This window comes from Balaenoptera borealis, assembly GCF_965194805.1.
Source record: "Balaenoptera borealis genome assembly, chromosome: 1".
Lineage (NCBI taxonomy): Eukaryota > Metazoa > Chordata > Mammalia > Artiodactyla > Balaenopteridae > Balaenoptera > Balaenoptera borealis.
This window is the reverse complement of record NC_138860.1, coordinates 178,673,601-178,744,896: the sequence shown is the minus strand read 5'-3', so window position 1 is coordinate 178,744,896 and position 71,296 is coordinate 178,673,601. Positions and strand designations below refer to the sequence as shown.

At 50.9% G+C, this 71,296-nt stretch overlaps 1 protein-coding gene across 1 annotated transcript; it reads left to right on the top strand.

The window, feature by feature from the left end:
- Nucleotides 1-14,232: 14,232 nt before the first annotated feature.
- VWA5B1 (von Willebrand factor A domain containing 5B1) lies at nucleotides 14,233-53,988 on the top strand (the record flags this gene model as incomplete). The annotated part of the gene is made up of 21 exons (XM_082354442.1): nucleotides 14,233-14,661; nucleotides 16,503-16,655; nucleotides 17,954-18,173; nucleotides 21,456-21,601; nucleotides 22,501-22,632; nucleotides 23,265-23,389; nucleotides 26,963-27,139; nucleotides 30,981-31,091; nucleotides 32,962-33,164; nucleotides 33,633-33,747; nucleotides 35,542-35,727; nucleotides 37,636-37,819; nucleotides 38,684-38,874; nucleotides 42,482-42,683; nucleotides 43,116-43,430; nucleotides 44,977-45,114; nucleotides 48,276-48,407; nucleotides 50,556-50,630; nucleotides 51,262-51,331; nucleotides 51,854-51,971; nucleotides 53,494-53,988. Exons 1-21 carry the CDS (start codon nucleotides 14,523-14,525, stop codon nucleotides 53,986-53,988), a joined length of 3,627 nt encoding a protein of 1,208 aa, XP_082210568.1. The 5' UTR covers nucleotides 14,233-14,522.
- Nucleotides 53,989-71,296: the final 17,308 nt, after the last annotated feature.

Sequence of the window (71,296 nt, the reverse complement as noted above, 5' to 3'; positions counted from 1 at the left end):
GAATCTGAGTAATCACTATCTGAGACCCCACAAATGTGAGGCTGTAAGTTAAAAAAAAAGTCACCATATTTAGAAGAACGTTAAAGAACCGACCACTTAAAAAGTAGTCGCTGCATGAACAGCTCTCCTTGCTCAATGCCAGCATCAGTCCCTGCCCATCACTTAACATCCACGCCCATCAGGTCCTCTTTGGTAGTTGGGTGGGGTCAGCAGTTGACCATACGACGCCAATGGACTGCACGGTGAAATTGCAATCCTGTGAAAGTTGTGGATTTTAATGACACCAATCAAAGGGGACAATGGAGGACTCTTCTAATCCCACACAAAGTCATAGACAAACGAGAACCTGGCAGAGTGTAGGCCAGTTAATAACACCAGGAGAGAAAATTGGCCACAATGAGTTCATGATAGGAAACTTTAATCATTACGCCGTGACAGTGAAATATGAAATGAAAAAACATCATGTCATGCTAGCATATAATGTTCAAAAATATTACCACTCCCAACCCAATCAATACTTGCTTTGTTCTTTGTTCATTGAAAATTTTAGCATGTGGTTGTACTTACAATCTTATTTTGATAATGTTAGTTTTTATTTTCATTTTTTTTTTTTTATTTATGGCTGTGTTGGGTCTTCGTTTCTGCGTGAGGGCTTTCTCTAGTTGCGGCAAGTGTGAGCCACTCTTCATCGCGGTGCGCGGGCCTCTCATTATCGCGGCCTCTCTTGTTGTGGAGCACAGGCTCCAGATGCGCAGGCTCAGTAATTGTGGCTCACGGGCCTAGTTGCTCCACGGCATGTGGGATCTTCCCAGACCAGGGCTCGAACCCGTGTCCCCTGCATTGGCAGGCAGATTCTCAACCACTGCGCCACCAGGGAAGCCCTATTTTCATATTTTGAGTTTCATTTCTTACAATAAAATCCCAGTTGAAAACTTTTTTCCACTCACCATTTCCTATGAAATTTTCTACCCTGTCTTAAGTGGATTCACTTGACCCCTTTCTGGTCCAATTGTTGCGGAAATATGGAGACCTTATGTGGTCAGTGTTTAATATTTGTAAAGTTTATGAATGAATGAACGAATGAATGAACGAGTGAGTGAATGCCATGCACTTAGCTTTTCAAGTCTCTTGCTTCTGCATTGCCTGCCTCCCCTTAGGTCATTCCTTCATTTACTCAACATTTAATGAGCTCCTGTTGATTGCCAGGCACTAGGCATACAACTATCTGCAAAATATACAAAAATCTCTGCCTTCATGGAGCTTATATTCTAGTGGACTCACTGGCAAATCTCCCCTTCCCCCACCTCTTACTCCCTTCCCAATAGGTGGCTACTGTCCCTGGGACCATATTTGCTCAGAGACCCACGTATGGATCGACTCGATAAGTTAGATGAGGTGATGCTATAGTAACAAGCAGCAGCATTTTCATTCTTGCTTGTGCCGCACATCCTGGGGTCATGCACGTTGTCACAGAACGCAGTCACCTTTCGGTCCAGGATAGCAGAGGCTCCTCGTGGACACGTGTCTCCATGATCACCATGGCAGGGAACAAGACATGGCCAATTACACACTGGTTTTTACAGCTTCCACCTGGAAGTGACCCACTTCACTTCCACTCAGTTCACTGGTGGAAGCAAGACACACAGCCACGCCTTCAGAGGGGCAGGGAAGTTCAGCCTGCCGTGTGCCCAGAGGAGGAGAGCCAGAATGATCTGCCCACCAGCACGAAGATCACACTCTGGCTTCTCCGAGAGAGGGGCGGCGTAGCCTTCAGGAGGATGTTAACGGGAAATTGGGGGAAGAGGAAAGGTTATCTTGGGTTGGAGGCCTTTGAGCATCTTAGCTCCCAGTCCTGGCCGCTAGCTCTGATCAGCAGATATGAATGCCTTGTGGCCAGCAGAGCTTGCTTCTGCCACTCTCAAGCCCCAGTTTAGCAAAGCAGTAGGTTGGTTTTCACAGGGTCTTAGCTTGTGCTGCTGTAACAAAAATACCATAGACTGAGTGGCTTAAACAATTTACTTCTCATAGTTTTGGAGGCTGGTTGTCCGAGATTAGGGTGCCAGCAAGGTCAAGTTCTTGGGGAAGGACTTCTTCCTGCTTTACAGACAGCTGGGCACTTTCTTGCTGTGTGCTAACAGGGTGGAGAAAGAGAGCTCTGGTTTATTCCTCTTCTTGTATAATCCCATCATGGGGGATCCACCCTCATGACCTCATCGAAATCTAATTATGGAAGGCCCCACCTCCAAACACCATCACACTGGGGATTAGGGCCTCAAAATATGAACTTAAAGGGGACACATTCAGTCCATAGTATAGAGGAAGCTCTGCTACAGGAGTTCCAATTCTGTTCCGTTACTTCCCCTCTGAGCCTCAGTTGCCTGATCCTTAAAATGGGGATAATAATCTTTATTTTGTCCCTACTTAGAGAGCTCCAATTAATTCATGGATGTGAACGTGCTTTGATTATAAATCGCTTCATACGAGGCATGAATGCTCTTTATTATTACTGTTAAGTAATAATACACCGAGTAGTAAGGCTCGGTGGTGGATTTGAGAGGGTAAGCTGGTCAGGTATCAGAACCCCCTCACGACTTTTAATTCTATCATTTCAATTCTTTGAACCTTGAAGTGTGTTTTCTAAGATATCCCCTTTCTAGGAGATTCCTCACAAACCTGTTGGGAGGTCCGGCCTTGACCAGCTTTGTCCCTCATCCCATCTTCCCCAACACAGGACAAAGCTGCCCACTCACCTTTAAGTCAGCCCCGTTTCATTCACACAGCTTTACCTTGGCCCCTGACCCCCTAGCTGAGTCAGACACACTGTCCAGACTCGAGAAGCCCTTACTCCAGGCCAGGAACTGTGCTTGGCACTTCACACACATGGCTTCGTTTTGTCATAATGACGCTAGGAGGTAGGCCTCTATTGTGTCCATTTTACAAATCAGAAAACTGAGGCTCAGAGAGGTGAAGTCACTTGTCCATGTTACTCAGAGATGCAAGTCAGAGGCTGGCTTCAAACCTAACTCTGTTGGGACTCCAGAGCCTGAGCTCTTGACCCTCAGGCTGGGGGACTCCTGCTTACTTGCCTCTGGTTGGTTTCATCTCTGTTGCTGACAGTCCCACTTTGTACCTTGGATGGGCTTTTCTCTTGTTTCTGTGGATTTGGCTAAGGCAGCATGGTAAATGCAGAGACACCAGAACAAGACTGCCACGGTTCAAGTCCCAGACCTATCACTTACTAGCTTTGTGACTTTGGGCAAGTTTCTTAACCTCTCTTAGATTCACCCAGATCATCTGTTAAAAAAAACAAAACTTATAGGGTTGGGAGGAATCAGTGTGATAATCGACATAAATTACTTAGCACAGTGCCTGACTCAGTGACAGCCTGTTACAAGTGTCAGGAACCTCTAAATTCTCTCTCCTTACATCTGGTTGGCAGTGGGGAACTCTGTATCCCAGACCCATCTTCTTCAGCTGTCTCCCTCCTCCCTGTTAACTGTCAGCTGGCTCTTTCCCACCAACAAAAAAAGAGACACTGCAGACCTCTTCCGAGGTTCTCCTGCAGTAAGTTGCCCCTTGAGATCCATTTGGAGGCCTCTGTGTGCATCCACTATGGTCCGTTTGCCTCTTGGTTCAGAGATTTCCGGTGGGAGTCGCCTCAATTGTGCTGACTCTGCAGGAGAAGAGCCATGGGGCGGATCCATCATCTGTGCTCAAAGCACGGGGAAGGATGTGCCCCATCCCCACTCCCATCCCCACCCTCCACTCCTGGAAGGAACATCAGAAGAGCAGGAGCCAGTGGGATGTGGAACCTGGGAGTTTTGCCCCAATCCATGCAGAGGAAACACAGACCCTGCATAAGAGCAAGCAAGTTCCCAGCGGCACTGACCGGGCCTTGGCACATGGACCTGGCTAGCAGGCAGCAGAGGGACTCCGTTAACAACCCAGGTTTTGGAACCAGACTGCTTGGGTTCAAATCCTGACTCTACTATGACTTGCTGTGTGACCTTGAGATTTACTTAACCTCTCTGGGCTTTGGTTTCCTTTGCTGTAAAGTGAAGATGATCTGCTTCATAGGGTCTTTATGGGGATTAAATGAGATAATCCTCCCAGGCACTCCAGAAACACTCAATGCTGTCTCTGGGCATGGACTCAACAGTCAGACATGTGGTCTCCTTCAAATGAGGAACCAATGACCAGCTTCAGTCACCTTAGAACAGCCGCGAGTACTTGATTCCTTCCGGAATGGACTGTGGACTGTCAATTTGGGAAAGGGGTACAGGATTAAATCTCTAGCCCCACTTCTTCATGCTGTTAGATGAAGACCCCAAGGCCCAGGTGGAGTTGGGAGGTGACTTCTTATTTCATTCTGCAAAAAAATATTGAGGGGGTGATAAAGCCTTATGGTTAAGACATCAATCTCTGAAGCTACAGTCCAAATCCCAGCTCTACCACTTATGAGTATATCACCCTGGGCAAGGGATATAACCACTCTGGCCTCAGTTTTCTCATCTGCAAAATGGGGATGATAATCATGCCTACTTCACAGGGTTGTCCCGAGGGTTACCTGAGCGAATAATGAAAAGCATTTAGAATAACACCTGGTAGGTGTTCATTGTTCAATATATGTTAGTTGTTATTCTTTTTAAAGAACTGTTTCAGCCACCGCTCTGTGTGCTGGGGAATATAACAAGGAACCAGATGGCTTTGGTCCCTACCCCCGGGGCATCCATCCTCAGGGTGTTGGACAAAGACAGACACTAAGCCAGCAACCACCAGTCTTTCCGTTCCACCGGCTGTGCTGTGTGCCAGGCCTGAGAGGTGGGCACAGGCTGTATGTGTGACAGCAGGGTCCAGTCTGGGGCCCACGTGAAGTGGGTGGCAGAGCTGGCACTCAGGCCTGGGGGCCTTGACCTCCTGTCCAGTGGCCTCAGCCTACATAGCGTCTCTGTGCCATCTGAGGGGACAGCGTGTGTGTGGGTGCAGCCTTGCAGCTCGGCATAAACCGACCTGGGACCTCAGAGGCTAAGGCAATGAGGCAATTCTTCAGCCAATACCTAGGCTGGGCGCCCTGGGAAAGGGGGTCCCTGGGGTGGCTGGATGGCAGATCTGGGGGCTCTGGGTGGCCATGGCCACCATGGGGAAATGCCAAAAAACACAGGTGCCCAGACGCAGTCTAAGTTGGTGGGAAAGTAAGACTAAGAGGAAATCCCAAAGAGAGAAGGGCATACACTGGGACAAGCACTGTATATGTAATATCTCACTTGTAATCCTCACAATAACCCTGGGGAATAAACTACCATTTTACATGCCCATTATACAGAGGGTGAAACTGAGTTTCAAAGACGTTACCAATGAGAAAGTGTTGGATCCAGAGGAGGAAAGGCAGGTTCCAGGAGCAGGAATTAGCTTCCCTGTCTGTCATTTCACCACTTAGAGGTGTTTGGGGAGGGCACACCACAAGGACGCCTAGGTACAGTTCCCTACGGCAAGGGAGCAGCTCCAGAAGGGAAAGGTTTACAGGGTGGGTTCTAAAATAGCCTTCCCTCTGCGCCATCATCCCATGAGCTCCTCAGCAGACAGGGAACGATGGCCTGGAGATACATGGATGAGGCCAAACCCACATGCAGAATCCATTTAGTGCCTTTCAATGGGGCCCGCAAGGATGCTGGCAGGTGAGCCAGGGGTGCTCATCTTGCAAATGTGCCCCTGGAAGGATGGGTATAAACTGAATTTATGGAAATGGAGTCTAGCTTTCCCAGCGATGTGGGAGCTCATTTCTGAGTGACCCCCGCCTCAACGGGTAGAGACTCCAATGCTGGAAGCTTGCTGGACCCCCAGAGAACAGGCATCCGTCCACCTGCCGACCAGCACCACGCATGTGTATTTAAAGCATCCTCTCCCGAATGTCATACAACAAAGACTCTTATCAGTAACTCTACTGACAGCCCTCACGGACCTGGAGTTTTTGAATCCAGACGTGCCTCTTTCTCTCTCCTTCAGCAGGTCCAGACGCAGCCTCTTAGCTGGAAGCCTCAGAAGGCGTGGGCGGCTTCCACTTCAGCCACGCGCGGGGCTGACCGTCCTGGACGCCCGGACTGGCTGCGCTCCAGGTCCCTCGGGCATCACAGGCACGCTGGGCGCTGAGAGGCCTGCTCCAGTTCTGTCCTGATTGTCCCCCCAGATCCCCGCCCAAAAGGAGACTGCAGCTGTCTCTGGGATGCAATCCTCCAGGCTTTGGGTTGAAACAGAGGGATTTCCTCTACTCTTCGATTCTTTAAATGAACCCATTGCCAGGGCCTCTTCCCACTCCTGCTGCATCCATCCTGGCCATTCATTCACTCACTCATTCATTTATTCCACAAATGGAGCGCATGCCGTCATTCATTGAGTTCATTGCTGAGCGCCCACTAAGTGCTGGACACTGGGGAGGGAGAGTTCTTGCTTTGAGTTCTAGGAGCTGACAGCCTCCCAGCTGGGACGGGTGGAATACCTTCCTCAGGGCAGAGTCCTTGTCTGCCTGTTCACCTGTGTGGCTCAGGCCAGCACAGTGTCTGACACGCGTACATTTGTTGAATGGATGCACAACACGCAGATAATGAGATGGTTAACGTTGACAGGTGCTGATTGTGCTGCAGGGTGGGTGTGGAGCAATCCTATTCAGCATAGGACCCCCGAGAAGCCTTCATGGAGGTGGTGGCATTTGAGCTGCGCCTTAAAGAATGAGTCAGATCTCCTCTGGAGGAGGGGATGGCGTTCCCGGCAGCGCCAGCAGCATCAGAAGAGATGTGGAAGCAGGAAAAATCAGGCCTGATTGGAGGAATTCAAGTGATCTTACCTGGTTGGAGCATGGGGTGAATAAGGGGAGGGAGGGGGTGGTCACAAGCGTGGGTGTGTTTACCCACATCGGCTGGATAGGAGCCCAAAGTGGGGAGGTTTAGAGGAAGGAGACCAGAATTTGAGAGCCCCGGAATTCTAGAAGCTTAGAACAATCAGCTGGGATCCAGAGAACCCACTGACTCCGCCCCCACTTGATGGGAGCATCAGTGTTGGTCTGTGGGTGGGGTGGTCCTTGGAGGACAGGCTCCCAGTGAGGGCACGAAAGCATGGACTTCCTAGAAGTGTCAGCGACAGGGAAGAGAATGAGGACCCTCCAGCCCGAGGTGAGTGGGAGGGGGGCAAGGCCAGAACTGCTTGGCCGGCTCACCGTCTGCATCTTGACCAGGCCTGGCTGAGCCCGCTCGGCTGGGGGTCTCCAACTCTGTGGATACAATCTGGGGGAGATCTGACCAGGGTGAGGGTGAGAGGCCTCCAGAATGGCTTTCCAGGCCTTGCTTATCCCTGCCATGCTGTCTCTGGGACAAAAATGACCTGGGGATGAAAGGAGATGGGGAACTTCAGCTCCAAGGGCAGAATAAGAGGAGTTACTGAGACGGGCACTTGGGCAGAGACCCAAGCACCTTCCCAGCTGGGTGGTCTGCACAGGGGTCAACCCAACCCCAGAAGTGGCCCTCACAGGGACGGCCGATGGAGGAGGGCCGAGAGGAGAAGACCCCAGCCCCATCAGGACTTGCCCGCTTCCCGCCCAGTTTCCTAGGAGGCAGGTGCCATCACGGTCCCATCTTACAGATGTGGAAGCTAAGGCACAGAGAAGTTAATAACTTGCTCAAGGTTACACAGTATGTACGTAGCAGAGCACAGCCGAATAATTGGCCCAAGGCTACCAGGAAGTGGCTGTCCAGAGAATCTATCCTCAGGCAGTACTCTAGATCCTGGGACCTAGCTGCTACCACACAAGCAAGTTTCTCCCTTTCTAAATCCCTTTCTGAAAAGCAAATATCCCCTGGCAAGGGAGGCATGAGGTCCCGCTCCTTGACCCCAGGACCCCAGTGCAGGAGTTCTACCCTGCTGCCAGGAAGACTGAAGCCAGGCAGGGCCCAGCACCCTTTTCCTTGCTCCTTCCCTGCACATCCTTCCCTCATTGCATCTAAATCAGGTCACACTGCGCCTGCTGCAGGCACCTGTCACCCAGCCTCTGTGCTCAGCCTGGAACACTGCACCCCAGGCTGTTCCAGGACAAACTGGGGCCTGGGTCACAGGCTTCCCCAGAGGCACCTCTGGAGCCTGGAGGATGGACGGGGGCTGGCAGGGTTCATGGTGCAATCGGGATCACAGCCCCACCTTGAGAGGCATCAGAGCAGGGGAAGCCCAGGGTCCCTGAGGCTCACAGCCCTAGTTCACCAGGGTCCTGGTCCTCCCTCCCCCTCCCCCTCCCCCTCCCTCCCTCCCTTCTTTCCCTTTCTCCTGTGCTCAGCACGGACCAGGAGGCAGCTGGGGAAGGGAAAGTACAGGCTTTGGAGGAAGGCTGCTTCCTATCCCAGCCAGCCTGACCACTCACCAGTTATGTGATCCTGGCTTCCAGATGTCCCCCTCAGTTTCCCTACCTGTAACGTGAGGGATTGTGAGCATTAGCAATGACTGCAAAGCACTAGACCCTGGTAGGTGCCTCCGTTTCGAATCCCTCCTCTGAACTGAGCCCTGGCAGGGAGCTGGGGCACAGGCAAAGGAGGAGGGACACCCCCTGTCCTTACCTCGCTCACAGCCCTGCAGAGGAGACAAGCCATCACAGATGGGCAGTTACGGAGCTTTGTGATGTGTGACATAGCAGACAAGTTCCCAGAGGCTGTGGAGGTCCCGAGGGGGGCATGTCTGATGGGCTGGGGTATCAGGGAAGGCTTCATGGAGGAGGTGACAGTGGAACTGGGTCTTAAGTGATGAATAGGACTTTGAAAGGCAGAGAAGAAGGCCACAATCATTACAGGAAAAGGCTCCGGTGTGGGAAAGGCATAGTGAGGTCAGTGTGTTTGGAGCAAAGTGAACATGTAGGACATGGCAGGAGGTGACACTGAACGGTGATAGGGAACCGATGGGGAAGAACCTTGAATGCCATGCTAGGAGTTTAACCTGCTTTGTTGGACAAACACAATGGAGAGCCATTAAGCTCAGGGGAAAGGGAGGCTGCCGTGTGTGTGTGTGTCTGTGTGTGTGTCTGTGCATGCATGTGCCTACACATGGGGTGACAGAGGGGATGGGAAGGGAAACAGCCTGGAGGTTGAAGGACCAGATACGAGCTGGTAGAGATGGTCCAGGAGAGAGCAACGTAGCAGCCCCAATGGGGATGGAGAGCAGAGGAGGATTTCAGGAGAGCGTTTGGGCAGAAATTTCAAGGCTTGGGGAGAAGCTTAATGCAGGAGACAATGTAGCCTCACAGTTAAGGACATGGGCTCTGTGGTCCTCCTGCTTGAGTTAACTCCCAGCCCCATCACTTACTGGCTGGGTGGCCTTGGATAAGTTACCTCACCTCTCTGAGCTTTGGTGTTTTTATCTGTAGTACATGGATAGTAAGAGTACCTAACTCTGAGGGGTGCTACCCAATTTTATATGTAAAGCACTTGGAATGATGTTTCATCTATTTGACAAGTATTTATTGAGCATCTACTATACCCCAGTATTATTCTATGGGTGGCAGATATAGCCAAGAAACAAACTAAAAATTCTTGCCTTTACTGGGGATTATACTCTAACTAGAGAGTTGGAGAGACACATTAAACAAGATACATAAGCAGAATATACAGTCTATCAGATGGTGGTAACTGCTAAGGAAAAAACAGGAAAAGAGAGCTAGGAAGTGTTGAGAGGTTGCAATTTTAAGAGCGACCTAAGTGCCTGAGTGACTCAGGTTTTGGAGATGGAACAATCTTGAATGGCATCGCAAGTTCAAGGAATGAGTGGAAATTGGAGGCTGAGCTGGAAGGGTAGCAGAGGTTACTGAGATGCGGGGGTTTGGGGATAACAGCTCAGTGAGCTGGGTGCACCCTTCCCATGGATGCTGAAGTCACCCCAGGTGATGGCAGGGCTTGGGGAGCAGGGAAGCCAGGAGTCAGGTGCCAAGTGTTTGCTAAAAGGAGGGTGTGGTTGGGACCTTGAAGATGACAAGCAACAAAGCGGGGGTGGGGCGTAGCTAAAAGACATCAGCCTCCCAACCTGAGGGGTGCAAGGAATAGCAGCCCCTCCTGGAAGAAGGGGAAGCAGGTCCTCAGGCAAGGACACAGAGAGCCTCTCAGGGAGCCTGCTGGCTGCCGAGTGGTGGCTGCAGAAGGCATAGTGGGAGGTTAGAAGAGGAGGAAGAGGGCCAGGGGCTGGCTCAGGGGCACAGAACCACGGAGCATCCCCTGTGGACGGATGGTCTGTTCGAAGATGGGTGGGACCTCCGTGCTGGCGGGGAGGGTGTATCTGGGCTGCTGACTGATAAATACTGGGATGAAAACCTAAATGATGGATTTAACTCCGATATCTTCCCTGGGGAGCTGCCCTCAGCTGGAAAAATGGGAAACCCAGAAATGGCCAGCTTTGCACTGTGATTATATGTATTGATCCATTCATTCATTCAACAATATTTATTCACCACCTGCTAATAATGCAAGCACTCCTCAAGGCACTTGGGATATATCTTGAGAAAAACAGGTCCCAAATCCTTGTCCTTGTGGAGGGGAGACAGGTAATAAGCAATAAACATAATAAATGCTTTATATAGAGTATGTTAGTAATATGTGCTCTGGGAAAAATAAAAAAGCAGGATGAGGGATTGGAAGTGAAGCCGGGGGAACAGGTTGCAAGTTGAAATACAGTATTAAGGATAGGCCGCCCTGAGAAGGTGCCATCTGAGCAAAGACTTGAAAGAGTGAGGGTGAGAGCCACGTGGATAGTGAGGGGAAAAGCATTCCAGGAAGCGGGAACAGCCAGTGCAAAAGCTCTATGGCATAAGAGCCAGAGCAGAGTCACCAATGGGGAGATCAGAAAGGAAAGGGCATGGGGCCCAGATCAGGGGGTCTTGAGGGGCGAGGGGAGCTGGCAGGGGTTTGAACTCTAGAACCACATGACTGGATCCATGTCTTCAAAGGATCTCTCTGGCTGCTCCACTGGGAATAAACTGTAGGGGGACAAGAGGGTGGCAGCAGTGGAGGTGACAGGAAAGAGTCAGGTTTTGAATCTGTTGGCTTGCAGCTTCATTTAATATCTGTCACCTCCATTAGTTTATATGTCACTTCTGCCTTGTTCTCCTGTCTCCCAGCACCTAGGTGACCTCTAAAGGTTAGTGTTCCTGGGAGGCTGCCGGCATTCATTCATTCATTCATTCATTCATTTCACGTTACAAATATTTATTGAGCTCCTACTATGTGCCAGGCACTGTGCTGGGTACTTTGTACACATTATTCAATTTAATCTTCACAGTGCTGATGAGATGGGAGCTATTGGCCCCTCCACTCACCTGGTTTTATAAAGGAGGGGACGAATACCCAGGGATTACAGTGGATCACTCACTTCTTAGAAATCCTCTTTCCTGCCCGCCCCCTCACTCTCCCCTTGGCTGCTCTAAGGTCTAGTGGCCCCTTCCATCCCTTCTCCCAGCCCATTCACTCCCCTTTCTCTTTTCTCTCACCTCACCAGCCCAGATTCTGCAGCCCAAAAGTCAAGGACCTGGGAAAAGACAGGTGGTCTGGCCGATCAGGAAGGAGGTGAGGCGGGTAAACGCCTAGTGAAATATTGACCCTGCCACACTAAGATCAGCCCCTGTCACCACCTCAGCCCCGCTCACACCACACTGTTCCTGAGGCCGAGCCTGGCTTCTCACACTGTCTTGGGGCTGATGCTGGTGGCTTCCTCCCTGTTAGGTCTCTCCTAGGAGTTTCCTGTGGCCTGATGCCCACTGGAGGCCCAGGTTGGGATGGTTGGAGGGGGGATGCTCAGCCTTACTTGCTCTGGTCCCCATCTCTCGCGGGGCTGCCCCTGGGCTCCTCCAGGAGAAAGTCCCGCACACACACCCTGGGTACCAGTATGTCCTTGGGGCACCCCAAACTCATGTGCAAAACCAAACGCATCTGAGGCCTCGATGTCCTCACCTGCAAAACAATACACTTTATAAGGTTGTGAGAATTAAATGAGATGTGTGCCTGGCACAGTTTCAATTTTCAACAAATTCCACTTGCTGTTACTATTATCTTCCCCCACTCCCCAACTCCTCTGCCTCTGGATTTTAAGTTCCTTAAGGATGGAGTTGTATCTTATCTTTGTATGCCTAGTGGCTAATTCAGGGCCTGGAACGCAGTAGGTGCTTATCAATGCTGGATGAATTGATGAAGACTGCATGAATTAGGCCCTGCAGAATTTCAAGTTTACTCTTCCCAAGAGGGCTGACATTGTTAAAGAGTCAGTGCTGCGTGAGTCTGCCTGTGTTATCAACATCGCTCACCCAAGCCCCACTCTCTGGGTGAGAGTCACCCCAGGAAGCTGGGGTGGGCACAGGGCAGTGTAGGATGAGTGGGTTGGCTGAGATGTCCTTGGCAAAACTCTACCTCGAGTTGAACTGAAGCTTAAGTTCAAGTCCACCACACGTCTGGGTGCTGCTTCCCAATCAGCATTCCGGACAGGAGGGAACCAGGAGGAGGAGGAGGAGGGCGGGAGTGTGGATGGCAGGGGATGAGGCTCTGTCAGGAAATGACCTCCTCCATCTTGTTCTGGGCTTGGCCAGGCCCCTGAGACAGAGAACTCCTGAAAGCAGGCAGCTGGGGATACAGCTGCTCCCTCCCAGCTCCTTATCTTCCTCCTGCTGTCAGTCAGCCCACTGCAGATAAGCCAGGGCTGAGAGCTGTCTGGGCCGGAGCCACAGAGAGAACATAATTAAAAAGACACTGTTGGCCTGGCAGCGAGGGAGGGAGCAGCCGAGGACCCTTGCTTGGGGACACAAGGAGGACGCAGAAGCAAAGAGTTCCCTTCTCAGAGAAAAGGCAGAGTAATCAGCACTCACCGAACAGCCTTGCAAATAAACGGCAACAGGCTACCAGCCCGCAGCAGCTTTGCCTGGCCACGTACATCACCGAGAGGAAGACCCAGAAAGAATCTCAAATTCGTATTCCACACCCTTTGTTTGACTTTGCTTCCCACTCCCACCCCACCTCATGAAGGCAGGTGATGGCCTGGGAGGGTCTCAGGAACCTCCTAGAGACTCGATACCCTGCCCTGAGAAGCGCTCCGAAGTCTTTGGTGTTGGAATGATGACAGTCATGCATCCTTTTGTGTATTCAGTCAGCACTGAGGACGCCATGGGCAGCAAAAATAGACCTGGCCTCCAGGGGCGTGCACTCCAGACGGGGTGACGGACGTGAATAAAGTAATCTCACGGGAACAAGATGCATCCCTACAGACTAACGGAAGTGCTCCGAGGGAGGGAAGCTCGGCTCTGTAAGAGGCAGAGGAAGGATACTGGGCATGCGTGGACTGGCTTCCCGGCAAAGGGGGCCCTGAGTTGACACTGAAGGACAATAGGAGGTCACTAGTTTACAGTGGGTCATGGGGTGAGCCTTCCAGGTAGAGGGTGACAAGTACAAAGGTGGAGAGAGCACAGGACACATCTGAGGGATGGCACGGAAGCTGGGAGACACACAAAGTGTGGTTGGGAACATGATGACAGATCAGCTAGAGAGGCAGGCAGGGCCAGATCACACAGGGCCCTAGGCCAAAATTTTAAAAGGGTTTTGGGCTCTATTCTAGGAGAAATAGGAAACCATTGGTGGGTGAGAGAGGGTGGCGGGGGTGATGGAAATCTGTCCAACTTGCGCATTGGTCTGTTCATTCTGGCCACTGGGTAGAGAATGGATTCCGGGGTTGGGGGGGAGGAGTATATTCAAGAGGCCAGTTAGGAGCTGCGGTCCAGGTGGAGGTGGTGATGGCTGGGACAGGGATGCTGGTGGCAGAGGAGGAAAGGCATGGATGGATGCCCGGCTCTTCCCAGAGATAAATCATGATCTTTGGCAATAGCTTAGGTGTGGAGGTGGGAAAAAGAGGTGCCGAGAACGGCCCCCAGGCTTTTGGTCTGCACACCTGGAGGGATGGTGGCTCTTTTCACTTTCGTATCTTTGGAGGGGTGGGTGTTTCTCACTTCCCTTACACCCCACGTGTTGACTGTAGTGGGTAGATTCACTGCAGTCAGCGAAGGAGGGGCTTGGTGAGCTATTCCAACCGTCTCATTCTGCAGAGGAAGCATCTAAGGCTCAGAGATCACGGGACCGACAAAGGGATGGGACCAGAGCCCCTGGACTCCCATCCGGAGCTCGGAGAGCACTGCCCATGGAGGAGCCCAGGTTGGACGTGAGCCTGCCTGGGCTCTAACCCTGCCTGCGCTCCCACCCACTGAGTGAATCCGGGCAGGTCACGTGTCTTTAGGCCTCAGTCTCTCTACCGTGAAATGGAAAGAAATGGAATGACCACTCCTTGTCTTCTGAGGGGTGGTCAAGAGTCACCGTGGGTCACTGAGTGGGAAGTAGTTGGGGGAAGTGAAGAGAGCAATGCTTTGACTTCCTGTGGGGGCCGAAGTGGGAGAACGGAGCTGGGGAGGGATGGGGGGCCTCTCCCCACTCCCTGCCTTCCTGTCTCCTGCAGGCCCTGAAGGCTGAGTAGCCAGCAAGATGCCTGGTCTGCTGAACCAGATCACAGGGGCAGCCCTGCCCCTCACCGCATCCGACGTCACCTCCTTTGTCAGTGGTTACGCCCTGGGTCTCACCGCCTCCCTCACCTATGGCAACCTGGAAGCCCAGCCCTTCCAGGGTAAGGATCCCTGTTGGGGCTTCCCCGGGACCACCTGCTCCTCCAAGCAGAATCCCCACCCTGACATGTATTAGCTGATTCACACTGGACAAGTCATGTCACCTCCCTGAGTCTCAGTTTCCTCATCTGCGAAATAGGAACACCACTTCTGCCCTGCAGGTTTTAAAGCTGGTAGCAAGTCAGGTCAGGATTCGAACCCAGGTTGGGGCTCGGCCCCAGCCCACTGTCCCAGCCGTATTTATGTTCACAAGCCATGCCCACCTGTGTCAGGTAGTCAGTCCTCCAGTTTCCCCAGTGAACCTCACGGTAGGAGAGGCGTCCAGACTCAGTGGAAGCCAGGAGCTCCCAGTCGTAGGTGTGGCTCTCGTGCCCGTGACCTTGGGGAAGCCGCTGTCCTTCTCGACATCAGGGCGCTCCTGCACCTGTTTGGACGCCAGCGTTTGCAGGAGGAACAGACGAGGTAATACATGAGGAAGGACAGCGTGGAATGGAAAACAGTCTGCAAATATGAGTCATCAGCGCAAGGCAGTCAGGAGTGTGGACCGGCGTTCGCCTGCAAGAGGTGTCTGTAAATCACACTCCTCTCCTTGCACTTAAGGAAGGGAGTTACGGGCAGGCTGGCCAGGAGGGTCCTGCGTAAAGGCTTGTTATGGTTAGCGTTGCTTCTCATCCACGGTGATGGGGGCCTCCTAACCCCCAAACTTCATGTCTCGGGGCACCACCCTCCAGCCTGACCTGAGCTTCTGAAACTCTTTCAGTTCCCAAAAGAAACCTGCGAGGGAAAGTCTCCTCCCTGCGGAAATCTCCTGGGCAGAGCAAACGACCCTTTTCCTCTGTTTAAGGAAACCTATAGAGGGTGGCTTAAAGTGAGACCCGCGAGGAACCCAGGGACTAAATTACTGAACAGCTCTGGGACAGTCCTTTGGCTTTCCATGTGCAGAAAGAACAGTCCCCCCATTTTATAGATGAGGAAACTGAGGGATGGGAAGCTGGGATTTGTGGAGAGTTCACCATGGGCCCAGCACTGTGCTGCCCTCATGTTAGTGGGCAGATAAAATGAGATCCGACCTTGATCCTCTGAGTGTGGTACCCCAGCCATCGGCATCACCCAGAGCTGGTTAGAAATGCAGAATCTCAGGCCCTGTCCCAGAACCACTAAATCAGAATCTGCATTTTAACCAGACCCCGAGGTGATTCACGTGCTCTTGAAGTTCGAGAAGCACTGAGATATAAAGATGTAGGGCACGCACTATGGGGGATATAGTTTAATAAGTGGTGACTGTTTTTTCCATTTTCATAACGACCCTGAGTTTGGCTCTATTATCCCCATTTTACAGATGGGGCTGTGAGGCGTAGAGATGCTAAATGTTTTTAGCCAAGGTCACCAGACTGGGGAAGGGGGCGGGGCCCGGATTAGAACCCTAGCCCTATTCCTCCAAAGCCCCAGCTCCTGGGCGCCACGCACAGAACCACCACACAGAGGTGTCTTATTAGTCCCACACATCAGGTCACGTAAAAATCCAGATTTCCACTCTCTCTTGAAAACTCAGAAGCCCTGGTCACACCGGCCTCACAGGCCAGCAGAGTAAGAGTTGGCTGGGACAGGGGAGCAGCCGTCCCTTTCCAGCTGCCCTGCAGCTGACAAAGAACCTGCTGCTGTGCATCTCCTGCCCAGCCCCCCGGAACCAGGAGGCCCCAGCCCAAGTTCTCTCTGGAGTCCTCCAAGTGGCAGTGAGTACCATCCACTCGGATGGCAGACCAAAGGCTCCAGTTCCTTCTCCGGGGTGGGGCATGCAGAGTGGGTCAGGGGCACCCCGCAATGCTGGGCCCCGCTCTGGCAGGTCTCTTTGTATACCCACTGGATGAGTACACCACGGTGATCGGCTTTGAGGCAGTCATTGCCGACCGAGTCGTGACAGTACAGATCAAGGACAAAGCCAAGATGGAGGGTGGCCACTTGGATGCCACCGGCCTCCGAGCTGCAACTGTCACAGGTAAGAAGGCCAGAAAGACTGTGGCAGGGCCTGGGCATGGCTGGAGTCTCAGGCAGACTGAAAGGGCAGCAATGGGATAGGGTAGAGAGAGCACTACACTAAGAGTCAGGAATCCTGTGTGACCTCAGGCCAATAATTAACCTCTCTGAACCTCACCTTACTATCTGGAAAATAGAGGTAATTGTTTCTGTTCTCACCTGGAAAGAGTGGTAAGGCTCAAAGGAGGCAACAGAAGGATTGTTAAGATATCTCTAAAACACAGAAGAGCATGTCATTTAAGCTCAGAGGTTGTAGAATGAGTCACACCAGGATTTGACTGCCTATCCTGCTGCTTGCAAGCTTAGATAAGAAATTAAGCCTCATTTGTAAACTGTAACTAATAATCCTATGCATCCAAATCTCAACAAAGAGCATGCAGAACACTCATCACAGTCCCTGGTACAGAGTAAGTACTCACAGCCTGGATACTGATGCCTGCTATTGAGGATACTGAGTCTCAGAGAGGGTGAGTGACTGGCCCAAGGTCACACAGCATGTTAGTGGCAGAGCCAAGGCTTGAGTCCAGACCAAGGATCATATGATATGAGATTCTTACCATTGGATTTATGATGGAGGTGAAGTTTTTCACCTGATAATTGAGATGTTCAAGAATCTTTTAATGAACACTCACGATGTGTAAGATGCAAAGTTTCCCCCAAGATTTTAGGACTTCTTCCAGCCTGGAAGAATAGCTCGGACATGCCCGGTAGTGACCATGATAGGAAGTTGACAGTGACTATGCCAAAAGTGGTCCAGATAATGTCAGAGGAGGGAAAGAGCGGTCCAGGTGGGACCAGGGAGGGTTTTGTGGAGGGGTTGGATGGATGGGTAGGATGGGCTAAGAAGGAATGAGGGCTGGGCCTTTCAGATGAAAGGAGACAGTATGGATCCTGGGGGAGGCGGGAATGCTCCACCGTGATTCTCTGGGGGACATAGAGTCTGCGGATAGAGATGTGACCCTCTGTTGGGGAGTTGTGGGTCCCAGTCTCCCACTCCCTGCAGGATACAGTGGAAAGTACACAGGCCTGGCATCAGACCCACGTAGGTTCAGATCCTGGTTCAATAAATTAGTTATTTGTTGAGTAACTTGAGCAAATTGCACCCACACGCTGAGCCTCAGTTTTCCCATCAGCAGAACAGGCTGCTCTAACCTAACACACAGCAAGCTTAGAGGGGATGGGGGAGAGTGTATGCACAGTCCCTGACTCCAGGCCTGGCACTTAGGAAACTCTGCATCATCCCTCCTTCCTGCACACCAGGAAAGGTGGCTTTGGATGAGGATTTGGAGCGGATCCTCTTTGTGGTCAACCTGGGGACCGTCGCCCCTATGGAGAACGTCACCATCTTCGTCAGCACCTCCTCGGAGCTCCCGACGCTGCCCAGCGGGGCTGTGAGGGTCCTGCTACCTGCTGTCTGCGTCCCAACCGTGCCTCAGTTCTGCACCGAGAGCACTGGCCCCTCCAACCAACAGACCCACGGGTGAGGAGCCCCCGCCCAGACAAGCCCAGAGTCCCGGGTGGGCAGCAGGGAGTTGGGTGGGTGGGAAGGATAGGAGGTGAGGCTGAGCTCTGTAGCTGCCCCCGTCTCAGTAACTGTCCCTCCCCTGCTCACATTTCGAGCACTTAAGAATCTCCCTGAAATGCTCTGTGTTGGTACTGGTCAGAAGTGTTAGGATTTGGACAGCTTGGTATCAGAATTTCCAGGCGTTTTTCTTTAATGCACTCAAGAGGTATTTTCAGAGCACCTAAGTGCTAGACACTGGGGTGGGTGTTAGGGACCCAGAGGACACGAAACCCACATGGTCCCTTGCCTTTTTGGAACTTGGTGGGAGAGATCATCATCCAACAGATAACACAGCTAATGTGAACTGTTTATGAACTTGCATGCATAATTAATTATGTGAAAAGTGCAGTAAAGGAGAGGTTCATTGGCTAAGAGTATAAAAGAGAGACCCAACCGGGGTGGGAGGGGGTCTGGGGGCCTGGTCAGGCTTCTCTGAGGAGTGGTATTTCAGCTGAGGGCTGAGCCAGGAGGGGGATGGATATAGGCACAGAGAGAAGCGTTCCTATAGGTGGGAATAGCAGGGGCAAAGGCCCTGAGGCAGCAAGGACAGGGCCACAGAGGGGGACTGAAGGACGGGTGACATGAGATGAGGCTGCAGAGTTACAGGACACCCTGTGGCCCTGGCAGACTTTGGATTTCTCCCCGAAGCAACAAGGAGTCATTAAAAAGGGTTTTCAGCAGGGCGGGGAGGGTACACTCCAGGACAGTTTCTCTGTACTCCCCCGGTTGGGGGAGGAGGGAAAAGGGGGTGGGTCACAGCCTGAGGCACCTGCAGCTGAGATCGGGGCTCCTCCCATTTTCCCACCTATAAGCCCTGGGGGACTAGCGTTTCCTCTGCAGGGAGAGAGGAGGCCAGTTTTAAGGTAGCCTGATGCATACAGGAGATGTCTTTTGAAGTCGTGTATCTTATCATTCAATTCATGTCATTAAAAAAAAAAATCTGTTCCACAGTATATTAGCACCACTGTGGTAGAAAAATAACACTTGAATTAATTACCAGTTAAACTACTTAACTCCCCCTCCCCAGCTTTGAGCCTGAATCTTTGAGCCAAGTTGAAATCTGGGAAGATGTACCATATGTATTTAGGAGTTTCGTACATACCCTGGATGGGCTATGGGGGCAGCTGGGAGCACGTGCCCACTGGGACACAGAAGAGAGTGACAGTAAACCCCTGGACACCACCAGTTAAAGTGCTGACCTCAAGGTGACCTGACGGGGAGGGGTTATTTTAGCCTCCCACGTGGGGCCAGCCCAGAGGGCACTCCTCAACCACCCCACAAATAGTAATTAAACACCTACCATGGGGCAGGTACTGTTTTGGGTGCTGGGAATACAGCAGTAAACTAGACAGACAAGGTCCCTGCCCTCGTGGGGCTAGCATTCTAAGGGGGGGAGACAGACAATAAAGTAATAAGCCCACAAGCATGTCATATGTTGGGTGATGAGCTCTATGGAGACAGATGCTACAGAGACTAGAGGGGGAGAGGATGGGGTGGGTGCTAGTTTCGCTAGAATAGACAGGGCTTAGGCAACATTTGAGGCCTGATCTGAAAGAAGGGGTCTGGCCATGGAAGAATACTGGAAGAAGAACATTCGGGGCAGGGGGCAGAGCGGGCAGTAAGTGCAAAGGCCCTGAGGCAGCAACAGGTTTGGTGTGTTGGAAGAGCAGCTGGAAGGCTAGTAAGACTCTAGCAAAGTGGGAGAGTCAGACTGTGTAGGGCCTCGAAATCTAGAGTGAGGACACTTGTTGGTACAACAGAGAAACTGGTGGCACCAGCCAGTCTCAGGCCAGGGAACATCAGCTCGTGTGTCATCTATGTAAATGCTGCCATAGGCGCCAAGTCAGGTGCATGGGAGAGGCAGGACCTAGCAGACCTGGGGGCATTCAAGACCTCGGTGGATCAGGGAACAAGAGGCCAGGGAGTCCCCGGTGCCCCTGAGGTGGCCCTGATAAGCTAATTCCTGCCCGTTCCAGCAGGCAGAGTTAACAGAGATGCTCTTGGGAGACACCTGCATCAAATTCTGATGAACCTCAAAGTTGCTTAGATAGAGTGACATGGGAAAAAATAAGAAAAATAGATAATACCAAGTGTTCGTGAAGATGAGGAGAGAAGGAAACTCTTGTTCATTGCTTGTGGAAGTGGAAACTGGCCCAGCCACCCTGGAAGGCAATCTCAGGCAATATTTGGTGTGTGCCCTTTGACCCAGGGATCCCAGAGAAATCCTTCTATATGTCCAAAAACAACACATGGATGAGGATATTCATGGTGCTGGTGTCTGTGGACACAGGGAGGTGAAGGCAGGAACAAATAAGTACAGTAAAACAGATGGCCCCAAGCCATAGCACATCAGCAGCAAAGACTTCGCTTTGCAGACAGCCACCTGGACAGAGCTTAAAGACACAGTGTTGGGTGAAAAAAAAGGGGAGCAATTGAATGAGATTCCTAATACAATGCTTTCTTTTCAACCAAATGTCATGGTGTGTTTTACAAAAATATGTGCATATTCAGACCTCAGAGGGCATGACCATAGAGGGGAGGGAAATAGAGCAGGACCAGAGACAGGGTGAGGGATGACAAGGATAGAGGGCCAGAGACTTGAGCGTTCAGCGGTGACACTTTGCTAAGCGCTTGCTTAAGACAGCTGTGTCATCATTATCCCCATTCAGTGATGAGAAAACCAAGACTCAGAGAAGTGGCTTTATGCAAGGGTTCCCAGCTTGCAGAGACAGAGCAGGTATTCCAGAAGTGATGTGACATAGTGTAAACTGTTTCACGGCCGAGCCAGAGAGACCCGGGTGAGGACGCACGCTCTGCCGTGTCCCAGTGGTGGCCACGTAGGCTAGTGGCCTCATCTTGCTGAGCCTCGGTTTCCCCACGTGGGAGGTGGGGGAGGTGAGGGCTCTGAGGCCGCCCTCTGGGGGCGTGGTGAGAACAGCGTGAGCCCCCATGCCTGGTGCCTGGCCCATCCGGCGTGGGTGGTGGTACCTTAGGTCTGAATCCAGGCTCTCCCGGCAGTCAGACTGAGTGGGAATGTCAGGATCTGGGGTGGAAGGAAACTCCTCAGCCCCTTTGTGAGTGGGGCTGCAGGGGTGCCAGGGCGGCCTGGGACTTGCCGTTTTCTCCATGTCTTCTCTTGCTGGCCCCCTGCCTCAGCCCTGACTGGCCGCCTCCTCCTCCTCTCGGCCCCCTTCCCAGCAAAGACAAGCATTGCTTCGGCCCCCAGGCCCTGGATTCCTGGAACAAGTTGTGCCTGGCGACTCTCCTGGACACCGATGTGTCCAACCCCATGGAATACGAGTTCAACTTCCAGCTGGAGATCCGTGGGCCCTGCCTGCTCGCAGGTGAGAGGGAGCTGGCTAGACCCGGATGGGGCTGGAAAGAAGATTCGAGGCCACGGCAGGGTGGGGAAAGGAAGGGGAGGGAGGGAAGGCTGGCCAGCCCAGATGGAAGACAACCTGAAGCTCATGCCCCTCCGCCCCCGTTTCCTGCTCCCCAACATGTGGCCCAAGATGAGTCTTTCCCAAGGACAGGTTTCAAGGCTGTCCCCACCCCCCCCCCATTGGCTTCCCTGGGGAAATGCCTACGAGGCCATGGCCGTCCGAAGTCCGCAGTCCTCGGTCTTCTTCTGGAGCCACAGCCACAAAGCTGCTTCCTGCTCTTCCCCCTGCATGGCAGAATCAGCTGGGGAACTTTCCAAATCCCACCACCTAGACCCCACCCCAGAGCTTCTGATGACATTGGTCTGGGGTGAGTCCTGGGCATTGGAACTTTGGAAAGTTCCCAGGCGATTCTAACGAGCAGCCAGAGGAGGGTACCACTGTTCTGATGGTTCCCCTGCCCCACCCAGTCAAGGTTTTAAAAAGACACTAGGGTGTGGTTTCTTGTCAACAAGCGTTCTCCCAGAGCAACAGGACATCCCAACACAGAGGCATTTATGGAGTGCTGGCCGATGGAGCATGGAGCTCTTTCTATCTTTCTGTGCCCTGTGAGGAAGCCATTCCTTTGACCCCCACTGGATCGTGAGGTCAGGGATGGAAAGGCCATTAGATCCCATCTAGCTAAGCCCCCCTTTTGCAGATGGGGAAATTGAGAAGGTCTGTCCACGGTTTTACACAGCAGGTCAGGAGCCCCTGATGGGGCTGGAGTGCCAGTCATCTCTGGCCTGAGTCTCAGGGTCCCCCACCAAGCCCCTCTCTCTCCGGGAACTCCTGAGCCTATCCCACCTTTCTGTGCCACTCAGGGGTGGAGAGTCCCACCCACGAGATCCGAGCCGACGCCGCCCCGTCTGCACGCTCGGCCAAGAGTATCATTATCACCCTGGCCAACAGGCACACCTTCGACCGGCCCGTGGAGATCCTCATCCACCCCAGCGGTACTGTGCACCAGGCGGGGCCCCCAGAATGCCTGTGGGAGGGAGGAGGTGCTGATCCCATGGGGCACAGACACGTGGCCCCCCACCCAGTGGCCAGTGAGAGGGTAGGGGCGCGTGACAGAGGAGAGGAGACCAACTACTTGCCTCCTGGGAAACTTAGCGCTAACTGGCAGAACCGAGTGTCTCCTGCCCCATTCTAGCTCCTGAGACCCCAGGGTCTCATCCACCCAGTGGTGCACTTTGCCCCCAGGCCAGCTGAGCAGAGATCTTTGAAACCCTAAGCTCCATGAGACCCTGGCAGCTCTGAACTCTCAGGGAGCAACTCTTTTGTCTCTTTACGAATTCATCGAATGTTTAGATGCAAAAAGATCAGAGCCCAGAATCACTCCCATTTTACAGATGGGTAAACTGAGGCCCAGGGAGGGGCAGTGAATCACCCACAGCCACTAGGCTCTCCTGCCTCCCAGCTAAGGAGTTTTCTCAGGGTCCCACACTGCCTCAAGCAGCCAGGGATCCCATCCCCCTCTTCCAACTGGGAGTCCTCCCCACTGTGAAGATCTGCCACTCCACCGAGGCCCCCAGCATCACCCTCACCCTCGGGCAAGTGCCAAGAGTTGATCTCATCTCTGCAGAGCCCTACATGCCACATGTCCTGATGGAGAAAGGGGACATGACCCTGGGAGAGTTTGACCAGCACTTGAAGGGAAGAACAGATTTCATTAAAGGGATGAAGAAGGACAGCAGTGCAGAGCGAAAGGTGAGGGTGACTGAAGCAACATCAATGGTGGCAGAACTGGGGTGGCACTGGGGACTTGGTCTTTGCTGGACCAATGAGGAGCCTGAACCTGGGGTTGGGGGTGGGTGTGACTTGCCCGAGGTCACACAGCAAGCTGGTGGCAGAGGGAAAGTGGATGTCCAGATGCGGCAGTCACCCTGGCGCTGCCCTCCCGCCTCCTGCCAGGTCACCTGCTCCTAGTGCCACCAAGGTGCCTAAGCCAGGCAAAATTCTAGGCTGGTGGCAGAAACAACCTTGGTCTCCTCCAGGCTAATCCACCCCCAAGAGGCACCAAGGACCCTATAGCTGGGTGCCCTCCCGGCTCCATCTCTACTCCTGGGCCTCCCTTTTCCCACCTGCTGAATGGGTCTCTTGCTCTTCCTAACTCTGGGATCCTTGCTTGCTATTAGGTAAAGAATAAAGGCAGAGCAGGGAAAGCCCGAGAAAGATCCTTTCCCTCTGCCCGCCCCTCCCCCACGAAGTGAAAGGATAAGGGCGCCATCAGCAAGGGGCTGGGGGTGGGGAAGGGGGGTAGGAGGATGCCGAGCCACAGCCACAAGCCACCCCCGCAGTCTCCCTCCTGCTCGTGACCCTGCACATCGAGCCGGGTCCTGAGTGCCAAGGTAGGCTTAAGAATCGCGGGATACTTCTTTTTACTGTCTCCCCTTTTGAGATGAGAAAACTGAGGCTTAGCACCCAAAATAACTGGTGAGCTGGGAAAGAGGAGTTGGCTTTGGTGACAAAGAGGCTAAGGACTTCGCCTTGCTCATGTGGGGCAATTGTGCCGGATGTAAGGGCCCCCCGTTCCTGCTGGCCTGACTGGCAGAGGAACAGACAAGAACGCGGAGACAACTTACAGCTGATGACATCATTCCCTTTGGTAGAGATCCCACTGGAAGCCCCGGCTTGGTGGGGGGTAGGGGAGATGGCGAAGGGAAGGTGTAGGTGGCTCAATGCCCATCCCCACGTTAGAGACCCCGCTGGAAACACGTGTCCTCGCAGAGGTGCCCCCTCACCCAGATGAGTCAGTTGGGAGAAGAAGCTGGAGCCAGGCTCTCAGAGTGGTGGTGGGAATGCCAGGGGGTGCCACTCAGCTCTGAGAACTGCAGCACGTGGGCAAGGGGTGTCGGCAATGAGCCTCCCAGGCCTGCCTGCCAAGCCTTAAACCAATTAGCTCTGGGACCACTGAAGCAAATGAGAATTAATTTGTCACCTTGGGTTGGTTATGCAAATACCCTGTATTCTCATGAGCTCCAGGGATGACAGCCATCAACCCACAGCTGCTAAGAAGTGATGAGTTTATTGTAATTGGATAATGGGAGCTCGAGACATCAGAGGATCCTGAGCCCGGACCCCCGACCCCACGCCTCGGAGAGGCAAAAATCGGGCTCCTGTCACTACCAGATGTGGCTCTTGCTGCCTTGGGCTCTGTCGTCCAAAGGGCCAGGCTGGGCGGTGGCTTTTGGCAAAGGAGCTCCCGGTGGGAGGGAGGAGGGCATCCAGAGGCATCAATCAGGAAGAGTGAGTGGGACGAGCTGTCAAAAACTGCGATTTAGCAAAGAGGGGGCAAATGACACAGGGGGAGACACTATGTATGAGAGGTGGAGATGCAGAGAGAAGCAGAGACAAATAGAGACAGAGAGACAAAAAGGTCTCTTTTGTCTCTGCACATAGGTCAGTAGCAGACAAAAAGACCCCCACAGATTCATCCTCTCATTTATTCATTCAACAAACACTAAGTGCCCAGTAGGTTCTAGGCACTAGGAAGAAAGCACTGAAAATGACACATCCTTTCCTCATGGCGCTTATATTCTAGCACAGGGGAACAGACAAGAAGCAAATGCATGGACAAGATTTAGGTGAGGGCTGGGGACTGTGAAAGACAAAACAGGACGATATGAAAATGAGTGATGAGCATCGGGTGCTGTTTAGCCAGGTGTTTAGAGAAAGCCTGTCTGAATATGAGACCCGGTGGATTGTGAAGCGTTGGAAGAACATGCAAAGAACTGGAAGCAGGATAATGATGATGTGTTTGGAAAACAGAAAGATGCCCAGAATGGCTGAAATGTGGGGCAAACATGAGGTGGATGGGTAGGCAGGGGTCAGTCCTTAGCGGGGCTTCATGAGCCCTGGTACAAGGTGTGAGGGGAAACTATTGCCTAAGCAAGAGAGTAACAAGAAAGATCACACTGCCTGCTCGCTATAGAAGGGACCACGGGGAAATAAAAGTAGAGGAATGAGGCCAGGAAGAAGCTATTGCCAAGATCCAGGCAAGAGATGGTACTGTCCTGCGCTTGGGTGATTGCAGTGGAGACAGAGAGAAGAGGACAAGTTCAGAATGTATTTTAGCTGCAGAACAGGCAGCCCTCTGCTGAAGGAGTGGGTGCGTGGGGTGAGGAAAAGAGAGGAATCAAGGACAACTCTTAGGTCTTTGGTTTGAACACCTGAGCGGGTGATGATGTCATCTACTGAACTGAGGAAGGGACCCTTGGACAGAAATTGAGAAATAGACAAAGAGAGATATGTACACGCAAAGACAGTCAGATACAGAGACAGAGAAAGTAGGGGTGGAGAGAGAGGGCGGCAGAGTGAGAAGAGTGGAAATGAGATTTGGTGCAAACTGACCAGAGAGTCAAGGACAGTTCAGTAGCAGTGTGACAAGGCCAACTAAGAGAACACATGAAAAGATACAGAACTCTGGTGCTGTCCTTCCTTTAATGTTTACTGAGCCCATCTCTGCACCAAGCTCTATGTTAAGCCCTGGAGATACAAGAGACTCAAGCATGACATGCCTTCAAGTAGGAGGGGAGACAGAGAGATGAGCAAAAACTCGCAGTGTGAGAAATGCCTGGGTCCCCATGACAAATAGCAACAGCGGCAGCAAGAGCGTTGATGGTTGCTGTGTAGACAGTTTCTCTGCTGGGAAGCCGCCTCACAGGCATTGCATTTAGTCCATACAACTCAGTGAGGTATGTACTCTTGTCCTCATTTCACGCATGAGGAAACTAAGTAATTAAGTCCACCAGGAAGATGGGAGCAGGTTTTCCAAAGAGGTAAAATTTGAAGCATGAGTAGGAAGTTATCAGTGGGAGAGAATCAATAAACCAGAGAATCCAAGTCCACAGTCAAAAGGAGCCAGAGAGTGGCTTATCCCCTGGGTGTGAAAGGGAAAGAAACCACTATTCAACGGAGGACCTGCACGTGTGCCAGGACCTTCCCATTTGCATGCCAACTCAGTTCATCCTCAGAACCACCCTGAGAAATGGACATTATTTGCCCCGTTTTACAAGAAGAGTCAGGCCCAGAGGAGGGTCTTGCCCAAGATCACACAGCTGGACGGTGACAGAGCTGGGGTTCAAACCTAGGCCTTTCTGTTGTTGCAACCTGTGAATGTCTAGCAGAAGAGCCAGGTAGGGTCAACCTGGAAGTCTTTCACACAGAGGATGAGAGGGATCCTGACAAGACTTGGAGAGTAGTGGGGGACCAGCACGACCCCCAGGAGTAGCTCTGGGCCCCTTGAACGCCCAAGTGAGAGAGTTTCCCTTTCTCCTCCAGACAGAAATCATCCGGAAACGCCTCCACAAGGACATTCCCCACCATTCTGTCATCATGCTCAACTTCTGTCCTGACCTCCAGTCAGTCCAGCCGAACCTAAGAAAGACCCATGGCGAGTTTATCTTCCTCATCGACAGGAGCGACAGCATGAATGGGACCAACATCCACCGAGTCAAGGTACCTCTCAGAGGACCCCTACCCCCAGGATCTAGGGTCCCAGGGTACCCAGCTTCTCAGCACTTTCTGTCCCAAGCATCCCTCCTTCCACACCTGAACCAGTTCCTTAAATGACTATCCATGGCTAAGAGAAATGACAAACAACTTTTCTGTATGTCAGTTTAAACAGAAACCCCACCCAAACTCAACTTGCTCCCCAAATAAACCCCTGAAGTGATCTGAGCAGAGGTTAACTGCTGTCCATTTACAAGGGATGAAGTGATCAGGAGCTTCCCTTGGCATTCTACACGTCTTTGTTGTGTCCCTGTTCTGGCTAAAACACCTCACTAGGTACTAAGTGGAGAGGGATGCAGAGAGAAGAGGAAGGGAACTAACATTTGCTGAGGACCTACTATGGGTCAGACACTGTGCAGCCACTTAATGCACAGCTTGGTGTTTAATCCAGATAATAATCCTATGAGGTCGGTCAGATTGTCACCATTTTCCAAACAGGAAAACCCATCCTGAGAGTTTCAGTAATGTACCCAAGATCATGGTCTAAAATTAAACCCATATCTGTCTGTCTGACTGTTTCTACCATGTGACATTGGAGATTCATTGGACATGGCCCCTGCCATTAAGGGATGTGTAGAATCCAGTAGAAATGATTTGGTTCATCTTTTTTTTTTTTTTTTCAAATGCCTAATATGTGCAAAGCCCTGTGCTTGGCCACCTGGAAAGACGGTAGGTTGTAAACATAGTTCCTGCCCTCAAGGAGCTCACAGTCAAGTGAGGGGCATAGCCCTGTTAACCAAGCCTGCCTGGGAGCATGGTCTTGATGCTTTGGAGGGTTCTGAAGGAGTGCAGGAGAAAGAGTGATAAAACCCTCCCCTCACATCCAGAAGCATTCCATCTCCGTGAGGAGATTATTCACCAAAATTATGGCATTATCCAACACTTCCTTGTATTTTTAGTTGCGCAGATGTCTGTCTCCTCCTCTGGAATTATCCACTCATTAAGGAAAAGGACCAGATCTTTCTCATCTGTCTCTCCCCATGGGGTCTAGCTCTGTGTTTATGTGTAAAAAGCCCTTGGTTGCTGTTTATTGAACTGAGTAAAGGATCATAGTTCAAGAGAACAAAGGATGAGAGAACAAGAAGAGGGTTCTGCTGTCACCTGAAATTTTGTCCCTCTCCCTACCTTGTCCCTCTTATTTCCAGAGCAACAGAAGGAGCCAGGAGGAATGGGGTTAAGTGGGATCTGTGATGCCAGCTATCTCCTAAGCCTTTCTATGACTGGGTTTGGTCTTGAAGTATGACAGAGCAGTCATATATGAGATCCAAGTTCTTGTTTGAGCCTCTTGACATTGGGATGCAGGACTGGTTGGTACCTTTTCCCCACCCCTGGCCACCATGAAAGGCAGGCACTGAAGTGAGGACCTGTCCACAGTGCTGGAGTGCTGAAGCACGCTCCAGGGCTGTGTGGCCATGTGTATTCCATTCCACAGCTGTACCAATTTGTAAGACATCTCTTCAGTTCCTCTAACGTATCATAGGATCACAGACCTAAAACATCTCTCAGAGAGCATTTAATTCATTTTCCCTGCCCTTTTCCAGGTAAGGAAACTCAGTCCCCAGGACGCTAAATGTTCTTCCCAACATCACAGAGCTGGTGCGGGAGCCTGAACCTTCTGTATCTTAATTCAATGCTCATTTTCCTTACATTGCCAATAGGGAATTATACAGACTCTTCCACTGAGAAAACCTCTCTTCTCTGATTGTCATTCCTGCTACATGGCTCTGAGAAAAACAATGCCTGGGTTCCGGGGTCAATTCTACCGCTGACTCGCTATGTGGCTTTGGACAAGTTGATTCTCAACTCTGACTTCATTTATTCTTTCTGTAAAATAAGAAAGAAGGATTCATTCAGGGAGGGCAAACATATGTCACACATCCCTCTGTTCCCCTCCTCCAAGCCCAGGCAGACATCAGTAATTGACTATGACACTTTTTTTCAGTGCTGAGCCTGGATTCAGTCTCTACCTCCTTCTCATCTTGGTGTTCCAGGCAGTTACTACCTGTTAAATGGAGCTGGCTTATGAGTAGAAATCCAGTTCCTGAACTAGAGACCTATTGTCAGAATTCTCTGACAATAACTTGGTTCACGTCTCAGTCCCTTTCCCCTTGGAGTCGCTCTTGCTTTCTTTTCCGGTTCAGCTCAGCGAGCTCGAGGTCATCCTTTCACAAATGGCTCTGCATTGGCACAATCCATTCTGCTAAACACGCCCCTTTTAGAAAAAGTCATTACTCAGGCCACACATCCCTTTCCCCACCGACAATGAGGCCATTGAGGGGTTGCTTGAGTCATTAGGTGGCTCATTAGGTTGAAGTTTTAGGAAAAACTAGGCTTCGGGAGGTAGGAGAGAATAGAAATCCAAACAGCCATGCCAAAGGGGAAAGTTCAGCCAATTTAATTTCCTGCAGCTGGTCTCATTCTTCAGCTGCCACTTGCTGCCAAAAACATGGCTTTAAAATTCTAATAGGTGTGAACAGAGACAATCCGTAGGGATCAACAGAGTCTCCTCGTAGCAGCAATACGCATCAGTAACTAATGCAAAAATAAACAGATATTGACTTCTTCTGCAGAAAAACAAAACATATTGACACAAGCAACAAAAGGAGATGGACAGAACATTAATGTCAATATTTACAGAGGGGAATGGAAGAGGGGCTGCAGGGCCGTGGAGCCTGGAAGGCCATATGGTGTAAAAGTTGCCAGGATCTACTTGCTGCTGTTTCCTTCAAGATTTTGGAGAGTAACAGTTTGTTTCTCTGAAGCTATGCTGAGATCCCTGGGGTGCCATCAATAAACTCTATAGGGATGAGGGAAAGCCACTCATTCCTGAGTTCTGTGCCAAGGCAGAGCCAACATAAATAAAGATCTCGGAGCTATGCTTTGAAAGCCTCAGTCCTGTTCTCAGGTTTTAGGATCCAGTGCAATTCCTTAACCCTCTGAGCCTCAGTTTCCCTATCTGTAAAACAGAGGCATTGATACTAATATGTATCTCACGGGGTTGGTAATAATAACCATTTACTGAATGTTTACTGTGTGCCACACTGAGGTTCAGAGGAGTGATATAACTAGCCCAAGGTCAAGTTAGTTATAGCAAAGGTGAGATTGAAACCCAGATATGTTTAACTTCAAAGTGTATCTCCTTAACCACTATGCTATAATACATGTTATAGAGGTTAGATGAGATAATGAATACAAACTGCTTAGCATATAGTAATTGCTTGACATTTATCATTGCATTGTATCATCATTATCATCAATATCATCATTTTCCCTCTTGTCATCTCCTCCACCTTCTCTCTTTGTCATTATTTTTTAGAATATACCTTGATCAAAGTCTCCTGGTGTTGCATAGTTAAATAGGTTAAGACTCTTTAATGCTCACAGACCTTGAAGCAGAAGGCTGCTTCATCACCAGTGGGACCTGGACGAGGCCACGTGCCTCTCTTAGACGTCAATTTTGTTTTGGTGGAAGGGGGTGGGCACTCCCTGCTCTCCTTACCGCTCAGGGTCAGTAGGAGGTGAAACGAAACTGGAAAACTGTAAGAGAATGGCTTTGAGAAATCAGACTTGCTACACAGATGAGGAGTTTTATGATGATGGCTTTGGCTCAGCCTCTGGTCAACATCAGCGAATTTCTTTATCTGGGGGAGAAAGTGATGTTGGCTGCAGACAGAGGGTGAAAGGTCCACTTGGAGGCTGCTTCTGTGCTGGTATGAGAACAATGCTGTGTGGTGGCCAAGGTAAGAGCTCCTTCCTGCATCCTAAAAATTCCTTTCTTACCTGTCAGGATGCCATGCTGGTGGCTCTTAAGAGCCTCATGCCAGCCTGCCTCTTCAATGTCATTGGGTTTGGATCCACGTTTAAGACCCTCTTCCCTTCCAGTCAGACCTACAATGAGGTAAGGAGGGGGCATGGCTGGGACCAGAAGGGGTCAGGTGGTGAGAAACAGAGGCAAGGAAGGAAAAGGAAAGAGGAGGTAACCCCGAGGCCTGCCCTCATAGAACCTGTTCACCCATATAGAACCTAGATGATGCCAGGAGCAGAGAACCAAAGGGAGGCTATCTCCATGTAGGCAGTCTTCTGGCCTCCCCCCTCCTTAAAGTAAAGATCATGTGGGGCAAAGTATGGATGTACACTGGGAGGGGGTAGAGGGAAGGGATAGGGAGAGGATATATCTTAGGCCTCCCACTCACTGAAGCCTCCATCTCATTAGAATGATAGACTCATGCAAGATTGAGCTAAAGGAGTGAATAGCAAGGGATAGAGGAGTGAATAGGTGGGCGAGTGGGCTAAGAATGGCACTCACATGGCTCAAGGTAACAGTTTGTAACAAGAGGTCCCTTGGCCCCAATAGGATGTTCAAAATGGGAGCATCCTACAGAGTTCCCTGGTGGCCTAGTGGTTAGGATTCTGGGCTTTCACTGTTGTGGCCCAGGTCCAATCCCTGGTTGGGGAACTGAGATCCCACAAGCCATGAAGCACAGCCAAAAAAAAGGCAGGTGGGTGGCGGACATCCTACCCAGGTCTAGGAACGGGAGGGAGGGATGGAGGGAGGGAGAGAGAGACGGTGGGTTGGAAGGGAGGAAAGAAGGGCATAGGAGCCACTTTTCAATTAAAAATAATTTATTTGTCGGTTTTTTAAATACAGAAATAATATATATTGATTGTCCCACAACTTTTAAATCTAGATAATCAAAACGAAAAATTTGAAAATCTCCCATGATCAGTCAGAAAAAAAGAAAAACCACTGTTAAGAGCTTAGTATAAATCCCTTCTTGCTCTAAGCATTTACATACATTTTCAATAAAGGTAGGATTAGAACTCCCATACTTTCTGTAACCTATTTTTCTAACAAAACAGCCTATCATGAGCATATGTCCATGCTAGTAAGTATTAATCTGCAACATAATTTTCAATAGCTGCCTACTATTTCACTACATAGATAGGCTGCGACTTATTTAACTAAACCACTACAGGTGGGCATTTAAGTTGTCTCCGTTTTTTTCTATCTAGTTATCTTTGCAGCAAATACTTTGCATACATCCTTAATGATTCGCTTGGAATAAATGCCTAGCCTAGCTGATTCCAAAGGTACATATACATTTTAAGACTTTTGATATATTCCATTACTCCAAGTGTGGATGTTGGAAGAGCATCTTCCTGAGTCAGGAGCAGGAAAACATCTGATATCCAGTGAGAATCTGTCCTCGCTACAGTGACATCCATCCAGTGTCAGGAATCCTTGGCCAGTTGGGTCTCACAGTGTGGGTCCAGGAGGGAGGAAATCTGAAACCCAGATTGGGGAAATGGTTTCCTCATAGTATCATAGGGATTTAGTGTCACAGTCAGGCCAGGACTCAAGTCTTAAGATTTCTAGTCTAGTGGTCTTTCCACCATACCTCCTGCCTCACTCACCAGAAAAGGAAACCTCATTTGTGCTGGGCAGTTAGGGCTTAATGCGCTACCTTTTCCAGGGGTGTTTATATTTTTAAAGAGGAACAAAGAAAGGACAACAGTAGGTTAAGACATCATGAATGGTGGCATTTGGGGCATTGGTAGGTGGTATTATTGGGCAGACTCACACCGAAAAGTGGCCACCTATTCTTCCTGTGCGTGGGGCAGAGATGAAACTGGGAACATGAGTCAGCTCCAGTGAGGCTGAACTAAGATCCAGGGAAACAAAGGATTCATCCTCCAAGGGGCTTAGAGCCTCCACACCATATAATGACCCTGGGGACGATCTCCCTGCCCATGACCCTTCTCTGCAGGAGAGTTTGGCCAAGGCCTGTGACAACATCCAGAGGATGCAAGCCGACATGGGTGGCACCGACATTCTCTCCCCGCTCAAGTGGATCATCCGGCAGCCAGCGCTCCGAGGCCACCCGAGACTCCTCTTCCTGATCACAGATGGTGCCGTCCACAATACCGGGAAGGTGCTGGAGCTGGTGCGAAACCATGCCTTCTCCACCAGGTGGGCACAGGCTGAAGGTTTAGGGCTCAGTTATTCTGGGCTGCCCTGGGCTGGGGATGTCAGAACTGGGGCAACGTGGAAAATGCCAGGAGGAGAAGAGGGGACCCACAATTCCTACTGAGCTTTGCTTCCAGGATGGTGTGGCCATCTTCAAAGTTTGCCTTTTCCCCACAGTGGTTCAGGAGGGATAAGATGCCCACACCTCTGCATCCAGGTTTCAAAGAGCAGTCTAGGCAGAGGAAGTCTTACCTGCTTCGACTCTGTGCTGGGGTGGGAGGTGATGGGCTGTCCATGTGTGAATGTGAGTGCCCGCTGATGGCCCTCTTTCTTCTCCCTCACCCTCTACCTGAAGCTGGGGCCAGCTCTGAGATAGCTCTGCTGGATCTTGATCCAACCCTTTCCCCATCAGGGGACAAAAATGGCAGAGAGAATGGGAAGTAGCAGCCTCTCTTGTCCCCCCTCCTCCAGGTGCTATAGCTTTGGAATTGGACCCAACGTCTGCCACAGACTGGTGAAAGGGCTGGCAACTGTGTCCAAGGGCAGTGCTGAGTTCCTGGTGGAGGGGGAGCGGCTGCAACCCAAGGTAGGCAGAAGGGCCTCCATCTCTTCTGGTGCTGGGACCTCAGAGGCCCACACTGGTCACACAGCAACTCAGTGGTGGAGCTGGGATTTCACCCCAAGTCTGAGCACTCCACTAGGCTACACTGCACCCCAGTGAAAATCAGAGTTGGAGGCCACAGAGTGGACAATTCCTGGAGCTAGTACAGGACACTAGATGCCCTGGTCTCCAGCCACTGGCTCATATGCTCCATCCACTGGCTGGGCAGGATTGGGGCTCCCAAAGGAGTCACTGCCTCTACGGATAAGAGTTGTGCTTGGGGTCATTTCTGGCCATGTTCCTGATGATGACAAATGATGGCTCAGAAGAATCTAAAGGACCCAGAAATCAAGGCATTTATAGTCTTCTCTCCATGTCCTGCATAATTGGCACAAATAAGCCAACACTTAGAAAATTCCTGTGTCAGTCCAGACCTTCCAGGAACAAGAAACAGAGCTGAAGTTAAGAGTGCAAGAGGGGGCTTCCCTGGTGGCGCAGTGGTTGAGAATCTGCCTGCCAATGCAGGGGACACGGGTTCGAGCCCTGGTCTGGGAAGATCCCACATGCCGCGGTGCAACTAGGCCCGTGAGCCAAAATTGCTGAGCCTGCGCGTCTGGAGCCTGTGCTCCGCAACAAGAGAGGCCGCGTTAGTGAGAGGCCTGCACACCACGATGAAGAGTGGCCCCCACTTGCCACAACTAGAGAAAGCCCTTGCACAGAAACGAAGACCCAACACAGCCATAAATAAATAAATAAATAAATAAAATTTAAAAAACAAAACAAAACAAAACACACACACAAAAAAAAAAGAGTGCAGGAGGGTTCTTGAGGGATAAAATCTGTAGAAGGGAAAAGAGGAGGAAACAGGGGGGAAAACTTTTTAGTCCATGTGCAGATGCAACACTTGTGAAAGGGAAGGAGGGGAGCAGGATTGGTCAGGGAGAGCCTCAGACTGCAGTGCAGGTCTGACAGGGTCTCAGCCAACCCACCAGGGATCTCTGGAGCAAGAATTGCCCATTAGGTTGTCCATGTTGGGTGGAAAGACCAGGCACTAATATCCCTGCCATGCTCATTTGTTGCCTGGGGGCTTCCAGGGAGAGGTGTGAACTTGGTTTGAAAGCTGAGGCATTGCACATGGAGACTGTCATCTAACTGCATTCCTTGCAGCAAAAGAACACAGTCTTTCTCGAAGGGAAATTTGAGAGTGCACCTCTATGGCTGCCACAATCCTCAAATCATTTTTCTCCAGCTTTGCAGTACATTTGAGAAAATCATCCTAGGGGATGTTAAACCACTGTCGAAGTGCTAAACCAGCTGTCATTTATTGAATGCCTATCATGTGGCAGATACTTCAAATGCAGTATCTTCCCAACTACAGGTAATCTTCCCCACTACACTGAAAGCTGAGAATTACTAACTCCCTTTAACAGAAGGGGGCACGGTGGCCCAGGAAGGCAAATTGACTTGCTCAAGATCACTATTCAGTCCATGTTTTGAGACAAACTTTCTGTGTGCCCCAGGCTCATCACAGCTCTACTCTGAGTCTTGGGTTTTTCTCATTTATAAAATGCTAAGCTTAGAGAAGGTGAAAGCAAAGATCTGCTCCAACTCTGATGTTCTAGAGGCATGTTTACTGCTGAGCTAGCCACCCAAAGTCTACTGTCACTTCTTCCCTGCTACCTCTTCTCATGCTCACACCCACATGGTCTTCGTGCTCCTCATCTGTGCATATCCCCGTTCACACATCCCCCCAACCTGTGTTTTGACCCTGTCCAACAGATGGTCAAATCCCTGAAGAAGGCCATGGCTCCAGTCCTGAGTGATGTGACTGTGGAGTGGGTCTTCCCTGAGACTACCGAGGCCCTGATCTCACCTGTCAGCACCAGCTCCCTCTTCCCTGGAGAACGGCTGGTGGGGTATGGCATTGTATGTGATGCCTCCTTATACATCTCCAATCCCAGAACAGTAAGTATTTTAGAAATTCCAGGGGTCAGTGGGGGTCCAGAACCCTTCCCACAAAGCCATCCTTGGCTGGAAAGACAATTTATTTGTGGCAGCTAGGAGCCAATTGGATCTGGGTTTACTCTTGTGGGGTAGAGTTGTCAGGCCATGGGCATTCAGTCATGGTGACACTGCTTGGGTAAATGCTACCATCTCAATATGTGGTTCTCAAGATCCCCTGCAAGAGGAGAACTTGGGGAACATGTTTAAAATGCAGAGCCCTAGCTCCAACCCAGGTCCCCTGAATAAAAATCTCTGAAGATAAGGCCCAGGAACCTGCATTTTGCATAGTCTACTCAAAGTGATTTTGATGAATAGTTCAATTCAGAACAATGGCACTCAGATTTCTTTCCCTGAACACTCTAGACAGATCATATCTCCTTAGATGAACTTGTGTTTTATTTATTTACATGGATAATTCTCTTGTATGTGGTGGCAGAAGTGGAATAAAAATGAGGAACTTCTCAAAGGGAGGTGGAATCCATGCTAAAATGTAGAAGATTGCCTGAGATGCTATTTCCTCATCTAGCTTCCCTCGTTAGTAAGTCTCTCCACTCCCCTTTAAAGGATTTGTCATCTTGTTTTGTCTTTAAGCAGGAGTCACAAACTCAATGCCTAGAGGGATTGGGCAGGTATAAAATGAACGAAATGGGCTTGTTGTAAAAATTAAAGGGACAAATGTCATGAGAGATAGCAGACATTCCCCATATAGAGGAAGTAAGGGGTGGTGAGGAATACAGCAAACTGGAGAGCACACACTCTGTCTAAATGCTCAGCTCCTACTCGGCTCTAACAATCAGTTACCATGCAAGAATGTGGACCCTATGTTAAATGTGTTTCCAACCTTTCAAGAGAAGTTAGAATTTTATTTGAAAGTTCCAGATTTTAAAATGTTATGGACTCTCTTAAGAACCATGGTCAGTAATGGTAAAAGTGTTTTGGAGATTAGAGTGTTCAACTGCAGGGAGAACATGCTAAACAAAATGCTGGTCAAGACTTTGCACAGTCTAGGCCTTTCTTGGAGGTCTGAGAGGTAGCAGATCATCCACAGACCTTACTACTAGCAGGGACTGTCAAATCTATTCTCCTTTCGTTACCCATGAGACTGGCAATGCTTTCTCCTACTACTAGAAGAGTTGTTGGGTAAGGGTATAATCGTGACTTACCCTCCCGGAAGGTGATCTAGAAATAACTAATAAAATTAGAAATATATACCTTTTCAACCCAGAAAAACCTCCTAAGAATCAAACACATAGAAATAAAAGTGATGTAATAGATTCATGGTCAAGGATTTATTGTAGCCTTTTTTACGGTGGCAAAAAATAAATGGCCACAAAGTGAATGCTTAATAAAAAGGGGTAGTAGAATATCGTACAGCCAAATGTTTAAAAGAATAGTTGATGTGAAAGATTTCCAAAATGTTTTAAGTGCAAAGTTCAAGCTACTGATAAATGTAAGTAATATGGTCCAGCTTTTGTAACACAAGATGACCCCCAAAAGCCCTTATACTTTTATATGTTTATATCATGGAGAATGGAACGAAAGGAACAGATGGTTCATGCTGTTATTTTTGGTTATCTATTCGGAGACAGCAGTAGCATTTAGAATTACACTTTTTTTAAACATTTAATAAAGAATATAATTAAAAATATAAACAACATAAGTGATATGAAAAACCACCTCCATTCACCATCCCTTAAATTTCGGCAGAAGTCTGCCTAAATTCCCCAAGCAAGCAAAACATTTTCTTATTATTTCGGTTCTTCAAAGGTAGAACCTGCACCATCTCCTCTCCCACCCCTTGCTGCCCTTTGGATGTCCTTCCTGACATCCAGCCTCACTCTAAGCCCTCTTTTCTCTCCCTCCCTCCAGGACAAGAGAAGACGATACAGCATGCTACACTCGCAGGAGTCCGGCAGCTCTGTCTTCTACCACTCACAGGATGAGGGGCCTAGCCCAGACAGCGGAGACTGTGCCAAGAGCTTGGGGACACCCTTCACCCTGAGGCAGGCCAAAGGTGCCCAGCCATCCAGCGGAGACTCCGCCACCAATCCTGGTCAGTCAGTTGCTCTTTGTGCTTCACTCCCTTCTCCAGGGAGGCCATGGTTGCTACATTTTTACTGCACACTTATTATGTGTTAAGCACTTTTTACAATCTCATTGAACGGTTAGCAGCTGTGGAGGTGGGTACTATAATACCCATTTTACAGATGAGGAAACTGAAACTTGGAGAATTTTAGCAACGTGACTAAGCTCATGGAACTTGAAAGAGGTAGAGTACAGATAAAGAGTTTAGACCTGTCTTCCTCCAAAACCTCTTTATGGTTTTAGTTTCCATTCAGAGGGTAATTACTGATGACCTACTCAGGCTAGGTACTGAGCGCAGTGTGGGAAGCCAAGATGACTCAGACATGGCACTTGTCCCTCAGAAGTTCTCCATCTAGTGAGAGAGATACAACTGGCCTTAACTCTCTTAGAAAGCAGAATGACATGGACCACAAGAAAGTTTAACAAACTGTAAGGATCCCAGGGAAAGGAACATCTGGTAGAGGATATTAACAGAGACATAATGAGGGCACTGGTTCTTAGAAGTGGGAAGGGAGAGGAGATTCCAGGCAGCAGAAACTGCCTGAGCAAAGATGTGGAGGTGTCATACCTAGGAAACGCATACACAGCTGGTATATTTGGAGCACATAATACCTTAAAAAATGAGCAGAAAGGAGAGTAGCTGGGTGGATAGATTAGAGCTAGGTTAGGCAAGGCTTTGAATGCCAGGTGAGGTGAGGCATCTGCACATATTTCAGTAGGTAAGCAGTGGAAAACTCAAGAAGTTTCCAAGCAGGAAAGGGGTATGCAAGCCCCTCTCTCTTTCCCCACTGTCCTCCACCCTGATGGCTTCCCTATCACCACTCCTGCCCAGGTCTAGACTTCTCCCAGCGACGGCGGGCATACAGCACCAACCAGATCACCAACCACAAGCCCTCTCCAAGGGCCCTCACGGCCAGCGACCCCACAACAGCTGCCAGGAGATACCCACTGAGGAAAACCAAGCTGCAGGACCTCACCAAGCAGACCAGCCTGGATGGCCCGCGGTGGCAGATTGATTTGCAGGTACCCAAGTAGGGCATATTGGAGTTGGGGGTGGCCACGGATGGGGAAGAGCTCTGTCTCCTGCTTCAGCCATAAGGATGGAGCTTGACCACAATTTACAGTGAAGTGAGTCACTTCTTCCTCCTTTTTCTGGATCTTCACTTGCCTGACCTCCGATGACAACTTCCTAATAATGATACCCATTGGTCAATGACATCACCCATTCTCTGCTTGTAGAACTTCCCAGTTAGCAAGGATCACCCCCATCTACACTCTCATTTGATTTTACAGCACCCCTTGGAAAGGAGGGAATGTGGGGGCCGGCCACCCCCACTCCGTACAGATGTGGAAATTGAGGGTCAGAGAGGTAAAGTGACTTACCCAGGGTCACACAGCCAGTCAGGAGATTGCAGCCAAGGACCTTCTTCCTGAAAAGCCCTTCCTTTCCCCTCTCTGTCACCTTCTGCACCTTCTGAAAATCCCAAGGCTGTACATTCACGCAGGGCAGAGATCATCTCAGAGTCAGAAGCACAGCAGGACCAGTCATCCAGTGTCCGGCCAGACCAGGGTTTCTCAGCTCCCACACTATGGACACGGGAATTCTTTGCTGTGGAGGCTGTCCTGTGCACTGTGGAATGTTGGGCAGCCTCCCTGGCCTCTATCCACTGGATTCCAGGAACAATACCATCCCCAGTCAGGACAGCCAAAAATGTCTGCAGACACTGCCAAACGTCCCCAGGGGAGGGGGGCAAAATCACCAGGTTGAGAATCACTGTCCTAAACCAAATTGGTATTTGCTATTATCTGTATGCCTTACCCCATTTTCTTAAGAATGGGCTTTATGTAGCTTTGTCATTGTGAGTCTGTGGTTCCATAAAAGTAGCCTTTCGCTCTCCCATTCCCACCCATAACCCCCATCCCTCCCCACCTCCAAATACACATAAGCCCCCTATGCTCCCCAACGGCGGGGACACTGCCACCTTGCCCCTGAAGGCTCTTCTCTGTGCTTAGCCAGGAACCACCCGATGCAGTTGGAAGATACTGACCTTGGAGTCAGGCAGACTCTGCTCCTCAAGCATGTTGCTTAACCTCTCTGAGCCCCCAATTTCTTCATCTATGACATGAGGATAATAGCTTGTCAGATGACTGAGCTAACAGTCATCAACAGATGTTTACTGGGAGCCAACTGTAGGTGGAGGACTCTTGCAGCATTGGCTGATAAAAGATGAAGTGCCTAGTGCAGCACCTGGCACACAGTAGGTGTCCTTTAAATGCAACTCTACTTGGTGAGAGCTCTGGGCAGCTTGGCAGCTCTCCTCCTCACTTCTGGCCCATCTTTGTTCATCTCTCCCCATTCCCTGCTTGGCTTCTTCCACAATCTATCTCCAATACACTTGTGTGAATGCATATGCATGCACACACACACACACATATACACTCCCTGCAGCCTATGGCTGGGTGAACGGGGCTGAATCTTAGACTAACTTGTTGCTATGGAAACTGTAGCAGCTTCTGTTTCTCAGTGTGCTGGTGATGGTGGGGCAGGGGTAGGGGGAATCCCAGTCTCTGCTGTGGTAGAGAGGTTAGGGATGACCTGGGACCCAGCAGCCTTGGCTGGGTACCAGTTCCCACTGAGGCTGTCCTAAGAGGGAGCAGTCCCTTTCATCTCCCACACCCTTGTACCATCCCCAGGACCTCAGGCTCAGAGGAAACAGGAAGGATGAATCTAGCCCCTGCCCCAAGGAGACCCCATCTAATGGGGAGGCACAGTCCTCTTTCCAGTAAATATTTGATAGAGATGAAAAAGACCCCATGGTTAACTGTTAGCCTAAAAACTAAGAGGCACTTTTTCTCTCTGTTACACCTAATAAGTGCCTTTGTCCCCCCATCCCCTCCTCCTTCCAGGCAGACGTATGTGTTCCCAGAGGCGCAAAATTTACTTTTAACTAATTTAATATTCTTTAATTACAAAAGTAATACGTACTCAGGGTTTTCAATAAAAAAAACTCTCGAACAGTTCATTTGAATATAAAGTAAAAATAAAAGTCCCCCTCCCCTGTGCCCTGACCCACTTGGTTTTGGGTGTTTCCTTCCAGAAATACTACACACACTAAAAAACACACATATGTGACACACGTATATGTTTTGAACAATCATATATACAAACTGCTCTCCAATTTACTTTTTAAATGTCTTTTTAATTCACTTTTTATATGCAATAACATTATTCTTTTCAGTGAACAGCTCTATGAGTTTTGACAAATGCATGTAGTCATGTAACTCTCTCCACTATCAAAATATAGAAAGTTGCAATTTACTTTTTTGAAATAAACTTTATCTTGGACATCTTCCCATATTGGTTTGGAAAAAATCCGCCTCTTTCATTTCACTGTTGTATGATGTTCCATTGCATGGATGTACCATAATGTATTTACCAACCCCTAGTGATGGACATTTAGACAATTTCCAGATTTTCACTTTTACAAACAGTACCGTAATAAATATACAATACAGGCACACGGATATTTGCATTCTTGTGTATTACCACAGAATTAAATTCCTAAAAGTGGAATCGCTGGGTCAAAGGAGATTGTGCATCTTGTTGAGAGATAGCATGCTGCTAAATCATTCTTTTACAAGTGTGCTTCAGTGCACAGTCCCAGCAACAGTCCATGAGAAACTGTCTCCTTGTCGACAACTATGGTTGTCATCAAACATTTAAATATTTGCTAATCCAGAAGATTAAAAAAATCATAACTTATTTCAATTTAGAGCAATGCTCATGAGACTGAGCATTTTTTCATGGGCTTATAGAATCCTCTTCCTGTGAACTGCCTGCAGATGCCCTTAACCCATTATTCTATTGCATTTATCTCCCTTCTCCTCCACCCCAGTGATTTATAAGAGCATTTTCTTGAAAATGATCTTTGTCATGCGTGTTGCAAATATATTTCCCAGTTTATTCCTTGCCTTTTGAAGTGTTTTGTACTAGCACTAAACAGATTAAATCCATAAAACAGAACAGAAAGTCCAGAAATAAAACCAAATATACATGACAGCTTTGTCAGGATAGAGGTAGAGAATTGATAAGCCATAGGGACTCAATGAATGAACTGTATTCAGTAAATGGTGATGACGCTTGTACTCTTCATAAAATCAAAGAAAAGGCTGTTTTCTATTTCCTTACATCAAAATAAATTTTTTTGTGAATCAAAGATTTAAACAAACAAAAATAGAATCACAAAAATTCTAGAACTTTTTTTAGTAGGGAAGACTTTTTAAGCATGACAAATGAGAAGACATAAGGGAAAAGGCTGATAATTATAACCACAAACACACACAGAGTTTTAAACATTATGGCCAAAAACAAAAAAGGTGGGTTTAGAATATTATCCATGGTATGTGATTTTCCATGGTTTTCCTGGTTTGGACTTTATCCATGGTTTGGGATTATTTGTGTTGAGGTTTCTCATGGGTAGTGGAGAGCAGGTCATGTGTCCTTGGGTACTACAGGGGCAGTCCCCCAGGAGGAGCTGGGGTAGCCAGGGAAGGAGTTGCGGCTGGGAGTGGAGGGAAGGGGGCCAGCCACCAGGAGCTCAGCCTCCTCCCCTTCCTCTTGCATTCTTAGCCCTTGCTGAACAGTGGCCCGGACCTGAGCCAGGGCCCCAGACTCTGGGGTCCAGGGGCCCGCAGGCCCTCTCTGCTGCCCCAAGGCTGCCAGCCCTTTCTGCCCTCCGGCCAGGAGACCCAGGCTTGGAGCCCCATGAAAGAGCTGGATCTTGGGTCTGGCCTGAAGCCTGCTTCAGACAGCTGCAGCCCTGGGGAGCTGGGTAAGTGCCCACAGGGTCCAAGACCCGACTGGGGACAGGGAGGAATCCTAGGCTGTAGTCCAGCCTAGGGCATCTGGGCTGTGGGGGGCATCTGCTGTGGCCCATCCCTCCCAATCCCTCTCTCCCAATCAACCTGGCCCTTGGGCTGCCTGTGAAGCTCCCAGGTGTCCTCCCTGCGGAGTGACCCGCCACCCTACCTGGCCCCCTCAGGTACTGGTTTCCTGAGAGGTGGGTCTGCCCTACTCTTGGGGACAAGCCAGTGCCACCCCTGCTCTCCTAAGGAAAGAGTTGTGTGTTCCCTGGGGGCGGGAGGGGGGAGGGGGACTGTCCTTGCTTAGGGGTGTCTGCATCCCGGGGAGGGATGATGTCGCCTGGGAATGGACCCCCTGTCCTGCAGCTCAGATCACAGCCCGCTTGTCCCTCCGCCCCCAGAGCTGTCCCATCACCCCTCCGCCTTCGAGACCGAGACGTCCTCGGACTGGGAGCCCCTAGCCGAGTCCGAGGAGCAGGCCAGTCCCCGCAGGCCCGCCACCCCAGGACCCGTGCTGGGCAAGGCCGTGGTCAAGGGCCTGCGCGACAGCCAGCCTTTGCAGTGGGAAGTGAGCTTTGAGCTGGGGCCTCCCGGCCCCAGGAGGGGCGGCGCGCGCGAGCCCGACCTGTGGAGCGAGACCTTCCACCACCTGGCGGCCCGCGCCATCATCCGCGACTTCGAGCAGCTGGCGGAGCGCGAGGGAGAGATCGAGCAAGGTGAGGGCCGCGGGCCCGCCCCCTCCTCGCAGCCCCGCCCATGCCCCGCCCATGCCTCTCCCCCGGGGACTGCCCTCCTTCCCCTGGCTCCACCCCCTTCCTTCTCCCCACTGCCCTGCCACCGCCCAATGCTCCGCCTTCCCTCCCCATCGCTGCCCCCAGGTGCCTCCCTTGACCCCCACAGTCCCCCTACACACACACACACACACACACACACACACACACACACACAGCGGCCCAGGGCTCCACCCCCTGCTTGATCTGCCCCCTCCCAGCCCCACGCTCCTCCACACCTCCCACACCCACCCGGTGACCAGTCCTCTCCTCCCTCCTCTTCCTCTGCTACAGGCCCCTCACTCCTCCTCACTTCCCAGGGCATCTCCCTGCAGCGCCCCTGTAGGGCTCCCGAGACAGAACCGTGGTGATCGCCCTATTCCACCTGCCTTGCTCCTCTGGGACCACACCTATCTTCCCACAGAACCCCTAGATCTAATCGGTCCACCCAGTAATCAATCAAGGCCATTTACTGAGTACGGATCAGCTGGGGGCCAGGCTCAGGGCTGAGCAGTGCAATGACCACCACCATCCCCATCCTTACTTATGAGTGCTTGACACAGATTAGCAGGGAAGCCAGCTGACATTAATCAAATACACACAATTAATTGAGTGCATTTGTCCTAATGCTATTAAGAAGAAACACAGGGATCCAAGAAATTGTATAACAGGGATGATGGGGAGGCTAATTTAGTTCAGGAATTGGGGCAAACTTTCAAGACAGTGATTCCTGGGATCTTGATGGAGCACACTTGGAGAACAGATAAATAGAGAGATAAATAGAGAATATTTCTATTATTTGTAATAGTTTATGCTTTATTTATATAACAATACTACATGGTTTATATTTTATTTTATTTGTATTTTTGTATATGTTATTTTTTTTTTCTTCCCATGAGCACTTTACCTTACAGTTTACAGGACATTTGTCCATCCTTCATGCCAAGGAGACTGCTCACCTGCTCAGTAGGAAGAGCCTGGGCTTTGGAGACCATCCTGAGTCCTGATCTCAGGTCCATTCCTAACTTGCTGTGTGACCCTATGCTCACCACTCTCCCTCTCTGGTTTGTCTCTGCAAGTTTGTCCCAATGGGACAGACCAATGGTCCCCACATAGCCAGGAGACCTGTGAAATACTGCAGCAAGATTCTCATCAGAGAGCTGCAAAATGAAAATAGAAGATACTGACAACACAGAGATTTGGGGTTTTTTTTTAATAACACTAAAGTTATTTAAGGAAAGTAACTGTCATTTTTTTATTAAATGTCTTACCTCTTTTACATTAAAATATCCTTATTTTATGAAGTGATGGTGGAGGTTTTAATAATCTTGAGGGTTTCTTTTAAATAACCTTAATGGCAAGTTGGTAACTCCTTAATTTTAAGGGCTTATTTAATTCCAAAGATGGGACCATGGATCTAGCCCTCCTTTTAGCTTCCAGAGCTCCCATGTCAGGTCCACACAGTGACCCCCACCCCCTTCTCCCTCTGCAGGGTCCAGCCGCCGCTACCAAGTGAACGCCGTGCACACCAGCAAGGCCTGCAACGTCATCAGCAAGTACACAGCCTTCGTGCCTGTGGACAGAAGCAAGAGCCGTTACCTGCCCACCGTCGTGGGATACCCCAACTCTGGTAAGGCAGGTGCAAGCCAGGGCTCTTCTGAGGGCCAAGCAACTCCCAAGTGGGCCAGAGGAGGGGGACTGGGATACAAAGGAGTCTAGACTGGTGGGGAGGGGTTCAGGGAAGGGCCTTGAAGCTAAAAGGCCCCCCAGCAGATGGTTTGGCCGCCAGGGGGTAGGGGGCACACAAGCCCCCATCCCACTGCTCTGCAGAGGGTTGTGAAACCATTCCACTCCCCTTTTCCCACTAAATAAATATGACTTGATTGTATTTTTCCAATTGGTATGTGCTCACTGTAGAAAATTCTAAAATATAGAAAGATGTGGATGGACCTCGAGATTATCATATAAAGTGAAATAAGCCAGAGAAAGACAAATATCATATGATATCACTTATATGTAGAATCTAAAAAAAAAAAAAGATACAAATGAACTTATTTACAAAACAGAAATAGACCCACAGACATAGAAAACAAACTTATGGTTACCAAAGGGGAAAGGGGGAGAGAGATAAATTAGGAGTTTGGGATCAACATATACACACATATATAAAACAGATAACCAAGAAGGACCTACTGTGTAGCACAGGGAACTCTACTCAACATTTTGTAATAACCTATAAGGGAAAAGAATCTGAAAAAGAATATATATGTGTGTGTGTGTGTGTATATACATATATATATATATATAAATCTTAATCACTTTGCTGTATACCTGAAACTAACACACTATTGTAACTCAACTATACTTCAATAAAAAAATTAATTAAAATTAAAATTAAAAATTAAATATAGAAAGACATAAAATACACAAAAGTGACTGGGACTGACATTCATCCAGAAATGAGCGCTAATTAATCCCTTGGTGTGACCATCCTGCCAGACTTCTTTCTACAGGTGTCTACATGTAGAGGAATCAAAAGACAGATCATTTTGCATAAATTGGATCGTACCAATATGTGCTATATCTTACAAACTCTGGGTGTGGGAAATATTTTTCCGTTTTTTCATTTCAATAGCAGCAGGTACCCCACTGCAGGGAGCGATCATCATCATAACAGCCAATTAGACAGTGTTCCAAAGCCCTTTATAGACATTAAATCATTTAATCCTCAAAACAGCTCTGCAAAGAAGATACTGTTTCCCCCATTTTACAGGTGGGGAAGCAGAGGCAGAGGGGGTAAGTAACTTGCCCATGGTCACACAGCAGTGAAGGGCAGAGTCAGGCTTTGACTCCCAGTAGCCTGGTTTCAGAGTCTATGCTCCCTCCTACTCCTCTCCACTGCTTCTTTTTTTTTTTTTTTTTTAATGTTTTATTTATTTATTTATTTATTATTTTTGGCTGCATCGGGTCTCAGTTGCAGCACGCGGGCTCTTTGTTGTGGCGTGCAGGCTTCTCTCTAGTTGTGGTGCGCGGGCTCCAGAGCGCGTGGGCTCTGTAGTTTGCGGCAGGCGGGCTCTCTAGACGAGGCGCGTGGGCTCAGTAGTTGTGCCCCGCGGCATGTGGGATCTTAGTTCCCCAACCAGGAATCGAACCCACATCCCCTGCATTGGAAGGAGGATTCTTTACCACTGGACCACCAGGGAAGTCCCTCCACCGCCTCTTAAGGTTTATCAGAATGTAGCCCCCTATTATTAGACCTTTTGTTTATTCCCCTTTTGATTATTGTAAATTGTGCTGCAAAGAACATCTCTGTGCACCTGTCTGGTAATCTCCTCAGGGCTGACATTCAGAACTAAGATTGCATATCAAACAGTTGGCCCATTTTAAATTATTGTGATATATGTTATCAAATTGACCCTGCCCCCAAAGGTTATCATGAAGGAGGTTTTCTACCCTCACCACCACTGAAAATTGTTTATCTTTCTAAACCTACTAAACTGAGAGGGGAGGAAAGTATCTTCGGGGAATTTCTTTAGTTTCTTTGTTGAAAACTTTTCGTATGTTTATGGACTATATGTACTTTTTCTTTCCTGAATTAGCAATACATTTTCTGTCCTTTGCAGCAGCTTTTTCTTTTTTCTTTTTAAAGCAGACCTCCTGAAAGAATTGTGTTTGGAAACAAAATATGCCTTTTCTGATTCCTCTGCCCTCCCCCCACCTTGCTTTTTAAAAATCTGGTACCAAAATATTCAACGACCCACTCCCTCCCTCCCTCTCTCTCTGCCTCAGTTCCTCTGATTTCAGGCTCTGGCCAGCAGCCCAGGCTGTCACTCCACTGGGTCTTCTCACCCCCTGGGCACTGTCACCCTGAATGGTGTCACCCGCTCCCACTCATCTCTGACCTTTTTTTTTTAGCTTCTGTAGCCACAGTCTGGGAGTTTTAAGGACCAGGCACATATCCTAACCCAAGTCCCACAGCCCCCTAAGATCTGATCAGCACTTCCCAAAGTGTGTTCCAGGAAACTAGAACCCTGGTTCCGTGTCTTGTTAATGGCCATTCAGCACAAAAATAGGAAATACCAGATTAGGAAAAAACATTTCTGAATGACTGGATTAAATAAAACTTAAAAGCTTTCTTTACTGCAGGACTTCTCAGAGCCTTTAAGGTGTTTGTTAGTATACATGAAGAGGCTCAGAGAATGCACTACAGTATGAAGCTTCTTCAAGACTTATTTTCCAATGGAACTCTTCATTTTTTAAGGGACAACTTCCAAACTAGTGTTCTCCGAAAATGGAGTTTCCCAAAACACACTGTTGGGTGCTGTAGCTTCATCTTCATACCCTGATGGTGATGCTCTGGGACTCAGGGCCCTGCCCTGTGGGAGAGGAAACTGGGACCTCGGTTTCTGAGACAGCAAACTGAGAGAGAAGGGAAATGGGGTGTTTCTGAGAAAACCAGCCTTTTAACTAACTAGAAAACATTGGTGCTTTCTGAACATTATCTCAGCAATAGAATTTACCTGGCAAGGTAAGTATTATTCTCCCCATTTTCCAGGTAAAGAAACTGAGGCTCAGAGTGGTCAGTACCCCATCCAGCTAGTCAGAGATGGGGCTGGGGTTCAAACCCAGGTCATTCTGCCTCCAGAGCTCATGGTCTTACCTTCTGCAATGCCTCCCTGCCTTGAGATAATTGACAGAGTGAAGCCAGAATCATTCCTGCCAGCCTTGGGGAAGAGGCAAAAGACTGGCACAGTTGTACCCATCTGACCCCTTCTCCTTGTCCTCATGAAGGTGCTGTGTTGCGGATGGTCAGCTCTCGGGTGCTGACCAGACAGTCAAGGGGCACTTCTGCTGGTTTCGGGCGGTCCCAGACGATGCTTGGGGAAGACTCGGCTGCGGGAGATGGCAAATTTCAGAACCTAAGTAAGAGCTGCCTCCGGTGTGCTCTGAAGCCTGGGCCCCTGAGCCACTGCACTCTCATCTCCGAGGCCCCGAAGGACTCTCTCTGAGTCTTCACTCTGGGCCTTATGGGGCGAGAGCAAGGCCAGGTTTCCTGGATTCTCTGAGGCCTGAGATGGGCAGGGGGGCTCAGCATGGCCCAGGCATACGTCGTTCACACAGCTTTGCTGAGAGAGCCACCAGGAGCCAGAGAGCAGCCTGGCCTCCCTGCCCACGTGCCCACACCATCCCCCACCTCTCCCTTTTCAAGTTCCACCAACCCCAGTGGCTGTTTCCCGCCTCCAACCTCTGAGTCCTCCCAGGCACTGAATGCCAGGAAACCTAATAAAGGAAAAAGCAAAGAGGCGGTTCCATCCCACCTTCTGCTTCTTCCAGGATTCCCAAAAGCATCCTTTCCACCTTCACCTGATTTCATTGTGCCTGCAGCTTGGGTCCTTGAAGAGTCATGATTACCATTTGGTGACCTTGCACTAATTCACAGGATTGCCTTAATCCTCTGTGTCCTGGATGTCTGCGTGTCTTTTTGTCCCACTAAAGACAGCCTATCTGCTGCACTAGTCCTAACCCCTTCTTACGTGCCCTCACGTGTACAATGAGCATCTCCTGCCTTCTTCTGTGCATGGGAAGGACGTCAGAGGTCCCACCTGGCCACTAGCCCCGACCCCCACATCATAACAATGTTTTACCTGAGGGATTAGAAAGTGCTCACAGACTTTGATGGGTTAAAAAAGGAACAGTTTGTAAGGAGGTGAAAATCCCGAGGAGGATCTCTTCAGAATTAAGGAGTTCTGCCAACTCCTTGGTCCCTCAGAGCCTCCAAAACCAAGGGGAACCTGCTCTGCCCCTGAGCCAAGCTGGGTTCCCAGTCTAGAGGAAACTTCGGGTCTACCCTTTCCTTTCTCTGTAGCTCAACTATTGGTGGCCCATGACTTCCATCAAAATCACAAATCCCTTCTTTTGAATTGTCCTCTGATTCACACCCAGTGTGTAGGACTTCTAAACTCTTAGTCTATCCCAAGCCCTTTCCCTCCCCAAGGATGACAATGGCTAACACTCACTGAGGGTTTTCTATGTGCTGGGCACTGCTTTAATTATCCATGACTCCTCACACCCATCTGAGAGTGTTTCTTTTATTTTCCACATTAAGAGATGAGGAAACCGAGGCTCAGAGAGATTAATTGACTTACACAAGGTCACACCGCAGATGCACAATAGAACTGAGATTTGAACAAGCCGTGTCTGGCTCCAGAGTCCATGAGGTTAATTAACCACCATGCTCTCTGCCTGCTGGTTGCCTCATTCATTCAGTCACTGGTTCACTCTTGTGCTGCCCCCTGAGCATCCAGTGATAATCAGAGCTTCTTGCCCTCACAAAGCTACTAACGGTCTCATAAGGGAGACAGAGGCTTTGCAGAACAAATCTGCGCATGAAGCTTTTTCCATAGTTTGGATCATTCCTATATAGTATATATGCCCGTCACTCTCCAGCCATTGAAATACTATAATAGTCATAAGAATAATCATCCTGATTATATATTTTGAACAAACTATGTGCAAGTATTATCCCCATTTTACAGATGGGGAAACTGAGGCTCAGAGCCCTCTGACATGTCAGTGCATGTTCTGATGCCTCCTGGAGAGCTGGCCTGAACCCACCTTTCCCCCCACTTCCAAACACCACGCTCAGGCCTCTGACCTGCTCCTGCTTCCCTGCTGGGTCTGCAGCTCACGGCTTTATTGAGCACTTATCATGGACCAGGCACTAAGCACTATCTGTGTATTATCTCATTTAATCTTTACAACAACACAGATCAATACTATTATCCCCGATTTGCAACTGAAACTTATAAAGCAAGTAACTTTCCCTGGGGTCACACAGCTAATCATTGGGAGAGTTGGGATTTGAACCCAGGCATGTCCGACCCTTACAGTGGAGCACAGGTGGTATCTTTGGGAGATGAAGGCCCATCCAGGCAGGGATGGGAACCCTGACCTTGCTCTCCCAGCCCATCCCCAGGTACTGTGAATTCAGACCAGCACTCTCCTTGGGAGGATGGGAGGTAAGGGGGAGGGCTGGGGAAGCTCAGGCCTCACTGGCTTCCTCTATTGTAGATGTGGAGGAAAGCCCCACTGCGCCCTTCAGTGAGAACACATCCCTGGGCCGCGAGAAGTACGCTACTCCTGAAGGTGAGTGGGCAGTCTGCCAGCTCTCCCTTTAATTAAAATAGTGATAGATCTTTGGGCCAAGAGAGTGTCTTAACCCAACAAAGTCCTTATTGGTTCTTTTATTCCTCAAAACAGTTCCATGTACGATAAATAGGAGGATCCACACTTTAAAGGAAGAAAACTGAGACTCAGAGAGGTGAAGTGACTTGCCCAAGGTCACACAGCAAATTGGTGACAGAGCTAGGCCAGGAATCAGGCATCCCAATTCCCAGCTGAGGGACCATTCTACCACCTCACTCTGCCGAGAATCTTCAAGCAATGTGGCCATTGAGGAAACTCAATGTCCCTACTTGGGGCTGAAGGGGGTTGATGTGAAGTTGTCACTGTCCCCACAGGTAACCTTCCAGAAGATGCCAGGGGCCACCAGCCAAGGGAACTTGGAGGCCTGCTTCTTTACACACGGACCCACATATTTCTCCCCTCCCCATACCAACTGGGTCAGAAACAGCCCTGCAGCCCAATCATTAGCTCAGATCCCTAGGGGTGTAGGCAAGCCCCTGCCTCTCTCTGGGCCTCTGTTTCCCCCTCTGGGTAGTGAACAGCTGGACAGGGTCATCTGTCAAGCCCTAACTGTCATTCTGTGGCTCTCCAGGTCCCCTGCGCAGTCTGGCCACCAACACCCTTTCTTCCTTGAAGGCCTCAGAGACTCTCTTTGGATCCAGGTACATGGGATTTCCACTGGGGGTTCACTCTACCGCCACCCGTTTTCCCAGGACTGTCCCTAGCTTGGAAGGCTAAAGGTAGGCCCAGGCTGACATTTACACAGAAATGAACAATCTGAAGGATGCCAAGAAGGACCCCTGCCCAGAGATAGCACTGTCTTCAGGTATCACACTGCTGAAACCACCGCCGCCCCAAGTTCACTTCCCACGGGTTCACGGTGTCTTTGCAAATGCAAGTCCCCCTGAGAGGGTTAGCATGAGACTCTCTGACCACTGGGCTGAACAAGAACATGCTATCAAAAGAGGGTCCTAAAAAGAACACTACCTCGCCCCTCGCCCGGGCAGCTGCTAACTGACTGAGTGCCTCCGGGGAAATGCACTGTCAAATGAGGAGGTCATCTGTCAGATCCCTTTCCAGCCCTGGCTTTCAGAAGCTGTTGAGTGGGCTCTGGAGGGGGGTGGGATGACCAGGGACACCACGGGGGCAGCGGTGGTCACTCTTCCCCGGCTCCACCCACACAGGCTGAATCTCAATAAGTCCAGGCTGCTGACGCGAGCGGCCAAGGGCTTCCTGGGCAAGCCACTGACCAAGGCTCCAGAGTCAGCCTCAGGGAGCCAGAGCTTGGACTACGTCCCGCTGGTGAGTGCCCCAGACCCCAGACCTCAGGCCCACACTCAGCAGAGGGGCTGCCCCCTGCTTCCCCTCCACCAAGGGAAGAAGACCTAGACCTTCCCGCCCACTTAGCAGCCGGGCAGAGGGAGTTTGCCTGAATCCTCCATCTGGGGATTAGGAGTGTTGCTAAAAGCCAGCGCCGGCACCATGAAAATTCTTTGCAATCTGCCACCTTCGCTTTAAAAATTCACGGGAATCTTGCCCTCTACTCCACCACCTCTGTGTGCCTGTTTTTCAATACATAAAAATAAGCCTTGAAACGACTCACATGCAAGTAAAATGAACACCCCAGGGACATGCAACGGGTTTAGCAAGTGGCTCTGCAGATGCCCCAGCACGTGGGGCAGGGAGAGAAACCCAGGTCGGGAGTGGGTGTCTGTGAAATGAGGAGCAAAGGAGCCTGGTCCTGCCACACCTGGGGCTCAGCAAGGTTGGGGATCAAGAGGTGCCGAAAGGAGGGACACGGTTTGAGCTTCACTGCCCCGCGGCAGCCCCTGCACACCCAAGTGCTTAGTGTCACTTGGAGTTTCCAAATATCCCGGGCAACAGAGCAGGAGGCATGTACTCACTCAGCAAGGATTTGTTGAGCCAGGCACAGCGCTAGCCCCTGGGAGACAACCTTGAACTAGGTGAACATGGTCCCTGCGCTCACGGCACTGCCAAGGAAACCGGGCAATTCTGATCGTTAGGTGCTGTGATGGGAGAAGTTGGGTTTGGTGGGGGAGAATGGGGAGGGAGGGAGAAACCTACTCCAGGCTTGAGGTCAGGGAGGAATGACGCATGACTTCTGGAAGAATGTAATGGTTAAGCCGATAGTTTACATGCTGAAGTTACATGGTTAAGCCGACAGTTTACACATGAGAGAGCGAGCTTAGGCGCTGGAGAATGAGGTGGAGGGGAAAGAGTCAAGGACAAACCAGCGCTTTGGAAATCATAGCTTGGATTTATTCTAGGAGAAAACTGGAACTGAGCTGTTGACCTCCAAAAGGTGACAAGGCCTCTGCCTTACAAAGACCCCTCCGGATGCAGGAAAGATGGAGTGAAGGTGGGGGGACAGGGGAGGGAAGTAGAGGCAGAGAAAACATGAAGTGGCAGATGGTGGACTGCAGAGCTGTTCAGAAAGTGGGACCCGTTGGGACTTGGTAACTGATTGACATGGAGGGAGGAAGAGGGTGGTTAGCTGCCCAGAGTCTGTTGGATGGCAGTAGATGGTCCCAGTGGCCGAGCTGGGCCCATCCGCCCAGGACAAGAGGCGGGTCTGGAGTGAGGATGTTGAGCTGGGCTTGGAAAGTCATTAGCTTGAAGTACCAGTGGGATAAAGCATGGCGACGCTCGGCTGGGCTGGGTATCCCGCAAATCCCCCGGGTAGGTGGGGCGAGCTGGCTGGGGGAGGTGAACGAGTGGGCTCTGTGCACCCACACTTGGGCACGGCCTGGGGCTCCATGGGCTAAAAAGTTTGAGGCCCACTGAGGGGCTCCCACACACACAGGTGTCTCTGCAGCTGGCCTCCGGAGCCTTCCTGCTCAGCCAAGCTTTCTGCGAGGCCATCCACATCCCCATGGAGAAGCTCAAGTGGACCTCACCCTTCACCTGCCACCGAGTGTCCCTCACCGCCCGCCAGCCCCCGAGTCCCCAGATGTGCACCAGCCCCTCACCTCGGCACCCCTCCTGTGACAGCTTCTCCCCGGAGCCTCGGGCCGAGGGCAAGCCGGGCTGGGAGCCCAGGGCTGCGGTAGAGCACACGGGGAAGCTGTGGGCCACAGTGGTGGCGCTGGCGTGGCTGGAGCACAGCTCCGCCTCCTACTTTGTTGAGTGGGAGCTGGTGGCCGCCAAGGCCAGCTCGTGGCTGGAGCAGCAGGAGGTGCCCGAGGGCCGCACGCGGGGCGCGCTCAAGGCTGCCGCCCGCCAGCTCTTCGTGCTGCTGCGGCACTGGGATGAGAACCTGGAGTTCAACATGCTCTGCTATAACCCGAATTATGTGTAGTGGGGGAGGAGGGGAGTGGGGGCAGGGGGGGAGAGGGAGGAGACCACGTGACCCTGGTAGGGGGACTCTTGAAACTGTAGCCAATATACTGGTTGCTAGAAAGAGCCCTGGATTGGCAATCAGGAGGCCTGAGTTCAATGCCAACTTTGCTACCACCTAACTGTGCAACTTTAGGCCAGCCCCTCCCTCCCTTCTGGGCCTCAGGTTCGCCACCTGTAAAATAAGTGGGTGAGGTGAGGGAGTTGGACTAGAATCCCAGAACGTTCAAAGGTTCCTTTCTGCCCGGACATCCGGAGAGCCGTGGAATTTACTGCCACGGGGGGATGGGGAGAGAGCGTATACAGTTTAAGCCTGAGTTCTCTCTGGAGGAGGATCACACTGGCAATGCCCCCCTCAAATAAAGGGTGGATGAGCGGACCCAAAGCCTGAAAGTAACCAGACCTGCAAGCTTGCATCCAGGCAGAGGGAGACCACCTCTGCCAGCTGCGCTGTGGGATAAGCATTTGTCTCCATGGTGACAGTCCAGGACCTTAAATCCCACTTACAAACTGCCTGGAGAACCATCCTTCCCAGCACTTTAAAAGAGTCACCCGGGGAACTTTTCTTTTGGCTTGGAAGACCTTCATATATTTTAGTGTTGGTTTGCAGACTATTTGTGACTTCCTATCTAAAAAGAGGAGATGGGCAGGACAAGGGGAGGCACCCCGCAAGCCAAGGTGTTAGCATTAAGCCACAGTCTGTGCAAAACTAGTCCCAAAAGAAGAGCCATGGTCACAGAAGTCAGTGGAGAAACCCGAGGACACCTGAAGTAATTTTACACACTTTCAGGGATTGTGTAATGCAATCTCTATCCCCTTGTGTTGAGGGGCTAGAGAGCCACCCTGTGTCACCTGCATTCTGGGATAGTGGGGGCCCTCCCTTGCCACAGCACACTGTGAGACAGAGGGGCTTTTTTTGCAACAGAGAACCTTGCTTGGCTGCAGTGCATTTGGGGATGGCAGCTTCCACTGGGAGCCGTGATTTATTCAATGAAATGAAAGACTCTTGAAGCTTCAAAGCAGAGAGCCCCTGGGGACATCCCTCTCTCAGGCCCACCATGTGTACCATGTGGGGACAGGCGTGTCCCAGCCTCAGATTCCCTCGTGGCTGGGACCCCATCACCTCTGTCCTGCAGACTCCCTTGGAGGTGTGTCTGGACCTCACCAAGGAAGCCCATCAGCTTGGGACTCCACACTGAATCCATGCCCTTGCCCAGCCCCCTCTCCAGGGCTTTAACGTTTCCTAATCAAGAAAAGGATTCCCTTCTGGCACCAGGGCCCTGGCGAGAAGCACCCTCCCCCCAGATGTCCCCCTTCAGGGGTATGTGGAGGACCCCATGGATCAAACACCTTCATGAAGCCTCATGGAGACTCAAGAAATGCCCAGTCTTCAGCAGGGGGTGAGAGAGAGGTGTTTCAGCAGAACACCCATCACTTATGGAGAAAAGGCAGCCCCACCAGGATGCGGTACCCTGCCCAGCACGCCACCCGCCCCCAATGCACAGCCCTGCCCAACCCTCCTGCTGTGCTGCAAAATCTCCCACGAGGGGATTTCGCCTCCCCAGCCCTTCTGAGGTTCTCCCCAAAAAGCCGGTGACCCACCCCGCATGGAGGGGAAGGGGCTGGAGATTTCAGATCAAGTCCCACCTGCTGCTTGGCTGACTGTTCTGCTTCAGATGCCCCCCCTACCCCCACCCTGGGGAGGAACCCAGCCAGGCAGTCACGCACACAGAGGGATGAGGGCTCGAGGCTCTGGCTCCAGACCTTGTCATCTCCCTGCGTGCGTCCTCCCCCACAAAATAACACTTGTGCAGCTATGCAGCCAGCAGCCCCAGCTTCAGGGGAAGGAGGAAGGGGCGTGGCATCCCCTTCTTGGCCCCCCAGGAATGGAAATATTGTCAAGCTGAGAGCTGAAATGCCTGGCACTAGTTTGGGCAAGTGGTTATCCCTCTCTGGGTGCCCTGGAGCCAGGGTTGGGTGGTGGGGGGGAGGTTCCCCCTGCTTTGATATTCCCAGATTCTCTGCCTCTGAGGTGTTTCCCTCTTAGTGACCATGGACTTGCTTGATTGTCTGTGTGACCTTGAACAAGTCCCATGTGCTTTCTGGGCCTCTTTCCCCCTTAAGGTGACCAGGTGGGACAGGGCTGGCCAGCCTCTTGCTTAACCTGCTTCTGGGTCTCCAAGCTCAGTGTGGACAATGACCGGAGCTCAGGTGGCCCAGTACCTGCCCAGTGTAAAACCAGTGCTGCAAGACCCCTGGAAGGAGGAACTGAGAAGCCCGGCAGAGCGATGGGCACACCACCCCCTTCTCCAGGGAACTGACTCAGACCCTGCCCCAGTAACAGTTGCTGGAGCCCTGGACTACTTTGATGCACAAGCAGGTTGCTGACTTGTGCACTCCCTGATTCCCCTGCTCAGCACCCAAAGGTGCAGAGGAACAAATGCGCCTTGATTTCAGATAACCCAAGGGCTTTGGGGGACATCTGGATAAGAGACATTGTTTAAAAACTCCAGTGGTATCGAGAGGACATGGGTCTCAGGAATCTGTCCCCAGGGTTGCCAAGCAGAGGACCAAAGGGACTTGCTTTAAGGAAGAGAGAAGAACCTTAGGTATTTAGCACGTGCATTGAAGCTAAAGTGGTTCCAAGGGTTCTTGAGTAGGTGAACCGGTGCCCCAGCAATCGGGATTGATTTGGATTAATCTGGATTCTTTGTTAACCCTAGCCCTTGCTTTCTAGGTCATGCAGAAGGATGTTTATGCCCTGCCTGGCTGAAGAATCAGGAGGGTACAAATGCTTAATGGCATTGTCCAGAAAAGCCCAGCCTTTAGTGGAAAGAACGTGGAGCTAAAAGCTGGGGAATTTAAATGTTGGTCTAAACTCCACCAATAGTGTGCTGTGTGACTTCTGGCAAGTTGCTTGCTTTCTCTGGGCCCCTTTTCATATTTTGTAGAAGGATGAGGTAACACTAGATCAGCATTTCCAGCACTATTTCTTGGTTGAAATGTGAATTAGCAATTCATGAGAAACTGTCTGGCGGGCAAATATGTTGGGAAAACACTAGGAAAACAGATTTCTTGAAGTCAGGACAACTCAGTCCCATGAATATGTAAACATGCATTGTCAGTCTCCATCAGGTGATTCAGGTGTCTCTCCCCGGGTTATTCAGTAGGGAAAATGCTGGTCTAGATCCCCCTTTGGGTTCTTCAGGCACTGACATTCAAAACTCCTTTATTGAGAGCCTACTGTATGCCAGGCACACTGGGGCGGCGTAGTGAACATATTAGGTGGTGTTCCTGTGCTTTTTGGAGCTTGGTGAGAAGCATTTGAGGGATGTCTGCTCCATGAACCGTTTCTTCACTTCCTGGCCATACAGGTGGGTGTGTCTTGACTGGCCACACCCCCACCCTGTGGTTCTGCCCTCTGCGGGTGTGGCCTCAGGCACCACTGGCACTGAAGACTGCCCTAAGCTTTCTGACGCTCAGTGGTGTGTGAAGAAAACTGACCACTGCAGCCAGGGGGGAGGTAGCTGTGGGCCTCCTTGTCCAGTGAAGCGGGGCGGGGGCGGGGGGAGTTCCTGCCTCAAGGGTCCAACCTGCGGCTACACCCAGAGGCAAAGCCCTCTCTCTCAGACCCCTCGGCTGAGGAGACCAACTCCAGATCCCAGGAAAACTGGACCCCACACGTAGGCAGACTTACACTGGACGTGGAAATAAGCAGCATAAGTTTCCAGCCAGCACTGTTGTTTTCTCAATCTGTCCCTTGCCTGTGGACCAAACCAATGGCATCTACTGTCCTCCACTGCTCGGGCTGATGAATGGAGTGGCTGGTCCCAAGACTAGCTGCTGGTGGGTTTTCACCTGCTCCTCAGACATTTGAGAAGGCAAGGGTTCCTCTTCTTCCCTTCCAGCTGTTCACGTGGAACAGCTGTCAGAAAAGACTTCTCAAGTTTCCTTTAAATCCTGACTGGTCCCTGTTGGTCCCTACCCTTATTTGGAGGAGTCTCCTGAGATCTGTGTGCAGCCTACCCCGAGGGACTTGTCACCTCCTTCACCTGCCTGGCTGGAACCTGTGTGACACGGCAGCACCTGCCGTGGCAGGGTCCAAATGCTGCCTCTCACTACTTTCATATTGGATTATAGGTGGTGCCCAGACACAAATGCATTCTGCATCCTTAGTGCCCTGGGAAGGGAAAGAGAAGGGCTCTGCTACCCCCAGGAAATAGGTTGTGTGTTCACTGTCATGGCATTTGGAAGATCTTTTATTCCCCACCAATCTGGCAAGGACTAGAGAAAACAACAAAAATGGGCACATTCCTCAGCTGTAGCACGCTCTGCAGTGCCAGTGTAAAAATAAACAGGGCAGGGGCGCGTGTGGCATTTTGCAGCTGGATCCACGGATCTCTGATCCGCAGAGATCCGTCCCAAGGTCAGGAGCTTGGCGGCATCTCCTGGCCAGGCCTCCAGTCCCCACTGTGGAGCTCCCTGACCCACGTGTTCACCCGGCCCCCAGCCTCTCAACAGCACTGCCTCCCAGGTAACCTGACAAAGTGGGATTTCTCCTGTTCATGCTGCAAATCTCCTTGGCTCAGAGCCAGCGGCCTTGAGCTTACAGCCGCTTTCCAAGGCAAAGCGCCTCGTCTCACTGTGGCCAAATGTGGGCACACCCGCAGCATAGTTTCACTATTTGCCCAGATGGCTTTGGCTCAAGTGGCATGGCCGGTGCTTGCTCCCCTCAGAGCCTCAAGTGCCTACAACGTGCTACCCCATCCCCTTGCCTGCTCACCTGTAATGTCCCCATGGTGCCTGTGACACTTCTTGTTCTTGGAATACACATCACCTTTCTGCCTGGTAGCCAGTTATGTAGACACTGTGGAATCCTGGACACCAGCGTCTAATGTTCACCAGTAATTAGCAAAGCATACCCTGGGGCTGTATGCGTGTGCCTGTTCTCAAAGGAATGGCTTCTTTGTAAATGGTGGCTACCGTTCTCTTAAAGGCTTTTAGCTCATAAAAACTGTTAAACCTGATGATATGACGAAATTATACTTGTGTCTGCTCTTCTGTTCTCGAAGCCAGTGCTTGGCTTTCAAAATAGTGGCTCAGTGATCCTCTTGCCTCACTTAGTATGATTACATCTGTCTTACGTTTGTCTCTCTCAGGTGACCAACTGTCCCCCAGTTTGCCTGGAACTTGGTGGGGGAGGGGGTCCCAGGATGTGGGACTTGGAGTTTTAAAACTGGGACAATCCCAGGAAAATTGGGACAAGTTGGTCACAGTAGTTCCCCCAGAAGCAGAGCCTGAGATAAGGATTCAGTGCAAATAATGTTATTTGTGTGATTCTAGGAAACACCCTAGGCAAGTGAGGAATTGAAATAGCTACAGGAAGGACACCCAGAAAGGGAATGTTACTAACCTGGTTACTACTATGGGTGTGGACCCTCATCCCCCTGGGGAACTCTAGGAACAAGAGTAGATGCAGATCTCAGAACTCACAGGGAAGGAATGGAGTGTATGTGCATCGGCTCCATTCAGCCACTGGTTGAGGGTCCCTCCCTCCCAAGGGCATTACTTGTGGCTGGCCACAGGTGCACCAGCCACGCTGACTTCTGCAGCTAGAGAAAGCCACTGGCAAAGGACAGGTGCCAGCAGGTGTTCAGCCCCTGTGCGCTGAGCTGAATGGAGCTGAGGGGATACAGCCAGGCACGGACAGCACCTGCTGCAATATCTCTGCAGAGCTGCTTTCCCCGTTCCAGATTTTTCTCAGAAGCCATTAGTGGTCCCACAAAATATATTTCTTTGAAAATCATCACCAGCCACCATTTCGTCTTGGAATCTACACAGACTGACCCCAAAACCAAACACAAGGTTCATTTGGAAATCCTCTAGCAGCCTGCCTTGTTTCTTCAAAATCATTCATCCCTTTGCAGCAGTCAGGGAAAACAGTGACTAAAACAGGAATTCCCCACAGGCCAAAGGCATCACCACAACGTGCTAACAGCCCCTAATAGAAAAAATTCCAGGAGCCAACAAGCTGAGATTAAATGGTCAACAGAAATACTGTTCGCGGGCAGCCTTCTTTGGTGATTTTCAGGCAGGTAATGGCCTTCACTAAGATAGACAAGCCCTTCCTCTGATCCCCACCACAGCTCCAAGCTGCTGGGGGACCCAAGGTCCCTTTAGCACCTCACTGACTTACATGAGCTGGGCACTACCTCCACCTTTCTAAGAAACTTCCCACTTGCTGCTTTGTCCTCTTCTCCCACTGTGCATCCTGCAAAAGCTGGGGTTGGGGGTGGGCGTGCACGTGCACATCCTGCTGGGATGGCAGTAAGGGTCTCCTAGTCCCTCACACCATGAAAAACATGCACAGGAAAGCAGGGACTCAGGTTCTCCCCAGGAACTCTGTAGAAGGAGAGAATGAAGTGAGCCCAGTGGGTCTCTGGGCCTCCTGGGTCCTCTGTCCTATGGTGGCCTGTCCACTCCAAGGCACTGCTGGCCCCCTGAGCTCCCTTAGACTCAATTCATCTTTATCCTGGTCTGAAAAAGGGAAAAAATACTAAGCTGAGTCCCAGCCTAGCTCTGCCAAGCTCTCTTCTTCTGTCACCCAGCACAGTGGCCCTCATTCCCATATGAGCATCACGTAGAGTCTCTCAACCATCAACCCCTCCTGGAAGCATCCAGACCGCCCACCCAAAGTCCAGCCACCCCAGACGCCAGGTTGGAGGAAGAAAGGGACACACATCCCCTAGGATATAATGAGACATAGGTAATCCGCTAGGAGGGGGTCCTCCCATGCGCTGGGGTGGAGGAGAGGTCCTGGTTACCCAGGGTGATGGCCACCCCCAGCTCCTGAGCCCTTGATAAGATCTGGGGGGCAAGTTAACTATCATGGCTCCCTCAGTCACCACAAGCAGAACTAACCTTCCCCTACACTACTCTTAAGCTCCAGATCCTCCAGGTTGCACATATGGACCCTCGCAGACACTGACCCAGGGCCTGTCTATGCTTCATTCCTGACTTCAGTATCTCTTTTCCCCTGGCAGGAAACCAAGGGGCTGCCTGCACAAATGCCTTGGCACTCAGAGCATGTTCTGATGCCTTCCAGCAGAGGGCGCTGTGGGCATGCAATGCCTTCCAGATCCAGGGTCTGGGGAGACAACATTTGGGAAAACAAGAGCAGCAGGGATGAAGGGAGGCTTTAGAAGCTATTCCCGTCCCCTGTCAACAGTCTTTTTTCTCTCCTAAAAATGGGTGATTCGTGATGGCTAGGAAGCCCACTGAAAGGCTGTGCCAGTCACGTATTCACCCGTGTGTCCAGATACCAGGCTAGCTCACCTGGGACTGCAAAGGAGAGATAACTACTTGGTCCCTCCCTGCTCTGCCCACGCCTCCTCCCCCCCACCATATAGAACCCCCCCCTTCCTTCCCCCAACTCCGTGCAAACCCACTTCTTTCAGGAAGTCTTTCCAGGCCTCCCAGGAGCAGCTTCTTATGGGATATTTTATTAGTGCATGTATGTGGGTATGTCTCCCCCATCAGACTGGAAACTCCCAATCACAATTGGCAATCTCTCCCCGCAGGGCAGGGGCTGTGTACCCACACCAGACTGGAGGCTCTCCAAGGGCACATATCTTATTTGCTCCAGCAGACCAGGGGTTTTCTCAAAGAGGGCTCTGTCTCCTCCAACAGACTGTACACTCTCGGTGGCAAGTCTTGTGTGGCTCCTGTAGCACCTGTTTTAGGACTCTGTTCACAGACGGTGATCGGATGAGGACAGCTCTCTTCCCCACTCCCCCAAGGGGGGATCTGAGTTGCCCCCAAGTCCCATGAGCTTTGCACACTGGGTAAGAGAAAGATGGGATTTGATCAGGCAAAAGATCACCACTTTGGGAAAGAAGAACAGAAAGGGGGCGGATGAGACTTGTAAGGGACTGAAGCCACCAGCCCCCCTTCTCTGCACCACACCTGTACCCTGCTCCTGCGTCTCCTCTCTTCCATCTGCACGGTCACCCAGGATCTGGTCCTCATCACTGCACATCACAACCAAGGTTCATTCCTTCAAGAGACATGAACTGTGTTGCCTACTAAACGCTGGCCCTATTCTAGACTGGGGATACAGCGATGAACAGAACAAAGTCTCGGCCTGTATCAGTTTGCTCGGGCTGCCATGACAGACTACCACAGACCAGGAGCTTAAAGAACAGAAATGTATTGTCTCGGGGCTTCCTTGGTGGCGCAGTGGTTGAGGATCTGCCTGCCAATGCAGGGGACACGGGTTCGAGCCCTGGTCTGGAAAGATCCCACATGCCGCGGAGCAACTAGGCCCATGAGCCACAACTACTGAGCCTGCGCGTCTGGAGCCTGTGCTCCGCAACAAGAGAGGCCGCGACAGTGAGAGGCCCGCGCACCGCGATGAAGATTGGCCCCCGCTTGCCGCAGCTGGAGGAAGCCCTCGCACAGAAACGAAGACCCAACACAGCCAAAAATAAAAAATATAAAAATAAATAAATAAATAAAAGATTACTATTAAAAAAAAAAAAACTCAGTGTGTAGACACTTACTACATACGAGTTCATTTCATCTGATGCAATACTGTAAAAAAAATAAAAATAAAAAATATTTTGTCTCACAGTTCTGGAGGCTGGAAGTCCAGCATCAAGGTGTCGGCAGCACAGACTCCTTCCGAGGGCTGAGGGAAGGATCTGCTCCAGTCCTCTCTCCCAGCTTCTGGTGGTTCCTTGGCTTGGGGCAGCATAACCCCCATCCTCACATGGCATCCTCCCTGTGTATGTGCCTGTCTCCAAATTTCCCCTTTTAATAAGGACACCAATCATATTGGATCAGGGCCCACCACAATGACCTCATTTTAACTTGATTACCTCTGTAAAGAGCCTGTCTCCAAATATGGTCACATCATGAGGTACTAAGGGTTAGGAATTCAACATACAAAGACTTTTTTGGCAGGGGGAGATTCAATTAAATCCATAACACTGCACTCATGGGGCTGAGGCTCTAGTGGAAAGAGAAACAAGAAACACAAAAGCAAATAAATATATATTGGGGTAAAAGGTAAAGCGGAAAAATGAAGCAGTATTGGGGGAAGGGGATAAAAGAGTAGGGAGGACGCTATGTATCCGAGAGCAGTTAGAAAAGACTTCCTGAGAAAGTGACATAGGAGCAGAGACTGGATGCTGAGTGCTCCCCAAGCAAGCCGTTCATGTCTGCCATGGTTTCTCCGCCTATGATAGGTGTTTACTAGGAGCAAAGTCCTTCAGAGTTCAGTGTGGAGCTCACCTCCTCCAGGAAGCCTTCCCTGACCTGCACCCCCACCCCAGGGCAGACTCGACCTCTCCCACAGCCTTTTGTACTCCAGGTGACAGCTATTATGAGCACTTCTCAGGGGTATTTCAAGGCTGTGTGGTCAGGTGTCTCCCCTCTCAGACTATAAGCAATCTGAGAGCAGAGACTGCTTCAATCACCTCTAGGCCCCCTGTGGTGCCTGGAACATTGTAGAGGCTCAATAAACTCATGCTGAAGTGCAAGGTTAGAGGGTGACCCAGTCACTCTCTCTTTAGTGAAAATAATCAGAAGTTCTAATTTGGGGAGTCCTAAATGTCAGACATGATTCTAAGGCCTTCCCATTGATTCATCTCGTTTGCTCCTCACAACTCTACGAAGTATCTTTTCGATGTTATAGATGAGGAAACCAAAGTTCAGAGACATGAAGTAATCTGCTCAAGGTCAGCCAGCCAGAAACTGGTGGGGCAGGATCCAAACCCAGGTCTGCCCAACTCTAGGGCCAGGCCTCTTTACTTCAAGACATTCATTCATTCATTCATTCACTCCACCTGTGAATTCACCCCATGTCTACTGTGTGCGGGGTACCGCAAGGCTAGGCTAACCAGGCCAAGTAGGGGAGGGGAGTGTTTGTTACGGAGCATTACATTTCTCCCGCATTAGACGAAGAACTGCCCTGCCATGCCCAGGTCCTGGGACTGCAGGCTCACTGCCCCTGTGCCCACCAAGTCCGCTCCACCCCACACCATCCCCAGAAGGCAAATATAGCCCCCCTCTTCCTGTCCCTCCCCAGAAAGGCAGTCAGGGGCCAGGAGGCTTAAGACACAGGAGGAGAATGGGTGACAAATCCTCCTGCCTTTCCCTCCTCTTCAGACGCTGCTTACTGGGGCCCAGAGGCCTTTGCCTTTTCTCCACTGTTTTAGCCCCATTACCCTCTCTTACACCTGCCCCAAGGAGGGGAAGCAGTAGATGGGCCCTGGCCTGGGACCCAGGTCCCAGCCGCTCCTTCTGTGGGCAATCCTGACATGTCAGAGCTGGAAAGGATGCGAGGAACCTCCAAATGTCCGCAACACCCCCACTTTACAGACGGAGACACTGAGGCCCAGGAGGGACAGGGCCTGCACCAAGGTCACTCTGGTCCCCTAAAACCTGCCCTTGTTAGGTCTAAAGATCCCACACTACAGCTACTCTAAGGCAATGTCATTAGAAGGACCCTGGGAAAATACGTGTGTGTAGGTAAGGACTAGAGACAGGTGACTTCGGAGGGGTAATACCTACAAGCTAGATACTTAGGCTGGGGAAGTCAGGTCCTAGGAGCGCTGGGTGAGGGGGAGCAAGGGCTGGAAAGAAGGCTGGGACACACAGAAAACAAATCTTGCCACTCTCCAAATTCTGTAGTAAAATCCACACCCCCGATGCTGAAATAAGATGGGGGGAGGGGCCATCCACACCTCCCAGCAATCATTCGGTGAGGGCAGAGGTCATTTCAGGTGCACAGACTGTGTGCCCCTAGGTAAGTCCCTTCCTCTCTCTGGGCCTCAGTTTCCCCATTTGTTAAATGAACATGGTGGACTGGATAAGTCTCAAGTTTCCCTCCACCTCTGAGGCTGGTGAGTTTAACATCCTGATTCCAGACTCCAGAACATTCCAGGATGAAAGGGTGGGGATTGCCTCTATCTCACTCTCAGCCCCCATGAGGTTGTGTCAGCTCTCCTGGAGACGAGGACTCTTCCCCATGGGGCATAAGACTCCCAGCGTTCAGGCGGCAGCATCTAGCATGGCCACATCTGGTCCAGGGATGGAGAAATGAGCTCTGGGCATCTGGGGAACGTGCAGAGCACAGAGCAAGCCCGGAGCCTCAAGCAACCACCAACCAGGCAGATCGACTGGGTTCAGTTCCAGAAAGCTCTGTGGCCACCTCAACATCCCTTGGGGCCAGAAGCTTGATGAAATTATAGCCACCAGCAATCAGAGGTTTGGCCCTGGGTAGAGCAGAATTCTGGGCTGGCCGCTCCATCTAGCTTCTGCTTGTCACTAGCTACGGGAGTCACTTCACCTCTCAGAGACCCTGTTTGCCCATCTGGAAAATCACCATACCTACCTCAGCAGTGTTCACAGGGAGAAATGCACTTGGCCCAGTGCAGCTCAGAAGAGGGACCCAAAAGGCCCCTGCACAGCTGCTTTAAATCAGTCTTTATTGGGGGGAGGGGCACAGTACCCTGGGTTTTATTAAACTGCAACTCCAATCCAGAGGACAATTTTTAGGGTGACACCAACAAGGCCTGGGAGTTGGCAGGCACTGTACACACAGTACCAATAAAATTAAATGAATAAATGTCCCCAAGTTAGCCCCCATCCCCCCCAGTGAAGACTGCTGCCTGGGATGGGGCTGTGCTAATACAGGGAGGGGGTGGTCCCGGGCAGGAAGGGGGAGGGCCTCCACCAGGCAGAGGGCAGAAGCCAGCCTGGCAGCGCCCCTCTTCCAGCCGTCTCTCCAGAGCCCATCTTGCCTGTTTCTGCCCAGCTGTATTTTCTGTCCCTCTTCATCTGCTTCTCTCTCCCAATCTTCGGCCACCCCTATCTTGTCTCCCCTCTCCAGCGGCGCCTAGGCGGAGTCTCTCTCAGTCTGTTTTGCCCGCTCCGACCAGCACCCTCCCCCTCCCCCGCACGCCCAGCCTCCAAACCCAGCGAAGCCACCTCTGTCCTTAACCCAAAATCCTGCCAATTAAACCGCTCCCTCCGGCTTCGGCTGCTGCTGCTGCTAAGTCGGGAGAACCAGCCGAGGCGAGGCCACCGCCTACGTGGGTGGGGTGCGGGGAGGCTACGGCCCCCTCCCCGCCGCCCCCCGTCATCGGTCCGTCTGCCCACAGCCAGGCGAGCTGCGCAAGGTCCGAGCACAGCCCGTCCGAACCTCAGTCCCATCCAGCCTCGCACTCAGAGTCCCCCATCTGCTCCCAGACCCCCCAGCTGGGTCCCCTGCACCTCCACCCCACTCCAACTCCACACTGCGCCGCGGGCACGCCTCTCATGCCCTGGCGCCGGGGTCCCCCTCCCGCGCTCTCCGCGTCCCCAGCTCTCCAACTGCGCGCTCCCTGAGCACCCTCTGCGCCTCACCCGCGCACTTCCCGCGCCCCGCGCCCCCACCCCGCGCGGGCACCCGCACTCCCGGCACCCTCCGCGCGCTGGTCCTCGGTTTCCCCGCTGCTGCGGCGCTGACTCCGCTGGCACAGAGGCGTCGCCGTGGGAACCGGGAGGGGGCACATTAAGAGCAATTAGCCCGAGCACGGTTGGCAGCGATACCTTAATAAATAATAGTCTGAAAGGCATGTAAATAAATATTAGAGCGCATTACGCGGGCAGGAGGCGCGGCACGGGCCGCGAGCTGGTTCTGAGACGCCGAGAGATTGGCACGTGCCGGCGGTTGCCAGGGATCCCCGCGCCCCAGGGGCCTCCATCCTCGGCCAGGGGCTGAGCAGGGAGGAGGGGAGGGAGAGGCCCAGAGAAGGAGCCCAGGGGAGAGACAGACACTGAGAAAGACATCCAAAGCGACAGGGAAAGAGAAAAAAGAGGGGTGAGGGGAGGAGGGAAAGGGAATAAATTGACGGAAAGGGGAGTGAGGACAGAAGTAGGGGAGCTCGAGAGGCAGAATCTAGTGCCCCAAGGATATAGAAGTGAGAGCTCCCTCTCTCCTACTTGAATCGCTTTCTTCCCTTGGATTCTTCTCCTACCTCTGATTGCTCCCTCTCAGCCCTTTGCTGGCTTCAACCCCTTAACTCTGGGGGGTCCTAGCCCTCAGACCCAGGGCCTCTTACCTGTCTTCATTTACTCACTAGAGGAGCGCATCCTATCTGGATGCGTTAACTGTCATCCGTGTGTGGCCTCCCACGTTCACACTCCAGCCAGACGTGTCTCCTCTGAATCACTGACTAACCTACATCTCTAGGGTGTCCAGACCTTAACGTGCCTGGAACCGAACCTCAGCCCTCCCTTCCGAAACCTGCTTTGCCCCCCAGTCTTCCCCAGTTGGATAAGTGGCAGCTCCCTCCTTCCGGTTGTTGAGACCAAAAACCTTGGAGCCCTTCCGGCTGCCTCTCTCTCACACCTCATATCCGGCCCATCAGAGAATCCTGTCCTCTCTCCCTTGAAAATGGATCTGGAATCTTTCCATGCCTCCCAGCTCCCTGGCCGCCATATTGGCCCAAACTCCCACTATTTCTCACCCGATTGTTGTTATTTCTCACCCAGCTTCTCCTCTTTGGGCTCCCCCACGCCCACAGTCTCTCTGTGGACAGAATAGAGATTTAAAAAACAAAACAAAACCAATCAAAGAACAAGTCGGATTAAGCCACTCCTCTGCTCAGGTGTTTCATTCGGAGGAAAAGTCAACGTCCTTAAAAAGGCCCATGAGGCCCTGCGCCATCTACCCTCCACCTCCTCCCCTATTTCTCCGCCCTCACTCCCTCTGCTCCAGCCATCCTGGTCTCTTCCCTGTGCCTTGAACACACCAAGCCTGTTCCTACCTTAGGACCTTTGCACTAGCTGTTCCCTCTTCCTGGAACATTCTTTCCCCGCATATCATCATAGTTTAGCCATCACCTTCAAGTGTTCAAGTCTTTAGCCTTCAAGTCTTTGTTCAAGTGTCCCATTCTCCACGAGACCAACCATAGCCATTCTGTTGAAATTGTGACTTTCTCTCCCCCCAACAAAGCAAACCTCGTCCTCATCACTCTGCTTGATTCCTCCAAGGCGCTCAACCCCTTCTAATATGCTATATAACTACCTATCTGTTCTTTCTCTCTCTCTCTTTCCCCAATAGAAAGTAAGCTCCATGAAAGCATGGATTTTGTCCTTTGCCCCCTCCCTCACTGCTGTATCTCCAGTACCTTGAATAGTGCCAGGTACCTAAAAGAGACTCAAAAATATTTGAAAGAAGGTGGACTTCCCTGGTGACGCAGTGGTTAAGAATCCACCTGCCAATGCAGGGGATGCGGGTTTGAGCCCTGGTGCAGGAAGATCCCACATGCCGCGGAGCAACTAAGCCCGTGTGCCACAACTACTGAAGCCCGTGTGCCTAGATCCCATGCTCCGTAACAAGAGAAGCCACTGCAATGGGAAGCTGCGCACCGCAATGAAGAGTAGCTCCCGTTCGCCGCAACTAAAGAGAGCTTGTGCGCAGCAGCAAAGACCCAACGCAGCCAAAAATAAATAAATACATTTATTTTCAAAAAATATTTGAAAGAAAGGAAGAAGGGAGGGTAGTTGGTTGGAGGGAAGGAAGGGGAATAAAAGAGGAGAGAAAGAGAGTCCCAGGAGGAGGGAGCAGCACGGGCAAAGGGAGGATGGCCTGGGCAGGCATACAGGGTGGGGAGTACTTGGAAGGAAGGCCCTGGGGCTGGGGTGTTTGAGCAACTTCCTCACCAGCCTGGTACCCAGGCTGAAGGAGCACTGGTGGGGGATACGGCAGCCCCATCTCTGCAGAGCCCCCCAACCCCATGGCAGAGAGCACCAACTGCACCTCAGGCCCCAGCTGGGTGTTGGAACCCCAGGACTGCGGGTGGTACTGTATGGGTAGGCCCCAGTAACAGCCACAGTAATTACTGGTTGTGTGCGATTAGGGGATAATTATGCTTAATAAGTCCAAAAGTAATTACCATGCAAGCAGCTTGCTGCTTTGGAAAACAGAGACCCCCCCCCCCCCCCCGGTGAGCTGGAGCCAGGGACTTGAGAAGGGGGAGAGTGGGCTTCATGGAATGGCAGAGGCTCTGTTCCTTTTCTCCAGCAGATGCCTGAATCCTCTCAGGGGCACCCACACCAGGGGTTTGCTCCCCTCCAGTGATGTGGAGCTCGCCATCACACAGGCAGCTCCTTCTGTCGCTGGAAGTCTGCACATACCATTTTGCATACAATTTTGGCTGTTCCTGGCTGTGCTGTGTGACCTCTTCACTTTCTCACTCAACATCTTAGCACCTGCAGAGACACAGAACTGAAGTATCATTGTAAAACCCCTGAAGTACATATTGCTCCTGGCTGTCTTATTGACTCACAACATCACTGAGGCAGCATTTCTCATTAGTCCCACTGCGCAAGTGAAGAAACCCAGCCTCTTGGAGGCCAAGCCCCTAGCAGTGGTGAATAACAGAGTCAGAACTCATATTTCAGCCTGTCTGATGCCAAAAGTTCTGTTCCTAACACCTCAGCTTTACTGCTCCCCCCGGAGCCACACAGAACCAACCCAATATATCTTCCCAGAAACTAACCCACAGCCCTTCAAGTCTTTTCTTTTTTGCTCTGGACAGAAGCAGTGGCTGGACTCCTTGCACTGTGCCCAGGAGGCCATGAGGCACAAGGAAAGGAAACTTGGTTCCTTCCATTGGTTCTGCTGCCAGCTAACTCTGTGGCCTGGAGCAAGTCATCTGACCTGTATGGGCCTCTGTTTTGCCATCCGCACAAAGTGGGGAGGGGCCCCCAATTCGTGATCTTTTGTTCTGCTCCCTAGGCTCAACCCTAAGGCCTGAGCAGCTCCAGGCCCACACTAGCACAAGGCTTCCACACCTGGGGCCTGGGAAGACTTAGCAACCTTCTCCAACCCCTGGGACAGTTTCCCTTCTTCCTCTGGCTGGAACTGCCCTTTAGAGGCACCTCAAGAGGATGCCTTAAAAGGGACAATGACCAACACTCTGCTCTGGACACAGAACCCTGCCCTTCCGTGACCCCAAACATCTACCTTCAACTTCATTTTTAGATCTTGATCTCCAGAGGAAGGGGAGAGAAGTAGAAGTTTGCAGGACACCAAGAATATCATAATAAAATGCAAATAAATGCCCTCCATAAGTTTGCAGCCATCATATGGGTAGAGATTCCTTTGTATGATTATAATAACTTATGATGGCAGCTACAGAGAAGATGGCATCCTCATACCTCAGAGTATGGGCTTGGCTCGTTTGATGCTGCCCTCGGGAGGCTTCAAAGAGGGGGTTGGGGTTCCGCCTCCAAACCTTCCACCAGGCTTTAGCTGATCTTCCTCCAAGGCAGAAGTACTCACCCTGAGAGCATCATAATCACAGGAAGAGGCCGCCAAGTTCGCGTGGGAAAGACAGACGGAGAGACATAGAATGTCGACCAGCAAAGCCTTAAGGGAAATGTAGTCCAAGGCCAGAAAAGCGGCGTTGCTGTCGATAGAAGGGTCGCTTCCTTGTGCATTCCTGGAGACTGCACCTTCCTCATCCTTCGGAAGGCCAGGAGGCCCCAGGGCTCAGCCTGAGTTCTAGGACAGAACTTTGGCTCCAGCATTAACATTCTAGTGCTGTGTCATTTCCCCAATAGCAGGTTATAAGCTGACCAAACTGTATGTGATCCTCTGTTAAAGCAAGAAGACGAACTCTGGATGGTGGAGAAAGAAGTGTAAAGGAAATTTGTCCAGAAGAAGCCTGAGAAGATGATGAGCAGATAGAGAGGCAACAAGACTTGGGAGGCAAGTTGCATCCAGCTCCAGTAAAGTACAGACTGAGGAAAATAGCAGTGAATATAAGAAAGTTGGAAAAATACTTCCTCTGATCTCAAACCTTATATCTTTTAAGGCAACACCTTTTTCATCTTAACCTAGAAAGAGTTTGAAACACAATTTAGACTTAGTTGTGTAGGAAAGAATCATCCATTAGTTTGGAAATTCTGCCACAGCTTACTCCTTGTGGTAATAACCCCCTTTAGGAGTAAATCAGTGTGGAAATGCCTTCATTAAAAAAATTTTGAACCCCATATGATATCAGAGCATTCATACTGGAGAGAAAACCTATGAATTTACTGAATGTGGTAAAACTTTCACTCACATGTTGCACCTCATAAATGTAGAAGTCAGGCTGGAGAGAAACCCTGTGCTTCTAAGGAATGTTGAAAAGCCTTTAGCTAGATAACAAATCTCATTGAGTAGAAGAAAATTCATACTGGAGAGAAACCAGTGAATGTAACAAAACTTC